This window comes from Schistocerca piceifrons, chromosome 4 (assembly GCF_021461385.2).
Source record: "Schistocerca piceifrons isolate TAMUIC-IGC-003096 chromosome 4, iqSchPice1.1, whole genome shotgun sequence".
Classification (NCBI taxonomy): domain Eukaryota; kingdom Metazoa; phylum Arthropoda; class Insecta; order Orthoptera; family Acrididae; genus Schistocerca; species Schistocerca piceifrons.
Window position 1 is genome coordinate 546,350,978 of NC_060141.1, and position 72,089 is coordinate 546,423,066.

At 41.7% G+C, this 72,089-nt stretch overlaps 1 protein-coding gene across 1 annotated transcript; it reads left to right on the plus strand.

Annotated features, from left to right (window-relative positions):
• The first annotated feature begins 12,801 nt into the window (after nt 1-12,801).
• Nucleotides 12,802-45,328, plus strand: LOC124795994. The gene is made up of 5 exons (XM_047260075.1): nt 12,802-12,837; nt 15,701-15,820; nt 30,331-30,623; nt 36,081-36,263; nt 45,099-45,328. The coding sequence occupies exons 1-5, from the start codon at nt 12,802-12,804 to the stop codon at nt 45,133-45,135; spliced, it is 669 nt and encodes a 222-aa protein (XP_047116031.1). The 3' UTR covers nt 45,136-45,328.
• Nucleotides 45,329-72,089: the final 26,761 nt, after the last annotated feature.

The window sequence follows — 72,089 nt, forward strand, 5'->3', positions numbered from 1 at the left end:
CAGAATTCGCAGTCATCTCTTCGAATTTACCCAGTCCGATGATTTCTTCATTGGACCGCCATTAGAGCCTTCTGATCGATAGAGATTATTGAATTTCTTGCCTATAATTTGTTTACATACAGTTACAGAACATAACTCAATCATTGGTTGCTGCTTACCCTTATCCCCTCATTTGGGGAATATTTGCCTCGGCATACCCGTGGATACAGTGGTAAAATGCCCCAAGAACCCATATTCGAAAAAAGGCAGTGTGTCGACAATGATAAATAGTTTAATACTCAAATGTCCTTTTTTTAACGTGAAGTCACACAAAAACCCTGGCATGGTGCAACAGAAGGCAGGGTCTAGTGTATTTGATTCCATGCATATATTCTGCAATTTCTCAAAAATAGATGGAAGAAAACATACACCTGTGGCCACATATAGTTTTGTATCCTCCCTTAAATTACGTATATCGAATTTCTGCCAAACGTTCACCACGTATGCATAGTCTGCATCTATTGTGGCATTGTGACAAATATTTATGGTGGATATGGTTACTTTATGCTGTGTGGTATTCCTGAGTCCCTCCGATGAATGTATGTGAAGACCTCCTTCTTTATCATGAGCTTAGCGTTTAACCATCGAGATGTGCAGCTCTAGTGAATTGCGTGTCCTCCTGACAAGTTTTCTCAGCAGTTTTTTGAAGCTGCGTGTTCATACATCGAAGCAAGACCAGAAAACAATTACTTTCCACCAATTTTTATAAAGCAGTAGTTTAAAAAGGTTTTATATATTGGTAATGATCTTTGCATGTTATCCCCCACTACAGTGTCAGGTAATAATATTACGTAGGTGATGATATCTAACAGCAGGTCAAATACTGTGACACTGCTATCAGAGCATTACTTCCACTGTAACTGCTGGTGGACAGCAACACTGGTCAGAAGCAACAATTTCTTATTCCACCAGTGAGGTGCTGTTCAACATCATGTGATTATATTGCAACAATTGATCACTTATCTCTAACTACCAGAACATTCCTGTGAGTCTATATCATTTCACGAGTGTAGCTATACACTCTGACTGGCTTTGAGATGCTGGGTATCTGTAGAGGACTGCATGTCAAATGACTACACAAGTCTCTCTGTAGTGTTGTGTTTGTACATCAGACTGGGTGACACACACATCAGGTGGTTTATTGAGCATGAGTACAGTGATGAAGAAAGTACAGTTTCCAGATGGTAAGTGTAATTCAGTTTGCGCTAGAATTTTGTAGGATTTTGCATACTGAGCTGCATGTATAGAACCTTAGGAAGCATAAATATTGTCAATTTCAAGGGTATATGAAAGACGTGTCTAAAATGTTATCTGTTCTATAGTGAATGAGCAGCATAGGCAACATCTGTCGATGAAATTACAAGCTTACCTCACATAAATCCTTACCTGATGAACTTGTCAGTAGAGGAGGATGGAGAGAATAGCAAGAAACATGAACCTTTTGAAAAAAATCTCATTTCTTACCCAGCTTAAAAGTAATCGTAAGGTATCAGAAACGCACAAAAACAATTTTCTTCTTCCTCATACATTTGCTTGAGTTGTTGAATAAATATAAAATTGTACGATTCCAGATTCCAAATAACGGAATTCTTGTAAACCTCGTACATCCACAGTGTTCTCTCACTGTCATTCACATAAAAAATTGTGTCCATGTGGTCAAAGAGTTTGAGCAATGTCTATATATCTTTGTAGGCTACTGCATGGTGAACACATCATTCCCCATGATACAAACACATTAACCATGATGCAGTTTTTGGAGTCTTGGCACATTTCATTCATTGAACTGTTTTTTGATGCAACTTTTATGGAGGACCTTGTAATGAGATATACAACATTTGTGTATGTGACAAAGGCGATACCCTTAAATAACATTTGACCGCATTCAACGCAGATATCTTGTGTGTCAATAATGATGTTCGTATGCAATTCTTCAAGCTTTCCCAGCGAGGCGTTGTCTATGTTGATTAATCGGGTTTCTGCCTGCTATTCGCGTCTTTGCTGCACGATAGTTCAACTGCATGACTCGCCGTCTTCTTCAGGTGATGTATCAGACAGCACCTGAAGAAGACTGAGAGTCATGGAGTTGAACTATCGTGCAGGAAAAACGCAAATAAAAGGCAGAAACCCGATTAATCAACATAACAATGATGTTCATACTTGAGGTGTCATTGTGAAATAAATTAGATGCAAAGCACCATATCTACATTTATACTAGTCTCCTCACAAGTCCTGTGAAAAACGAATAATTATCATGCCATCATGTAGTAATATTGAGGGGAATTTTCTGATGATCCGGATACTCTAGCGAGGTGGGGCAGTGGTTAGCACACTAGACTCTCATTTGGGAGGATGATGGTTCAAATCCGCGGACGGCCATCCTGATTTAGGTTTCCCGTGATTTCCCTACATCGCTTCAGGCAAATGCTGGGATGGTTCATTTTAAAGGGCATAGCCGGTTGTCTTCCCTTATTCGTTGGGTTTCATGCCTGTGCTGTTTTGTCCGTCTATGAAATCAACCAACAATTGGATTCTATAAAAACATCTATCAGCCACATTTTCACACTTTCGTTCAGGTTAGAACAATCTATCGTGATGATGGTCGCTAATTCCTTAAATTTCTGTGACCTGAGAATATATCCAAATTCATCGCATTCATAGTAAGAAGAGTGAAAAATTGGATACATGTAATAAAGTAGACTGTGAATGTTATTAGCCCAGTCAAATTGTAAATTATAATGTGGGTAAAATTCAGAATTCAGGTACACTTAAGCATTGGTAATTTTACAAGTTATGAATTCACTGGAATCCTGAAATCCGTTTCCAGATTTGTTCTCCTTTCAGATTGCAGTGTCAGTATAATGAATCAAGGCATTTCCAGTTAAACAGCTGTTTTAATGACCCATGACTGCCTGCATGTTGTCTGTAGAATTGGATGTTAAAACAGTTTCCATGAATAGAAAGGTAATGGCAGTTGCACACCAAAATTCAGTACTCACAGAAATTTTAAATGGTTCCCATCTGTTGGAGAATTAGTAATGTCTTCAACACAGTATTATTCTCTTCGAGATCATCTTGCTCTTATCGTATGTATGGGTTGTTATAAATTGGACTCTGTACGATAGTTAGTTCTTACTTAGCATTCATGAAGACTCATTTCATGTTCTCAAAGTAACCCAAGACGTCTTGAGTGGGATACATTCAATAAAGTGACATAGTCACTTTTAAACCCATTTTCGAACTGTTCTGCATTTTGTAGACCATTCAAGTTTGGAGCTGACACAGAGACTTCTTTAAGGGTAAATGTGATTACGACATTTCTAGTATGGTCCATCACAATGCCATTTAGATTGGGTATTGTTTCCTGAAACAGAAAGGGTGAAGCATTATTTCTAAGATACGATGTCGACATAGGGCTTCCATACTCCTTCAAAAAGTTTCCTTCCAAGTATAGAAAACTTTTGCTTGTAATTGTTAAATAATATAGGTCTTGAATAACTATCCTACGTTCTTGAATATTTTTAAATCTCAGTAAAGGAAAAGCTTTGTGGGACAAATATTCCTGGCAAATAAATCACTCACCATATTTAACTGGAGACCTTACATCAAGTGACGGCATTCCACGATTTCGGCCCTATCAATTGAAAGAATTGTAATTATGTTGTGTTATGGTATTGTGCCTCCACTGGAAAATCTTTGGTCAGTCTTTGTGAGGTAAATGGTGTTTGTAGGCACTAAACTCTTTTATATCGTGAGCCCATTCTGATGTCAGTCATACGACCACACCGCCGCGATAGAGATCATTCCGCCGGATGCGATTCTTTCGATAAACGAAACAGAAGAACTGCTGTGCTAGCCAAAGAGTACACAGCCAGTCGCAGTACTTATGCTCTCCGGGAGGCACCACTATGCCAATTCATGTGTAGCAGGAGTGTAGCGCAGTTGCGCCAGTCTACAGTGCGCCGATGTTAGTCAGTCATCGTCTGCGGCACAGTCATTGCTGAATTCAAGTCATTGTAGCCCAGTTGTAAAGTTCCGTAGTGGCACTACAGTAAAGTAAACAGTACTAAGTTGGAAGATATAAACAACATGTCGACAGCCAAGTTAGTCTTCAAATTCACGGGATTCGACATTAAGATTACGAGAGATTAATTCGTCACTGCAAGATTTGTGACTTGTAAACTGTGTCATTTTGCAGATGCTTAGTCTAGTTGCATCTTCCATAATTGTTAACCAACGGATCACGGACTACAATATAGTTAAGTAATAAATACTCTCTTGTTTTGTACTCCCGCCAATTAATTGTGTTTTCCTGTTTTACCAAGCAGTCTTGGCATAGTAGAACCCACGTTTCCACCTCCTTGGCTTCCTCATATTTGCTACCTCATGTTGATGGATTTGGTTATGTTGGAAGATCAAGAGCCATCACCCACAGTAGTAAAAAATCTCTCATTGAGATACGAATTGGTTGTAATATTGGAACTGATACAAATCATGTTAAGTAGTAGTACATCCACTGTTTATTCTGATCCATAAAATTTATTGGATTTCCTATCCAACACTTGACGCCTTGAGAAGTACAGTAGCAGTCCTATTGAAACTTCTTTGGTGATTGCTGTTGTCTGTTATCTCGTTTTAAATGTATTAACATTTTAACCTGACTCAAACCCTTTCATACACTATTCTATAAATACCTTTAATAGTTGATATTTTGTGAGACTGTTGGGAGTAGGGGGATATTTCCACAAATTTACCTCTTCCTAGATATAGTTTATTATTTTTGTCGGTGTTAATGGGAATGCTGTTGTACTTTAATGTATCCAAACCATCGGTGTGACACTCGGATTCCTCCTTGTGTAGATCTAGAGATCTAATGGTGGAAGTACTTCGCATGTAGAACATCGCATCAAAACCTAAACTGATGCAATGGTGTGCATGTTACTTGATTTTATTCAGTCATCAGGAGGAACGGGAGGAACACGAGGGAGAAATGGCCGTATACTTATGTACAGGTGTCTTATTAGCGTAGAAAATTGTGGAACACGTGGTTGTTCCCAGGGTTCCATCGTAATTCTACAGGCAGAGACAAATTCCCAATGAGTCAAACAAGTATACATTTTCCGTTTTTCAAACATATTCGACATAATAGGTTCTAGATCCGCCTGCAGCATCTAATTTTAGAATCCCAACTCTTTAATTTTCCACTTTGTCTTTGGCAACGTATTCCACATAAACACTTAGGGTGTGTGGCTGTTGACGCTCTGGCTAAAGGGCCAATCTCTGAAAGTCCCACCAGCAGAGAAATTACAAATGGGATAATTCCTTCTGAGGTCTTAAGCATTGATAAACGACAGACATTTTAACGTGATTTTTTCTGCTACTTACTCCTTTCTGCTTCGAAAGATTTCTAGCCACTTACACTGCCGGTGAGAGGTAATTTTGTAAAAATCCCGCAAATTTTTTTATGCTGCTTCTTTTTTGTTTGACTGTGTTAATGACGTGTTGGAAAATCACCCCAGCCCCCAGTTTAAAGTTGGAACACATATCTTTCGCAAAAGGAAATGGTTCCATATGTGTCCTACAACTATACTTCTTCCTCAATGTATCTGCTAGGAGTTATCAGCTAAAGTCTGAGAGCACAGTGGCACACTGTCGGAACTATATTTCTAGTATATGCGAAATAGTGTTCCTTGTAGGCCTCGTCCAACAATTAATGGGATTATCACTATGTACGAGCAATTTTGCAAACTAAATTCCAGATCCTAGTAGTAACATGTTAAGGATATGCATTTCAGATGGTAGTTTGTCGAGAATACCACTACCATTTCCAATGCACTTCCAGCCACTCATGTTATGCTACTGCAGTCCTTGAGGTATGTGTACTTTTTATATACCAAATCATGAGCGTTAATGCAACTGTAGTGTGGTGATGGGAGGCCATGCAATTTAACTACAGTCTTTTTCCTTCATCACCTTATGGCACCCTCTCCCACAGACGTGATTGCTTCTCTGCAATCCTCCTGTGTAAAAACTTCCAGCAATTTATTCACCTTTACCATCCTTTTAGATGTAAATTCCTGGGTTTGTTTGTTGCATTTTAGAACTTGTACATATCTCTGGGTATCAATTAGTTACGTAAGATTCCTCAAACACAGAATAGTATTTTGAACGATGTACTAAATCATCTATATTAAATTTCTGCTTGTATGGATCCAGTATTCTAATATACTTAAATGCTATGTTGTATCAGTTGCATTCATTTTTATCAAATGATGATTAGTTACATTATACTTCCAAATTAATTGTGGGAGAGCATTTAGTCGCTTATATGATCCTCAAAGAGTAAAACACATCAACATATTGTGTTTTGTCGTTGTGTTCAAATGTTTCACAATACTTTCTTTCGTGTAGGTGAATATCGAGTAGTGGTGTATTCCGTACCACCCCACTACAATACCTATTATAAATTTCGCCTCATTGGTTGATATGAAGGTTACCTGCTCATTGATTCGCCCCCATCTGCAGAAATTGATTAAACTCCTGCGCCACTTTCTTCCTAGTCTCTGCTCTTTCAGGAGGTCCCTGACAAATTTGTAATACATATCTATAACCATTTAAAGACATTTGAAACCTCTATTTGCTCGTGAATATTGCCTTTAATCTGGAAGATAAATCGTTTCCTCATATTAAAACACATCTATGTTCCAATGTTTGTGCGCCTTTGTGGGGCTCTCAAACAAGCGTCTCTATGATTTTTAGTCAATAATGCGTCTTTTCTGAAGTCCTGAAATAACTGACATGATTTCATTCCTGTAAGCCATATTCTCTCTGGCTGATAATGCCATTCTATTATTTCGTTGGTATCATCATAATATTTAATGTACTCTAGAGGTCGACTGTTCATTATTTTATCCTGTATTTCGATACCTTCACTTACGCTATGTATATGAGATGACACATGTCTAATAATATTATTGTATTCCTTACTGTTTTGCCTTTTTATTCGTTCATGTGGGTTGACGTTCACCGAAGTTTTTAAGAATATCAGGTCCATTAAAATGGCCATTCCTACAAATTGTTTATCCCCAATTTCTATTGTACGTTTGGTTAAATGTATAAGAAGCTTTCTCAGCGTATCTCATTTACGAATTAATCTCTCGTAATCTTGAATGTCGCATCCGGTGAATTTGAAGACTAACTTGGCTGTCGACATATTGTTTATATCTGCTAACTTAGTACTGTTGACTTTACTGTAATACTACTACGGAACTTTACAACTGGGCTACAAAGACTTGATGGCAGTAATGACTGGGGTGCAGACGCTGAATGACCAACATCGGCGCTGGCTGACCACTGAGCGTGGCTGCGCACTGTAGAGTGGCACAACTGCACTACACTCGTGCTACACATGAAGTGGCCTCGCGGCGAACATAAGTACTGCGACTGGCTGTGTACTCTTTGGCTAGCACAGCCGTTCTTCTGTTCCGTTTATCGAGAGAATCGCACCCGGCGGATCGATCTGTCAGGCGGCGGTGTGATCGTATGACTGACATCACTGTGAGCTCAGAATATAAAAGAGTTGAGTGCCTACAAACACCATTTACCTCACAAAGACTGACCAAAGATTTTCCAGTGGAGGCATAATGCCATAACGCAAGATAATTACAATTCTTTCAATTGATAGGGCCGAAATCGTGGAATGCCGTCACTTGATGTAAGGTCTCCAGTTAAATATGATGAGTGATTTATTTGCCAGGAAGGAAAATTTGTGAAGGAGTGTGGAAGCTCTATGTCGACATCGTAACTTAGAAGTAATGCTTCAGCCTTTCTGTTTTAGGAAACAATACCCAATCTGAATGGCATTGTGATGCACCATACTAGAAATGTCGTAATCACATTAACCCTTAAAGAAGTCTCTGTATCAGCTCCAAACCTGAATGGTCTACAAAATGCAGAATAGTTCGAAGACGGATTTAAAAGTGACTATGACCACTTTATTGAATGTATCCAACCCCAAACGTCTTGGGTTACTTTGAGAACGTGAAATGAGTCTTCATGAATGCTAAGTAAGAACCAACTATCGTACAGAGTCCAATTTATAACAACTCAAACATTCGAGAAAAACAAGATGTCTTGAAGAGAATAAAACTGTGTTGGAGAACATGAAGAAAGACATGGGTCATTAAAACATCTGTTTAACTGTAAATGCCTTGATTCATTATACTGACATTGTACTCTGAAAGGAGAACAAATCTGGAAAAGGATTTCAGGGTTCCAGCGAATTCAAAAGTTGTAAACTAACCAATGCTAGAGTGTACCTGAATTCTGAATTTTACCCACATTATAATTTACGGTTTGACTGGGGTAATAATATTCACAATCTACTTTACGACATGTATTCAATTTTTCACTCTTATTAGTACGAGGGCGATGAATTTGGATATATTCTGAGGCCACAGAAATTTAAGGAATTAGCGACCATCATCATGACAGATTGTTCTAACCTGAACGAAAGTGTGAAAATGTGGCTAATAGATGTTTTTATAGAATCCAAATGTCGGTTGATTTGAGGGAGGGATCAAACCACACGGTCATTGAGCCCATCGAATAAGGGAAGAAAGTCGGCCATGCCCTTTAAAAGGAACCACCGCAGTATTTGCCTGAAGCGATTTACGGAAATCGGGGGAAACCTAAATCAGGATGGACGTACGCGGAGAGTCTAGTGTGCTAACCACTGCCCCACCTCGCTAAAGTATCCGGATCATCAGAAAATTCCCCTCAGTATTACTACATAATGGCATGATAATTATTCGTTTTTCACAGGACTTGTGAGCGGAGTGGTGTAAATGTGGATATGCTGCTTTGCATTTAATTTATTTCAAAATGACACCTCGATGTATGAACATCATTGTCATGTTGATTAATAGGGTTTCTGCTGGTTATTCGCGTCTTTCCTGCACGATATTTCAACTGCACGACTCACAGTCTTCTTTAGGTGCTCTCTGATACACCTCCTGAGTAAGAACTGTAGATAAAGCAGGAATTTTACTTTCAGCAGAACCAACCTGCAGCAGCAAGAAAAGACGAAAAAGAAACCTGATCTTCGCATTATATAAGACAAATGTTTGACAATATTTACGCATGAGCAATGGACAAAATATTAATGAGACAATGAAACACAAACTGTACCGTCGATTGGTGCCAATCCACGACTAATAGACGTGTACACTACACGAGATCACAACCAAACACTTCAACCTATAAGCAACTTAGGTACTCGTCATGAAGAAGAAATTACGATCACGGCAAGCGAAGACCATATACAAAAAAGGCACACAGCCGTAACGCGAAATCTCTGTAGTTTTGAACTAATATTTGTTTCATGAGATATTTGTCTACTACTATATGTGCGCTTGAGCTTGTTTGCCGATGTTATCAAAACGTCGTGTCTCATCTTTCTAGTTTCAGGTGACATAATTTGCTAATACAAAGTTTGGTTGAGAAATCTATAAAATCTGTAAAATCTTTAAATGAATGTAAAGCAAAATGTAATATGATTATGTGTAACGCAATCATAAAACAAATACAGGTAAAAACTCAAGACTTAAGGGAAAAAAAGCTGGGTGAAGGAATATTTTCATACATCGCAATGACTGAAATCGCGATCAAACATTTGTGTAAAAATACATCTTAAGGTAAGCTGTAATGACGATGGAACAGTATACGCCATAGAGCAATGACATTTTTCGTAAATCGCTTACCGCGATGGTACTGTACGTAAGTCACAAACACCTAAATTACGGGGCCTATTGTCACGGCACTTAAGCACTGAAGACAATACGTCTGGAGGTCTTGTGGATGAGATTTCAGGGAATGAAATGTTCTCGGAATGCGACGGTCTCTCACCTTCATTAATTGTGGATCGATTAGCCAGAATATTGCCGTCCGGAACAAGATATTATGAATCGTTATCCACCGCTCTTCAACCATATGTCACATAACCTTGGTAAACAGTGAAGATAAGTACATAAGTGTGAAGATTATGAATTAAGTTACTTTTCTGATTCCAAAGAGAGAACAATAATATCGATGTACAATAACGTCTGCGTAACAAAAAAATACTAGAAACAATGTTCACCTCTCCGTTATTGCTGTATATACACTATATGATCAGAAGTGTCCGGACACCTGGCTGAAAATGACTTACAAGTTCGTGGCGCCCTCTACCGGTAATACCGGAATTCAATATGGTGCTGGCCCACCCTTTGCCTTTACGACAGCTCCCACTCTCGCAGGCATACGTTCAATCGGGTGCTGGGAGGTTTCTTGAGGAACGGCAGTCCATTCTTCACGGAGTGCTGTACTGTGGAGAGGTATCGATGTCGATCGGTGAGGCCTGGCACGAAGTCGGCGTCCCAGAAGATCCCAAAAATGTTCTACAGGATTCAGGTCAGGACTCTGTGCAGGCCAGTTCATTACACGGATGTTATTGTCGTGTAACCCCTCCACCACAGGCTGTGCATTATGAACAGGTGCTCGATCGTGTTGAAAGATGCAGTCGACATCCACGAATTGCTCAACAACAGTGGGAAGCCAGAAGGTGCTTAAAACATCAATGTAGGCCTGTGCTGTGATAGTCCCACACAAACCAACAAGAGCTCCAAGCCCCCTCCATGAAAAACCCGACCACACCATAATACCACCGCTTTCGGATTTTACTGTTGGCACTGCACACACTGGCAGATGACGTTCACAGGGCATTTGCCATACCCACACCCTGCATCGGATCGCCACATTGTGTACCGTGGTTCGTCACTCCACACAACGTTTCTCCACTTTTCAACCGTCCAATGATTACGCTCCTTACACCAAGAGAGGAGTCGTTTAGCATTTACCTGCGTGACGTGTGGCTTATGAGTAGCCCCTCTACCATGAAATCCAAGTTATCTCACTTATCGCCTGCCATAGTGCTTGCAGTGGATCCTGATGCAGTTTGGAATATCTATCTGATGGTCTGGATAGATGTCTGCCTGTTACACATTACGACTCTCTGTCAGTCAACAGACGAGGCCGCTCTGTACGCTTTCGTGCTGTACGTGTCCCTTCACGTTTCCACTTCACTATCACATCGGAAACAGCCGACCTAGGGATGTTTAGGAGTGTGGAAATGTCGCGTACAGACATATGATACAAGTGACACCCAATCACCTGACCACATTCAAAGTCCGTGAGTTCCGCGGATCGCCCCATTTTGCTCTCTCACGATGTCTAATGACTGCTGTGGTCGCTGATATGGAGTACCTAGAGGTAGTTGGGAGCTACACGCACCTAATATGAGAAACATATGTTTTTGGGGTTGTGCGGATAGTTTTGATCTCGTAGTGAATTGTGTGTATGAATACTGCACGACAACTCGTAAATCTGCAGCCAAAGATATTTTAAAAGCAACCAACATTGTCCAATGAGACAATCAACCAAAACGGACTGTATTTGTTTAAGAAGATGCAACATTATTAAGATTATTTTACCTATTATAGATATAACTGCATAGCACAATTAGCCATTAGCATATTTCCTACTGAATGCTCCATGTAGTGTTCTGTCACTGTGATGATTTCCGCACAAGCACAAACGGAACTACTAGCAAATTGTCAACGTGTTGCAAGGTGGACTATGAAGTAACAGCTGTTAGCCGCACTTGAGAATACATGACTGCGCATGACCGCGGCAGTCGCTGCGACCATTGAAATGTACCGGCTGCACGCGCCACATTCAAATTATGTGTGATAATTGAATATAGGGATATTACTTAATATTTGTTTCATTTTATGTTAAAAGTCATCCTCAGCCATACTGCGTCTTGACATAGCGAAAGTTTCCGTGTTCATGAAATACACATAAACAGTCCTGTACGAAGTATTTGTTCGGTGAGCAAATGTTTTCGAAGTGCGATAAAAGAAGTTTTCATTTGAAGAGGTAAAAGAATCAAAACGGACCTTAGTCAGAAAATCATTGTCAAGCGCGCCCAATAAAAGTAATGTTTTACAAACATTATTTATTTAAGAAATTACTTGCATATTTTAATAAGTTGCCTCACTCCATAGCATTTATTCACGCACGATCACGCCAGAATTAATAATAAAAGAAAATTTAAAACATAAAGAAATTAAAAAACGAGAATATAACTTTTGCTTAGATTTGAGATATGGAGCGATACAGGAGCATTAGGCTGAGAGCATTCACCAGGTCTCATGTTATCAACTACCGAATGTAGATACGGAGGAAATGTAGCATACTTTATAGTGAAGATAAAAATCATACTGCACGGAAAGGGAAGTAATTGTCGTTTGGTAAACAACGTAAAGCAGGCAGTGTAATGAATGACTGAAATAATGGTAGTAATGATACTCCCACACACATTCTCAGCGAGATGGGTAACATTCCGGAGACTGTTGTGCAGTAGTCCCACTTGAAACCCAGAAAACCTTGAATGTAACTGCAGTGTCCCGTCCACTTAATTGTGTATATTGCAACTCTAGATGCACCAGTTCCATACAATCGAACTCCGCTTATGAAAGTACGAAGACATTCGTAAATAATTCCTCATACTGCATTAATTGCTTCGATAACAGTCGTCAAAAATATAAAGTATTGTGCAATGAGTTTTCTGATATGAACACTATCTCATAGGTCTCTTGATAAACCAAGCTTAGAGCGAAGTATTTAAAGAGCTGGTCCAATACATTCGAAATAATTCAGACTGACATGGAGCTATCAACAGGTGTAAAGATTGCCTTTCTGGTAAGTGAGATTGATATGACTATTAGACAAATATGACTGTTCATATTTCTCGTCACGTTGCAAGCTCTGTTAACAACTGGGCTATTAGATTTACAACAGTTTCAGAATTACGCTAACATAAGAGAAGAAACGGTTCCAGAAATTATCAGATAACCGTGATAAGAATCATCTAAACTGCTATAGAGGAAAATGTGATGAAATGGTAAGATGGGCCTGCAGCAGTTAGCGTCATAGATGTCTGCAGTAATAATTTAGTTACTGTATAATTTGCTACACTAAGCACTAAAAAGACCATTTCTTCATTAGAAATGTAAATCTTGTGATACAGTTCTCATACAGACACCACGATCAACGTTTAGGAAGTGATGTAAGTACTCTGTCGTTGTCTCATGGATTGCTTCTGTGGGAAACTTCTTTGGTTCTGTAACATAATTTCTCACATATGAATAGCTAGTTCGAATGTAACATGATTACAATATAAGATTGCTTAAAACTTCCTGTTGCTTTTCACAGCAACCATTGTTGTATATATTGCTGCTAACACATTTATTGACAGGTAGAACTAATATTTATTAGGAGTTAGATAATACATTTATGGGAAGATAGTCTTGTTGACCTAGTTCCACCATAAAGTATGAAAAATTGTATCATTTGGTTTTAGATACTTTTAAAGAAAGAGCCTGTTGAAATAACTCACAAGGGAACCTCCCCATCGCACCCCCCTCAGATTTAGTTATAAGTTGGCACAGTGGATACGCCTTGAAAAACTGAACACAGATTAATCGAGAAAACAGGAAGAAGTTGTGTGGAACTATAAAAAAATAAGCAAAATATACAAATTGAGTAGTCCACGTGATCATAGGCAACATCAAAGATGATCTTAAATCAGGAGCGCCGTGGTCCCGTCGTTAGCGTTAGCAGCTACGGAACGAGAGGTCCTTGGTTCAAGTCTCCCCTCGAGCGAAAAATTTTTCTTTATTTTCGCAAAGTTATGATCTGTCCATTCGTTCATTGACGTCTCTGTTCACTTTAATAAGTTTAGTGTCCGTGTTTTGCGACCGCACCGCAAAACCGTGCGATTAGTAGGCGAAAGGACGTGCCTCTCCAATGGGAACCGAAAACATTTGATCGCAAGGTGATAGGTCAACCGATTCCTCCACTGGAAAACACGTCTGATATATTCTATACGACACTGGTAACGGCATGTGCGTCACATGACAGGAATATGTTGTCGACCCACCCAACTTGTACACTTGGCGAATGGGTAAAAAGAATCTTCTACCTTGCCCGATTTAGGTTATCTTGTGGATGTGATAATCACTACCAAAAAAGTGATGAAAACATAAGAGTTTGTCACATAAACTGCAACAAATGAATCCAAAAGTCTGACAGTGGCACACTTTTCCCTGTGCTGTGTCAAAACATATGTTTTTAACGTTTTCAAATTTTTCCGTGTGTAGACCGTCAAATCCTGCATATGTCCAAGCAAATCTGAACATGTCCTGGAATTTTGGCGAGCGAAGTTGGTTATGTGTGAGTGCCTGAACTTTGATAATTGTCTGAAAATAAAAAATTAAAAGTTTTGCTCGAAGGAAGACTTGAACCAAGGACCTCTCGTTCCGCAGCTGCTCACGCTAACCACAGGACCACGGCGCTTATGAGGTCAGTCTACGCTTAAAACTGCTCATCTTGCCCATGGACTACTCAGTTCGTATATTTTGCTTATTTTTTCATAGTTCATACAACTGCTTCCTGTTTTCTCGATTGATCTGTGTTCAGTTTTTCAGGGTCTATCCACCGTGGCAACTTATAACTAAATCTGAGGGGGGTGCGATGGGGAGGTTCCGTTGTCAGTTGGAGCAGGAAACGAATTACCTCACACAAGATAGTATGTTAATTAATACAAATTAATGAAAACATCAATACTAAACCCTTCATTTCTTTCATAACACCTTCATTACACAAAATATTAGCCCAATGTCATATTCCAGATATCAAGTGCTATTGTTTGGTATGCATAACAATGATGTTCCATTCCATTTTAGTGCAACGATTATAAGTATTATTTGTTTGTGTGTCTAGAACTACCATTCTGATCTTAACCTTATTCAGGCAATATCTTATAAATTTGGTTCACTTGCCTGTCCAACTGCCACAAAGTGAAAGTCCCTTTTATATTCTGATTCAGTGAATCATAATGAATATTGGCTTTCACTGTAAATTAAGAATACATTAACTAATAATTGAGTTCCGAGTAATGTCTTAATTACGACGCAAAGGTCACGACGTGTGCCGCACAAATTAAATATCCATCTGTCAGCATTATCATGTGATATGAATGTTATGTTGGCAACATATACCGGGGCCACTGAAAATCTAACAGAGTGTCAGGGTAATAATAAAAAGTTCCACATTTTACTCGTTGGTGAAAGGAACTAAAACAACCTAAAAACATAAGGAGAAGCTCCTCTAGACGAGGCAACAACCGGAAAAATGATAAAAATATAACTATTAGGTTCATAAAGGTCTTGGATTTGTCGATCTGAAAATTTACATTCAAACTCGGGAATACGATCAATAATTATATCTGTCTACTACGTTGTTTCAAAGTATTCAGTATTTTCTGTTTGCATCGCAAAGAAACTTCAGAGTGTCAAAAATAAGAACGTATTTATACTTTGTACATTGCTCGTCAAATACAGCATGAACAGTAGCCCATATACAAGATAGGTTACATTTTTATCCTAATTAATGGTAGTAACAATTTACGGGAACAACACATTGAGTATCATATCAGTGACGAACCATGAATCACACTGAAATTGCTGCGGGCTGTTATGAAACATACCATTCTCTGTTGCAGCTGCTGTGTGCCACCCACGCCAGCTCGGTTCTCGGCAAGGTGTCGTGGTGGCTCAGACACGATCAACGGGCAGTCTGCACAGCGGCTAGCGAGATTATCTGCAGTGACGACTGTTCACAGGTGAGTCTGCTGTTTCCGATGGTGCTGAGACCTGGTACCAAGGAAGGCAGGATTGGGTTACTATTGTGGACGGGGCCGTAATCAACTGCTGTTGGTTAGTTTATTTTTCAATCGCGTACACTTTATTTGGAAACAACAACAAAGGTGACAATAAATCAAGAAGTGTTCACGGCTGAAGGCCTTAATAACAACGAATTCAAAACTATTTCTAGGCTGAAGGCCCCAATAGTGATAATTTAAAACTGTTTCATAGTCGAAGGCCTGAATAGTTATCTTAAGAACAAGTTAAACTACTTCAACCTGCAATTACAGTTATTAAAATATTTTTGAAAGAACAATCATCAAAATCTCACTGCTAGAATGCAGTTGTCTAACTGAAATTTTCAGACAAGTAACACTCACGGCTGAAATCTTAATATCAACAAATTCAACTATTTTTCGGCTGAAGGCCCCAACAGTAATAATTTAAAAAATTTTCACGGCTGAAGGTCTTACTACCAATCCCTTAAGAACCACTTAACTATCTTCAAACTTGAAATTAAATTTATTAATTTAAAAAAATCATGAAATCTAATCAAACCAAGGAGGGGGGAGGGGGTGCGCAGACGTTGCTTCAAGGATCAACCCGGAAAAGTCCCCCAAATTTCGCAAGCGATAAGACAGGAAACCAAGAGTTGCATTCACTTCACGAGACGGTAACTCAGAGAAGTGTCAGTTTAAACGCATGACTAGTAATCATTTGCCAAATCTACTTAACGTCCGATCACCAATCAAACGATGGAATAACACACCCAAGCCGGAACCGGCAGTCAGCACTATGTCTTCAGACTCCGGTGTGTAGAGCATCCGGAAGCAGAAAGGAACCACTACTACCAGAGTAGGAAGAAAAAATAAAACACACCACCTGGCCTACAAATCAAGGAAGCTGTCGACCTACATGCCTACAGCAGTGGCAAGGCGAGGAAAAGTACACTGCCGTAACATGCACTAAGCCCCAGGGCAGGTAACTGGGGCGTTAGTGGCCATTAGGCAGGAAAAATAGCACTGGTCAAACTTCACAAATAATAACATATAGAATGTGACGATTAATAATAAGAAGTGGAGGAGGGCTAATTAAGTTCGCCTTCCCCAAACGCTCCACTTACTGCTCTTCACCTCGGCGACACTGGGAGCAGCAACACACAAGCAAATGGCGAGATCTCACAATGGTGGAGGTTTCACTACTTGAATTAAGGTCCACTCAACTTAAACTTCCTGCGTTCGGTTGACAGCGAGGTTGTACCCCTCACGACTACAGGCCTTCCATCTGGCTATGCATGCATGCCGCCAGTGGTCCCGGCGTGTGCACGTGCAGCTCGGATCTGGCTGCTCGTCCGTCCCCAACCGAACTGCCAACTCACACGACACGGAAACACCACAACGGTGTCCCAAAGATAGTACCACCGTTACTGGATACCGATAACCACCGTTGCTGCCACTAGCAGACAGACAATGCTTGCAAACGGTGTGGCGCCAATGAACACAAGAAGAAGAAGACGATATCCATAACTATACCAACTAAACGATACCAACCTAGCAACGGCACCAGCGCGAGCCGCAGCACGGTTCAGGTATGGCGATGGGTAAGACTCACGCGAAATGGCCCTTGTGCAGAGTCACATTGTCGACCTCAGGGCAGGGCGAGTCTATCCCTGTGCTTTAATGTGGCGACTGGCCCAGTTGCCTGTCGTCTGCTGCAGTGTGTGCTCCACCAGTTACGTGTGGCCACCTCAGTTGTTTATGCAACGACACTATTGCGCCGGCCGAAGTGGCCGTGCGGTTAAAGGCGCCGCAGTCTGGAACCGCAAGACCGTTACGGTCGCAGGTTCGAATCCTGCCTCGGGCATGGATGTTTGTGATGTCCTTAGGTTAGTTAGGTTTAACTAGTTCTAAGTTCTAGGGGACTAATGACCTCAGAAGTTGAGTCCCATAGTGCTCAGAGACATTTGAACCATTTGACACTATTGCTTCTGGCCATTTTTATTATTCAAGTTAGTAGATGTAATGACATAACCCATTTATACGCTAGTTAGTAGACTAGCAAGCTGTTGCTATGTTCGGCAAGATAAGCATTTGTGCGCTGATTACAGCTGTCGAACTGAGCCTACCCTGCATGCACTAATAGCATGGCTCTTAGTAGCGGTGTGTGGAAATATGGCTGCAATGCGTTTGTCCATTTATCAAGCATGGTTGTGCAGTTTTATTTCGTTTCGTTTTGCCCACATTCAGAAAGAAATTTATGTTAGAAATTATAGTTATCAAGGGACCACGACTACTCTGAAAAGCGAAGTGGAAGCTGGAGTTACCATTTATACCAAATACACCCTCCGATGTAGCGATTAGCATTTTGAAGCTTGTGCTATAGAAGTAATTGACGTGAAGCGCACTGAAATAGTCTCGATACAGTGAGATCCGTTGTTAATTATAAATAATTATATGCCTTATTAAAGTTTCTCACTTCTAAACGGAATGACATACGTACCTACTGTAACGTTAAGAGGGCATTTTATTTTAAATGTTCATGGCAAATCTATTATACAGTTATACTCAAGTCCATCGTCATTTCATATAATCTAATTCTCCTTCATGTAATTTATAACAAGAGTTACGGTGATCAGTAGCACTGCTGTCGACAAATATATATAGACACATCGGGTAAATTGTGTAAATATTTACAATGAAACCAGAAGACCAACGAATAAAAAAGGAATTGAGAACTTATGAACGTAAAAGTAATTGTACTGGCACACTAGATAGCTTACACAACCCCATTTGGGGCCAGTGGCTACAGCTTCCTCTAGCACCTTGGAGGTTACTCGCTGCTTCCCTAGCACATGTCCTATCATGGTATCCCTTCTTCTAATTAGTGTTTACCATATATTCCTTTCTTTGCGATTCTGCGGAGAATCATTACATTTCTTATCTCATCTGCCTACCTAATTTTCAACATTCTTCTGTACCACCACATCTCAAATGCTTCGATTCTCTTCCGTTCCGTTTTTCTCACTGTCCATGATTCACTACCATACAATGTTGTGCTCCAAACACACATTCTGAGAAATATCTTCCTGACATTAAGGCCTATGTTTAACAACAGTAGACTCCTCCTGGTTAAGAATATCATCATTTCTGGTACCTCTCTGCTTTTTATGTCGTCCTTGGTTCGACCGTCTTTGTTTGCTTCCAATATAGCAGAATTCCTTAACTTCACCTACTTAGTGACTACCAAGTGTGATGTTCAGTTTCTCGCTATTCTCATTTCTCGCTACGTCCCACTAGCTTGTCTTTTTCCGCTTTAGTCTCAATCCAAATTCCGCAGTGATTAGACTGTTTGTTTTGTTAAACAGAGCCTGTAATACTTCTTCACTTTCACTGAGGAGAACAATGTCTCCAACGGATCTTATCATTCATATCCATTCATCTTGAATTTTAATCCCATTCTTGAAATTTTCTTTTGTCTCCGTCATTGCTTCCTCGATATATAGGATCAACAGTAGCACCGAAAGAATGCATCTCTGTCTTAGACCCTTTTTAATCGGAGCATTTCGTTCTTGTTTCATCCAGTCTCATTGTTCCCTCTTGGTTCTTGTACATATTCTACGTCACCGGCCTTTCAGATATGCCATATGTAAATGAAGACACTCATTGATGAATGGATATCGTAGAGCTACCAGATCACGGGGAAGTTGACTGCTGCTTTACATGTTTTGCACCAAATAGTCCCAAACATTTTCTCTGAGATTAAAACCTGCTGACTTCCCGGGCCCCGAGAGGTGGGACCTGAGTGTTCGTCGGGTGGGGAACGTACGCATGCAGACCTTTGAACACGGGCGTTGCCGTATTTGAACGTGGGAGTGCCCACAGCTGATTCATCGCAGGCAAGAAAGGCCAACGCTTCGTCACTGAGAATGTTGAAATAAATATTCTGGTTTTTTTCACTGTAATCTGAATAAGTGGGCCCATCGTGGTACAAAAAACCCCTACGAAGCACCACATGACACCTCCGATCTGAAATATACGCTTCAATCGTCAGTGACCTTTCCCCGTTGCCTGCTGGCCAGAGTATTTATACATCAGTTGTTCTTACATCGTGTTACACTGCTGCGAATGGTCGTCCTCTCATTTTAGATCCCTTGCACAGTCCTCGTCGATACATAAACAAATTCGGTATGTGGTCAAAGTTACGTCCAAAGTAGATAACATCATTCTGTTGGGGGTAGTCAAATGAAAACGAGACGGACGGAATAAAAGTAAGTAAACTGTTTATTATTACAAAAGTAACCGCCATAACTGTTAATAAACTTATTCCAGTTGGAGACAAGACGGTCAAAACCTTCAATGGGAAAATATTGCAGTTGCCTGCAGAAGCATCCAGGAGGGCACCTCTTTGTGGCCACGAATATCTATCTCCAGGACTCCTAAAATGTGGAAATGGAACTGTGTGGAGGATGTGTAAGGGACTTCCAGCAAAACTTTTGTTCTGTAGTCGAAACCAAAAGCTGTTTTCAGTACGACATGATTGTTTCTCTGGGAAGTCGTGATACACACGTTCAGGGTGACCGTAATTAAAGTATCAGCTTCAAAACGCTGTACAAAGAGAACCTCCGCTCAGAATGACGTCAAATTTGAATACCATGCCATTGAAGTCATGGAAAACGCACATACACAAAAAAAGATTTAAATAAAATTTTACCAGTAGGTGGCGCTGTAAGCGTCTTAACGTCAGCTACAAATTACAAATGAATCGCAATACGACGGCTATGGTTTGAGTTGCACAGTACTTCATCCATACTGCTCAACATGGATGACTGCACAGGTCCGGCAGTCAACAGTTGTGGCACTGTTAGTTAGGTAAGCCCATCCATCATGGAAAGATCCCACCCTATATGATGAGAAAAATCGGTTTTTTATTGTCCTGGAGCCAAAACACGCCTAAAAACCAAATCACATCGGTTTCTAACTGTCGTGTGACAGGCACAATACATGTTCAGTATGCTATCCACCGTTTTCAACCAGAAGTTGAAATCGAAAACCAGCATGTTTCACAACAGGTCGCAGTTTCTCGGGGATCACGCGTTGTGCAAGAGTCCCACTTACCTTTAATTGAGCTACGTTCGTAATTGAAACACTGAACATAACATTCTTCGGATAGCCCCGCAGCCAAACGTCACAGGATCTGGTGGTATAGGTGGCCAGGCTGTAGGGAAGTGACAGCTAATAATTCTAGGATTTGCGAAATGCCTCTGCGGCAGCCGCTTCACTGGCTATGCAAGGTGCAGAGGAGCGTCATCTTGCATAAAAACAAATAAATGTCATGTGACTAGGGCCTCCTGTCGAACAGAGCGTTCGCCGAGTACAAGCCTTTCGATTTGACTCCACTTCGTTGACTTACACGTCGATGGGAATGAAATGATGATGATTCGGACAAAACAACACCCAGTACCTGAGAGGAGAATATCTCCGATCCAGCCGGGAATCGAACCCGGGCCCTTAGGATTGAGATTCTGTCACGCTGACCACTTAGCTACGGGGGACGGACTGCATAAAAATGATCCTACCCAAACATCTTCGTTGATGAAGAGCTGGAATGACTTTTGTGCGCAAAAGACTCTCCCAGTGCTTACCAGTGCTGGCATGGGTATGGGTAGCAGGACCCGCAGGACTCATCTCTTAGAAAAATTTGCCCCTACGACAAATGAATTCGTCAACTCGCACCACACATTCACGTTTGCAGAATGGAGTGGTACCGGATGATGTGCGTACTAGTTTACCTGAGAGCCGGCGGCCCACCGAACGTTGGCTGGACTGAGGAAGCACGCTTCTGACGTTTGAGCCAAGTACAGCTATTGACGTGGCACACACGTAAAGTTTATTTTTAATTTTATGAGAGTCTTTTGCCATTTTGGCCTCCTGTATTAATGTTCGACCATGCCTCTTTAGATACAGAAATGCAGATGATAAACGGGTATTCATTGGATAAATATATTATACTAGAACTGACATATGAATAACATTTTCACGCAGTTTGGGTGCATAGATCCTGAGAAATTGGTCCCCAAAACAATCACCTCTGGCCGTAATAACGGCCTTGATACGTCTGAGCATTGAGTCAAACAGAGCTTGGATGGCGTGTACAGGTACAGCTGCCCATGCAGCTTCAACACGATACCATAGTTCATCAAGAGTAATGTCTAGCATATTGTCACGAGCCAGTTGCTCTGCCACCATTGACCAGACGTTTTCAACTGGTGAGAGATCTGGAGAACGTGCTGGCCAGGGCAGCAGTCGAACATTTTCTGTATCCAGAAAGGCCAGTACAGTCGTGCCTTATCCTGTTGAAATGTAGTGTTTCGCAGGGATCGAATGAAGGGTAGAGCCACGGGTCGTAACACGTCTGAAATGTAGCGTGCACTGTTCAAAGTGCCGTCAATGCGAACAAGAGGTGACCGAGACGTGTAACCAATGGCACCCCATACCATCACGTCGGGTGACACACCAGTATGGCGATGACGAATACACGCTTCCAATGTGCGCTCACCGCGTGTCGCAAAACACGGATGCGACCATCATGATGCTGTAAACAGAACCTGGATTCATCCGAAAAAAGGACGTTTTGCGATTCGTGCACCCAGGTTCGTCGTTGAGTACACCATCGCAGGCGCTCCTGTCTGTGATGCAGCGTCAATGGTAACCGCAGCCGTGGTCTCCAAGCTGATAGTGCAGGCTGCTGCAAACGTCGTCGAACTGTTCGTGCAGGTGGTTGTTGTCTTGTAATCGTCGCCATCTGTTGACTCAGGGATCGAGACGTGGCTGCACGATCCGTTACAGCCATGTGGATAAGATGCCTGTCATCTCGACTGCTAGTGATACGAAACCTTTGGGATCCAGCACGGCGTTCCGCATTACCCTCCTGAACCCATCGATTCCATATTCTGCTAACAGTCATTGGATCTCGACCAATGCGAGCAGCAATGTCGCAATACGATAAACCGCAATGTTGATAGGCTACAATCCGACCTTTATCAAAGTCGGAAACGGGATGGTACGCATTTCTCCTCCTTACACGAGGCATCACAACAACGTTTCACCAGGCAACGCCGGTCAACTGCTGTTTCTGTATGAGAAATTGGTTGGAAACTTTCCTCATGTCAGCATATTGTAGGTGTCGCCACCGGCGCCAACCTTGTGTGAATGCTCTGAAAAGCTTATCATTTGCATATCACAGCATCTTCTTCCTTTAGGTTAAATTTCGCACGTCATCTCCGTGGTGTAGCAATTTTAATGGCCAGTAGTGTAGTTTGTAGTTTTAGTGTGTCCCGAAGGAGGCGTGGTTGTCCACGCCGATACCTAGGTCAACATCCTGTTTCTATTTGCAATCGAGGCGGATTCTTTATAATCATTATAATCATTACAAATTTTCCTTTGTTCACATTCTGCAGTCACGGATAATGATGTGTCCCTCGAGACAGAAATGGGCCTCCTCCGTCCATATAACTTTCCATGGCCATTCATCGTTCACTTCCACGCGAGCATCAAGCAGAAAGCCATTCCTGAATATGATTAACTTTGTATGGACAGCGGTGTAAGATATTGCATAGGATTTTGTACATAATGCTCAAAGAGATGTCCAACGTTCGAGGCATTCCCCGTGAACTGCATGTTTGCACATTACCGCTCGACACTTCCTGCAATGCTTCGAGAAACGTTGAATGAACTGCTTTCCTCCCTCTATCACATTGCATTTGAAAACGAAGTTGTCTTTTCGAATTTTGTAACAATTTTCTCCAGACTCTTTGCAGACATCAAATCAATACCTTTTCTCAATCCCTTGAGTGCCTGGAACCTCTGCATGGCTACTAGCGCACAGTCACCGTTCTTGTAAAAGAGCTGTAACAGCAGCGCGCGATCTTTCATGAAGACAGTCATGATGGGCGTCGCTAACGGAAACCGAAAACAGCCACGCTGCGCTCAACTGTTAGTATGGATGTTCTGACGCTTACAGCGCCATCTATTGGTCAAATTTTCGCAGTTTTTCCATAACGTTTCCCTCTGCGTCAACAATATGCTGTTCAAATTTGACGTTATTCTGAGCAATGGTTCTCTTTCTACAGCGTTTTGTAACTGAAACTTTAATTATGGACACTTTGCACTTCAAGGTATCAGCCGAGAAAGCGCATGAAAGTCTTCACGGCAACTGCTTAAAACCAGTATCGATATTTCTGAACGAACATTCAAATGCGGCAACAACCAGCACCCTCCTTTCCCGTTACAAAAAGAAATAAGAGCAGTTTCATATATATGTGGTGTCTGGTCCTTCAGACATGTCCCAAAGAAAGAACATTATTTTGATCCAGAGCCAATGTGAATTAAGGCATGAAGGAAGTATAGACATTGGTTTCGAACGGGCGTTGATGTAAATCAACGGGAAAATCAGAAAACTTGTACTGGACGGGGATAAGAAACCAAGTCTCCTACTAAGTAGGCAGATGCGCTTATCACTGCGCCATCCAGACAGAGTGGCCATCACAACTGCTTGGGCAGCTCCAGCAGCCCTCCCAATAGACCTAAATTTTCAGCTTCTTCAGACACTACTAATGTAGTGCCCCTTTCACATTAACCTCACTATCTGCTGCATTTCGCTCATTCCCGTAAGGGTTCGAGTCTGGCATGCATCACAGACACACGTACACATACACATACACTATGTGATCAAAAGCATCCGGACACCTCCAAAGACATACTTTTTTTCATATTAGGTGCATTGTGCTGCCAGCTACTGCCAGTTACTCCATATCAGCGACCTCAGTACTCATTAGACATCGTGAGAGAGCAGAAAGCGGCGCTCCGCGGAACTCACGGACTTCGAACGGTCAGGTTATTGGGTGTCACGTGTGTCATACGTCTGTACTCGAGATTTCCACGCTCCTAAACATCCAGAAGTCCACCGTTTCCGCTGTGATAGTGAAGTGGAAACGTGAAGGGACACGTACAGCACAAAAGCGCGAAGGCCGACCTCGTCTGTTGACTGAGAGACCGCCGACAGTTGTGATGTCCTTAGGTTAGTTAGGTTTATGTAGTTCTAAGTTCTAGGGGACTGACGACCATAGATATTGAGTCCCATAGTGCTCAGAGCCATTTGAACCGTTTGAGCCGCCGACAGTTGAAGAGGGTCATAATGTGTAATAGACAGACATCTATCCAGACCACCACACAGTAATTCCAAACTGCATCAGGATCCACAGCAAGTACTATGACAGCTAGACGGTAGGTGAGAAAACGTGGATTTCATGGTCGAGAGGCTCCTCATAAGCCACACATCACGTCAGTAAATGCGAAACGACTCCTCGCTTGATGTAAGAAGCGAAAACATTGGACGATTGAACAGTGGAAAAACGTTGTGTGGATTGGCGAACCACGGTACACACTGTGGCGATCCGATGGCAAAGTGTGGGTATGGCGAATGGCCTGTGAACGTCATTTGCCAGCGTGTGTAGTGCCAACAGTAAAATTCGGAAGGCTGAGGTGTTATGGTGTGGCGGTGTTTTTCATGGAGGGGGCTTGCACCCCTTGTTCTTTTGCGTGGCACTATCACAGCCCAGGCCTACATTGATGTTTTTAACCACCCTCTCGCTTCCCACCGTTGAAGAGCAGTTCTAGGATGGCGACTGCATCTGTCATCACGATCGAGCACCTGTTCATAATGCACCGTCTTTGGCGGACTGCTTACACGACAATACCATCCCTGTAATGGACTGGCCTGCACAGAGTCCTGACCTGAATCCTATAGAATATCTAAAGAATATTTTGGAACGCCGACTTCGTGCCGGGTCTCACCGAGTGACATCGATACCTCTCCTCAGTGCAGCACTCCGTGAAGAATGGGCCGCCATTCCCCAAGAAACCTCCCAGCACCAGATTGAACGTATATGTCTGCGAGAGTAGAAGCTAAGGCTTAGGGTGGGCCAACACCATATTGAATTCCAGCATTACCGATGGAGGGCGCCACGAACTTGTAAGTCATTTCCAGACAGGTGTCCAGATACTTTTGATCATACATACAGGGTGGTCCATTGATAGTGACCGGGCCAAATATCTCATGAAATAAGCATCAAACGAAAAAACTACAAAAAAACGAAACTCGTCTAGCCTGAAGGGGGAAACCAGATGGCGCTATGGTTGGCCCGCTAGATGGCGCTGCCATAGGTCAAACGGATATCAACTGCATTTATTTAAATAGGAAACCACATTTTTATTACATATTCGTGTAGTACGTAATGAAATATGAATGTTTTAGTTGGACCACTTCTTTCGCTTTGTGATAAATGGCGCTGTAATAGTCACAAACGTATAAGTACGTGGTGTCACGTAACATTCCGTCAGTGCGGACGGTATTTGCTTCGTGATACATTACCCGTGTTAAAATGGACAGTTTACTAATTGCGGAAAAGGTCGATATCGTGTTGAAATGGTTCAAATGGCTCTGAGCGCTATGGGACTCAACTGCTGAGGTCATTAGTCCCCTAGAACTTAGAACTAGTTAAACCTAACTAACCTAAGGACATCACAAACATCCATGCCCGAGGCAGGATTCGAACCTGCGACCGTAGCGGTCTTGCGGTTCCGGACTGCAGCGCCTTTAACCGCACGGCCACTTCGGCCGGCTATCGTGTTGATGTATGGCTATTGTGATCAAAATGCCCAGCGGGCGTGTGCTATGTATGCTGCTCGGTATCCTGGACGACATCACCCAAGTGTCCGGAACGTGCCGGCCGGAGTGGCCGAGCGGTTCTAGGCGCTTCAGTCTGGAAACGCGCGACCGCTACGGTCGCAGGTTCGAATCCTGCCTCGGGCATGGATGTGTGTGATGTCCTTAGGCTAGTCAGGTTTAAGTAGTTGTAGGATCAAGGGGGCTGATGACCTCAGAAGTTATATCCCACAGTGCTCAGAGCCATTTGAACCATTTGTCCGGACCGTTCGCCGGATAGTTACGTTATTTAAGAAAACATGAAGTGTTCAGCCACATGTGAAACGTCAACGACCACCTGCAACAAATGATGATCCCCAAGAAGGTGTTTTAGCTGCTGTCGCGACTAATCCGCACATCAGTAGCAGAAAAACTGTGCGAGAATCGGGAATCTCAAAAATGTCGGTGTTGAGAATGCTACATCAACATCGATTGCACGCGTACCATATTTCTATGCACCAGGAATTGCATGACGACGATTTTGAACGTCGTGTACAGTTCTGCCACTGGGCACAAGAGAAATTACGGGACTATGACAGATTTTTTGCACGCGCTCTATTTAGTGACGAAGCGTCATTCACCATCAGCAATAACGTAAACCGGCATAATATGCACTATTTGGCAACGGAAAATTCACAATGGCTACTACAAATGCAACATCAGCGAAATTGGCGGGTTAATATATGGTGCGGCATTATGGGAGGAAGGATAATTGTCCCCCATTGTCTCGATGGCAATCTAAATGGCGCAATTTATGCTGATTTCCTACGTAATGTTCTACCGATGTTACTACAAGATTCTCCAACGGAAAGAGGTTCCTACTCAATGGTCTGAAGATGGCCACAGCAGTGGTCGAAACCGGTCACCTTGATAAATAAATCGTGATCAAGACTGCTCAAATGGCTCTGAGCACTATGGGTCTTAACATCTTAGGTCATCAGTCCCCTACAACGTAGAACTACGAAAACCTAACTAACCTAAGGACATCACATACATCCATGCCCGAGGCAGGATTCGAACCTGCGACCGTAGCAGTCCCGCGGTTCCGGACTGCAGCGCCTAGAACCGCAAGACCACCGCGGCCGGCATCGAGACTGTTTTTAATAGTAAATACTACAAGATGTTTCACTGCTTGACAGAATGACGATGTACTTACAACATGATGGATGTCCGGCACATTGCTCGCGTGCGGTTGAGGCGGTATTGAATAGCATATTTCATGACGGGTGAATTGGTCGTCGAAGCACCATACTATGGCCAGCACGTTCACCGGATCTGACGTCACCGGATTTCTTTCTGTGGGGAAAGTTGAAGGATATTTGCCATCGTGATCCACCGATAACGCCTGACAACATGCGTCAGCGTACTGTCAATGCATATGCGAACATTACGGAAGGCGAACTACTCGCTGTTGAGAGGAATGTCGTTACGCGTATTGCCAAATGCATTGAGGTCGGACATGATTTTGAGCATTTACGAGGTGTGGCTAGAAAAAAACCGGACTAGTACTGGTGAAACAATAAAACGAATGCAATAAGGCTGAAAGTCGCGTGGCCTGTCACGTGACTCTCGCTCCGCCTACTGCTCGAGTTTCATCTGCCACCTGCACTCAGTCTGCCCGTGGCGTCTGTTTTAAGTAGTTGACGTTTTGTCTGTGCGTCGGAAAATGTTGAGTGCACAGAAAGAACAGCGTGTTAACATCAAATTTTGTTTCAAACTAGGAAAATCTGCAAGTGAAACGTTTGTAATGTTACAACAAGTGTACGGCGATGATTGTTTATCGCGAACACAAGTGTTTGAGTGGTTTAAACGATTTAAAGATGGCCGCGAAGAGACCAGTGATGACACTCGCACTGGCAGACCATTGTCAGCAAAAACTGATGCAAACATTGAAAAAATCGGTAAACTTGTTCGACAAGATCGCCGTTTAACAATCAGAGCAGTGTCTGAGTTAACAGGAGTTGACAAGGAAAGTGTTAGGCAGATTCTTCATGAAAGTTTCAACATGAACAAAGTGTGTTCAAAAATGGTTCCAAAGTGTCTCACAATTGAACAGGAGGAACGCCGAAGAATGATTTGTTCTGACATCCTGGAAAACATTGAAAGTGATCCCACCTTCTTACAAAATGTTATTACTTGCGATGAATCGTGGTTTTTTACTTACGATCCCGAAACTAAACGCCAATCGATGCATTGGAAAACTCCTGGTTCTCCACGACAAAAAAAAAGCACGAATGTCAAAATCGAAATTCAAGGCAATGATGATTGTTTTTTTTTGACATCAAAGGGATTGTGCACATTGATTGGCTACCAGAGGGACAAACAGTGAATCAGCATTACTACATTAGCGTCCTGGCTACCCTACGTGAGCGAGTACGGAGAAAACGGAACGATTTGTGGAGAAAAAAGTCATGGATCCTTCACCAAGACAATGCCCCAGCTCACAGTGCGTTGTCAGTGAAGACGTTTTTGGCAAAACACAACATTCCCATCTTAGATCATCCACCCTACTCAGCTGATTTGGCCCCCTGTGACTTTTTTCTTTTCCCTAAAGTCAAGTCAGCTTTGAAAGGAACTAGATTTGAGACTATTGAAGCAGTAAAAGAAATAGCGACGGAAGTAATGTATGGACTTACCGAAAATGATCTGCAGCATTGCTATGAACAGTGGAAAATTCGTATGGAGCGGTGTAGAGACAGAGGAGGAGAGTACATTGAAGGAGATAACATGAAATTGTAAATAATTGTAAATAAATGTTTTTTCCAGCATCAGTCCGGTTTTTTTCTAGCCGCATTAATGTGGTATTTACAGGTAATCACGCTGTAAAAGCATGCGTTCTCAGAAATGATGAGTTCACAAAGGTACATGTATCACATTGGAACAACCGAAATAAAATGTTCAAACGTACCTACGTTCTGTATTTTAATTTAAAAAACCTACCTGTTACCAACTGTTCGTCTAAAATTGTGAGCCATATGTTTGTGACAATTACAGCGCCATCTGTCACAAAGCGAAAAAAGTGGTCCAACTAAAACAATCATATTTATTTACGTACTACACGAATATGTGATAAAAATGGGGGTTCCGATTTAAAAAAAAAAACGCAGTTGATATTCGTTTGACGTATGGCGGCGCCATCTAGCGGGCCAGCCATAGCGACATCTGGTTTCTCCCTTCAAGTTAGACAAGTTTTGTTCTTTGTAGTTTTTTCGTTTGACGCTTATTTCGTGAGATATTTGGCCCGGTCACGATCAATGAACCACCCTGTATATATATATATATATATATATATATATATATATATATATATATATATATATATGTGTGTGTGTGTGTGTGTGTGTGGGCGCGCGGAGAATAATGTGCAAGGGGTGCTACATTAGTAGAGTGTGGATAAGTTGAGAGTTTGGGCCTGTCGAGAGGCGTGCTAACGGTACCCAGCGCGGTTCAAATGAGAGCTGTGTCTCAATGACGCTGTGGTCAGCGCATCTACGTATTAACCAGGAGACCTGTGTTCCGATACCAGTCTGGCACAAATTTTCAACTTTGCCCATTTATTTTAATCAACAGTCACTAATAGCCAACGTCTGTATTTCGTCTGGGTTCTAAAAGTGGTTTCGTTGCGCAGGAGCAGGAATTTGTGTTTGAATAAAATAAAAAAAAAATAACATGTGTTACTTTCTAATTTTTCCACATCTCTTCAAAGCACGTTGCTGTGTTTGTGCAGGTGCTGGTGTGTTTGGGGGATGGTTCAGGCGGCTTCTACGCCACGGTGGTGGCAGTATGCGACTCCAGCGCGGATCAGAAGTGCAGCGCAGAGCAGGCTGCCTGCGTCGCGTCAGCGGACTCTGAGTGCCACTCTTCCCTGCCCGGCGAGGAGTTCACGTGCCACGGCATCGGATCCTTCCCTGACCCGTACGACTGCCAGACGTACCACATCTGCACCGAGGTCAACGCAGGTTCTCAACCCGAATCGTGCTCCGGAACTACAGCGTACAATCCTCTGCAAGCAGACTGCAGGTGAGCATATATTTTACTGCTCCAAGAATACCTCTCCATCCCAGAATAATTCGCAAGGCTCATTTCGTTGTGAGGAATACCTTCTGTATTCGTTTTTGTGGTCTTTAGTCCGGATATGGGTTTTATAAAAATCTTCAGAGTACTCTTCTTTTCTCTGCAAGCCTTCTCGTCTCCGCATAGCTACTAAAGGCTTGTTGTAGATGGTCTCATACAGAAGTTTTTATCCCTAGACTGGCGATTAACAAATGCCTCAGTGGGTGTTCAATCGCCTGTTCCCTTCTTTTAGGCAAGTTATAAACTGCATTTGTTATCTCAATTCAGTTCAGTACTTCCTCTATAGCTACGTGATGTACCCATCGAATCTGTGGCACACTTCTCTAGCCTCACATTTCAAAACCCACTAGTCTCCTCTTATTTGAATTCCTTATCGTTGACGTTATTTCCTTACAAGGCTACACTCCAGACTAATTCCTTCAGAAAAGGCTTCCAGAGTCGGAGAAGTGCAATTGTAAGTTATCTTAGCAAATAAGAGAGATAAGATTATGTGAATGTGCACTTGTAACCTCTACTTTTGAGTTGTCTCTTCCTGCATGTATAGTCTCTTTATGAATGTAAACTGTTGCAAAAGTAAATTCGACTGTTTTTTTATTTTTTTAAGAGATTTTAGACACTAGTGATAGTAATTGTTTTCAACGCTGTCAATCGACCCTGTGAGATTGAAATTTGATATTTGCTGTATGTGGTTTATCTGTGCCGCAAGTGAAAGCCCTGTGCTACTGCTCTTGAGAAGCAAGAAGAAAAGGTGTGTCTCAAGTTCTGATTTGCTGCTAACTACAGAGAATCGAGCTAGTGCAATACGATCTCTTAAACACATGCACTGCAAACTTGTTTCTTGTAAAATTTATCCGTCATAAAAAGGAGTGTTCATCAGGTAATGGGAGCTTCATACTGACGTAGGATAATCCTAATTACTCAATAGACAAAAATACTTGTCAAGAATCTGTATTAAAAAAGAAAGCCATCTCATAAAAATTTCTTGACTCTATTCCATTCATAAAAGTCCACCACTGAAGGCTTAGCAAGCTGTAAGAAAATATTTCATTACAAATTACAATAACGAAATATCAACACAGGAAAAATAGGAAAATGTAACACAACGTGAAAATTCATTCTTTCAAATCCATTAACACTGACCATAAAAAAGTTTTTAAAAATCGCAAGAAATTCGTTATTTGGATGTCTGTGTTAAATTTTCCGTTTGGCATAATAGTATCTTCCATCACATCAATAAAACAATCCTCAAGAGCACCAAGTTCTCCGTCCTTTCTGTACAGGCTCACTGCCACAACAAACCCGCTACGACTCCCCATCTCCTCTCCTCGCGATCAACACTTAATACCCGCTCATCTTCGCAGATACACACACCTCTCGCAGCCACTGCATATGTTGTGAAGCCATCGTACAACCGTCACACGAAACGGAATTGGGAATGTTACGCCAGCAGTTGTCAAATGTGTGATAATTGTGACACATTATCTTATTATCAAGTACTGCAAAATAAAGAGACGGTTATGTTGAGAGTCGGTAACCGTTATCTCCCGAGGAGCCAAGTGTTACGCCCTCATTGATAATTATAAGTGGGTGGAAGATAGCCAGAGGGTCTCTTTTCTCAGTAATCTGGACAGACAAGGATAAGATTAGTTGACACGTGTTCACTTTCATTAAAAATATTGTACTCAACTTGTGGTTGAAGAAATGCTACTCTTTTGACAACTTGTGGCAGCCGCGGTTAGCTATAAGCAGAGGCTCGAATCGGGAGTGCACCTATGTGCACTAAATGTTATGTCGGTAGTTGAAAAGTTCGGCACCAACTAGCGACTCGACTAGAAGTAATATTGAACTAGCAGACTGGAGCCCAGGTGCCCGCCGCTTACAACACCGTCCTGGCTCTTTTCATTGGTCGACGGACTGAAGTTTCTTCATTAGTGGCGATGTAAAAAGCGCCGCTCGCGGCTCCGGCAGTATCGATAAGTTGCGATACTACAGAAACCAACCAATGAAACGCGATACTACATGTACTTTCAACCATACGAAAATGTTTATATCGTCATGCAGTATAACATACCCAAAAGCGTCTGTACCTTTAGGCTTCTTCAAAAGTAAAAGTCCAGCAGCAAATATGCATTGTAGAATACAAAACTCTTCCTAGAAGATGTCTTGTTGGCGTGTTATACACTCAAAGTACAGCTGCAAACTGAAGGCAGCCATTTCCATCCACCAAAGAATTTGATAACGGGATAAGGTAATCCCGAAACATCTTGTCGTAAAAATATCACGCATTTGACAACTGGTGGCGTAACATTTCTCAATATCGAAATACATGCAAGTTTTAGAAGGATGTGTAATACCATGCGTTTGAGCTCTTTACGGAACAGAGAACATTCCTCTCATTCTTTTCAAGTGCGACAACGCTGCTACTATTGCAGTAGAATGAACTGGCCATGTACAGAAGCCATGTCAAGGGGTAGGCTCAGATTCGGCAACACTCGCGGAGAAGACAGCTGTGTCACTGCTCCCCAGAATCTTATTGTGTTTAATGAACTATATTAATATGTAAATTATTGGTTGCTGCTGTTTTTGCAAGGGGCCCTAATTTCCATTCACATTTAATAAGAATGTGCTAAAAAGAAATTTTATTGGTCAGAGAAACTGTAGTAGTTGGAATCAGGACACTATAACAGTTCGTTCGGATGTAAACTAACTCAAAGCAGGTATTTGTGCGCTGCCCACTTCCCCACGTTGGCCCATCTCGCTGGGGTGTTTCCATACAAGAGACTGCACACATTTACCACTTTACTGGAGAGTGATACTGCAACTGGTACTAGTTCTAAACCACCCGCAGCTCTCCTAAGCGAGCAAGCGGTTCTTTTAGTGGGGATCATTAATATATTTTTTGCGTCAGCTCACACAGAACTGAATAGAATTCATATACTCTTGGTGACGTGTACGTCAATGGAATGGAATCAGTGGCACGTTTAAACTTTTGAGTTACCCAGTATATTGTGGCTGGGTAGCTGACTCGGTAGACTATTTCACTTGAAAGGCTCCTGTCACATTTCGTGAAGGCGGATCTCTTATTTCAGTTCTTCTTGAAACCCCACTTGGTGGTGTGTTGTGTATTGTATTGTGTGTTGCGACTAGATGGAATCAACGATTTCTTTCATTTCATCAAATGATATTAATTTTTTTGTTGACATAAAGGCCATATCAGAGATAATATTTACGAAAAAGCGTTCCTCTTTCAGTGGCCTGTGTTGGGTATTTTCTGACAAGGCACCACTTATTTCCATTTACCTTGTACGCATAATTTGAAGATATAGCTCTTCTCTAGTCATTGGCGATTATTCCCTGTTTTTCGGTTAGTCGTCGTATGGCAATATTATTCATCATTACGACCAGACATTTCACTCCCACTGCTGGATAAAAGTCTCCACTGTACATGGATCGAAGTTGCTACTGCACATTTCTAATGACACCTTCCCATATTACATATACTAACCAGGATGTAAGGCGAAACGTTAGGGCCCATGTACCATCATGTGTCATTTCCTGTTACTACGACACTGACATAGTCCGATCAAGTCTAATACAAGCAATAGCATTAAAGTAAACGTTGTGGCGGTTGTGATCTCCAACACAGACTGTTTGACGCAGTTCTCGAACTTAGTCTATCCTTTGCAAGTTTTCGATCTTTGCATAACTATTGGAACGTTCATACAAGTTGCCGAAATACTATGCCCGTTGGACGCTATGGACCGGCAGCACACTCGTGGACTGTTCAATCAGTTATAACATTGCTCCAGTTTTGGTGAGATGTTTTCTGTCGCATACATTCTATAAATGACTTTGGAAGTTCCTTTTGCAGTCCTTGGCGCTATTCCACTTTTCATTGCTCGAAAAGGTTTATATACCTAATCTGACATTACTTTCGAAATGTTCTCGTCTCTATAAAGTGTTTAAAAGTATTAAGTATAATCTGCATTTGAAGTAAGGTACATGTATGCACCATATCTGAAATGTACTTCATGTCGAAATTTGCTTCATATTTGTTAATTCCGCATATGGTCAATCAACTGTGACCTGCCCCCCTTCTGCTACATGCAGAGCAATCGAAACTGTAGATAATCCAAACATTAAGAAAGGTATTTCATTAATTTAACCACTGCCTATGCAAAAAAAAGAAGTGTCTTCTTAACATATTTGATGTTAAATGCATACATCAGCACCGAGATCGTTGAAGGTGGCTTACTGACTTACAGCACAGGGCTATGGGAAAAGAAACTACGAGGTTACGGCTATATAGGGCGCTAAAACAACTAAACAACACGTTGTTATTTAACACTGTCATACTGGAAGACGGTGATTTGTTATGTTAAAGTGTGCGGATAAAAATCCTATGTCAGAATCGCTAAAATTTCTTTACTGATTACCAGCTTCATCTCACTGACGAGCCATCTCCGTAGCAATAAAAATTATTACTTTATTCAATGTGCGAACAGTCAGGAATTATATATTGTCATAATCTATTGATCTGAATCGCTCTTGTTGTCATGTACACATCAAAGTAGGTCGGCACGATTACATAATTTAAAACGCTAGACATATCAGCACATTTTCAATAAACAACAGATATTATGTTTACTTAATAATGCAAATAATAGCATTGGTGTAGGTATGCTACATGATTTAAGCATAGCCAATCGAGATATGAAGAAAGGGGAGAGATAGGAAGATTGTGGTTTAACGTTTCGTGGACGACGAGGTTAGAGATGGTGCAGATCGTCGGTATGGAATAAGATGGGGGGGAACCCTCGTACCATTGGCTTAAACCAATTTAGAGAGACCATGGAAAATCCATAAATGGAAGGCTGGCGTGGCACTGAACACCAATTCTTTCGAACGCAGTTCCATTGTCTTTAATACTGTGCTATCTCGCTTGATTTAAATAAGGTATAATGTCAGAAAATGATGGTATATCAGTGAAAATTATGACAGATGGTAGAATTATAAAACAAAACGAACTTACAAAATTAATAGCAGTACGTTTGTGGAGGAAGACAGTTCGCCAAAAATTCACGACAGTACAGAAAAAAACTTAGACTTTCAATCAAACGAAGAAGCTCGCTTTAGGAGTTGATTCAGCTGAGCGGTTATAACCATTTTTGGACCACTTCAGTAGAATGTGTGGTAAGCAGTTTGATCAGATAACAACGATGTGATTCCTAAATGAATAGCATGAAATCCTTTCCAGGTGTAATTTTTTTGTGGTGTAATGGTGCGTTTGTTTCAACATTCGCCATACCTAAAAGAAACTGCAATGTCACAGCCCCTGACCTATGCTTCTGATGTGATGCGGTCGGCAATTCTTTAAAATTAAATCCTGCTTTATGTTGACAGCCTGACGACATCCGATCGAGTCTGCACCGAAGGCCCCATCACGCCTTGTACGCAGCTGGGACAGGTGGGCATTGTCCCAGAGAACCCAGCCATCTACTACATCTGCATACAGAAGGGAGATGGCATGTCTCCGGAAATGTACAGGTGTCCTGGCAGTCAGACCTTCAACGTTACCACTGCTGCGTAAGTATCCATAGCAATGAAGAGACCGAAACGTAGACCCTTGGTATTCAGTTTGGCGTTAAACATAATTTATGTGTACTGTCGAAGTCCACAAAATCTGCAATGTAAACATTCGGTCACTCATTGGCAAATTTCGGGGCAATGTTACAATCGATCTTCTTCCATTTGTCAAAAATGGCTCTATGCACTATGGGACTTAACATCTGAGGTCATCAGTTCCCTAGACTTAGAACTACTTAAACCCAACTAATATAAGGACACCACACACATATACGCCGAAGGCAGGATTCGGCAACACTCGCGGAGAAGACAGCTGTGTCACTGCTCCCCAGAATCTTATTGTGTTTAATGAACTATATGAATATGTAAATTATTGGTTGCTGCTGTTTTTGCAAGGGGCCCTAATTTCCATTCACATTTAATAAGCAGTGCGGTTCCGGGCTGAAGCGCCTAGAACCGTTCGGCCACAGTCCATTTGTCGGTAGAGAGGGTTTTAGAGGCGGGGATCAACCAGTTCATTGGGGAGCCACCCCAAAATCATTTACGAAAGTCACGCGTAAGGTTCCAAAGGAATTAAAATCATCCGGAAAGTTTTCTTCGTAATACTGGTTATGGACGTTACTGCTCAATATACACTGAGGTGATAAAAGTCATGGGGTACTTCCAAATATGCTCGGTGTAGCGCAGCAGCTCGACGTGGCATGGACTCAGCAAGTCGTTGGAAGTCCCCTTCAAGAAAATTCAGCCTCACTGTCTCTACAATATAGCCGTCCATAATTGCAAAAGTGTTGCCGGTGCAGAATATTGTGCACGAACTGACCTCTCGATTATGTCCCATAAATGTTCGACGGGTGGACAAATCATTACCCGAACTGTCCAGAATGTTCTTCAAATTAATCGCAGACAACTGTGATCCCGTGACATGGCGCACTGCCGTCCATAGAAATTCCATCGTTGTTTGGGAACACGAAGACCACGAATGGCTGCAAATGGTTTCCAAGTAGCTGAGCATAACTGTTTGCAGCCTGTGATCAGTTCATTTGGGCCAGAAGATCCATTCCAATCCATGAAAACACAGCCCACATCATTATGGAGCCACAGACACCTGGGTCCATGGCTACGCGGGGTCTACGCCACACTCGGACCCTACCATCAGCTCTTACCAACTGAACTTTGCACTCACCTGACCAGACCACGGTTTTCCAGTCGTCTAGGATCCAACCGATAGTGTCACTAACCCAGTAAAGGAGATGCAGACGATGTCTCGCTGTTAGCAAAGGCACTCGCATATCGGCCATAAACGCCAAACTTGGCAGCACTGTCCTAACGAATACGTTCGTTGTGCGTCCTGCCTTGTCTCTTAGCAGTGCCTACTCCACACACACGCTGCTGCTCTAGGTGTTAAATGAAGGCCGTCGGTCACTACGCTGTTCGTGGTGAGAAGTAATGCCTGAAATTTGTTATTCTCGGCCCGCTCTTGATGTTGTGGATCTCGGAATATTGAATTTACAAACGATTTTCGAATTGGAACATTCCTTACCTCTTACTCCAACTACAATTCCTCATTCAAAGTCTGTTAACTCATGTCGTGCGGCCACAATCACGTCGGAAACTCTATCAAGTGAATCACCTGAGTACAAATGACAGTTCTGCCAGTGCACTGTTCTTTTATACCTTGTGTACGTGATGCTACCACCGTCTGTATACGGGCATATCGCTATCCCATGATTTTTGTTACACCAGTGTACACTGTGTGGAAAAAAGCACCCAGAAGGGGAGTAGAAAACCAAATTAAACCTTATAGGTTGATAGGGTATGTGATGTTATTTCGGTGATTTCAAAATCGAGTCAGGGCTATAAAGAACTTGACAGTATCACGCAAACTGCCGTCGAATTCCCTCTGGCCTGCGTTTATTCATTGGTCCGTTGGAGCAAGGTGCCGTAAAGGCGTTGTATCCTCTCCCAGAGCAAGCTGGCCAACAGTCTTGATATCGTGTGTACTGGCACTGGCACCGACGTCGAATTCTTCCCTCAAATGCTGTGTGGAGGACGAACCTGGGAATAATGTTGACCATGGGAATACCTCAACATCACGCAGTAAATTCATATAAACGCATGCTTAGTGTGGACATTCATTGTCCTGTTGAAAAGTGGCACCGAGATACTGTCATTTGATAGGTAAACACAAGAGGATGCAGGATATGCATGTCGTACTACTGTGCCGTCAGAGTTCCCTCAGTTACCACCAGCCGTGTTCTAAAGTCATACCGAATGGCTTCCCACAGGTGTATCTCTCTTTCGAAAGTAAGATCTCTCTTGAGATCGTCGCCATGCTCGCCGACGGTGGACCTCCGGGGTACTGTGAAACCGCGGTATATCGCTGAACACTATGTGACGTTGTTCATCAGCAATCTACGCTCGCCTCTTCTGCACCACTACATACGCAGCCGTTTGTGTTGTAGTGCCAACGGCAGCGGACGCATGGGGCGATAATTCCCTCGTATGGCTGCTGCTAATCTCTGATCAGTTTGGCGCCTGAGAAACAGTTTAGCAGGTAGTCCATTATTTGTTCTCTGACGACAGGCACAGATGTGAAATGGTTGCGATGCAGTCTGTGCACAATACGGCGATCTTCCCTGGTGGTGGTCGCATGTTGTCGACCGGGATCTTGCAGGTGAGTATCCCTGCCCCCACGTTCCTATGCAGTCCAATGTCGGGCCCCTGTCACATCAGAATGTCACAAAAATCTCCATACTGCATGATCTAACCGGCCGGTCAACCGGAGACCCACAATGAGGGCCCTTTGAACTCTCTCGGGTTATGATAACGCTGTCTCATCCGAGTAGGTTGCATCTCCGTTTCGTTCATGGCCATCCCTCAGTTTCTGACGCTGTTCGTGCCCTTTATAAAAGTTACCAGGTCTGACTACAGCGCTAAAGATGAACTACACTAATGGCTTGTGGTGACCTCTCACACAGAATTGCAACGTTGATCAGTTACATTCCCTCCGATGACGTGTAACCATCACAAAGTTACGTTGATACCTGACGAAGTCTTCTGGTGCTTCACATGTCATGCAGTGCTCCTCTGCTGACAGAGGTCACTTGTACAGTTATTAAACATCCTCTACTGAGTGATATCGTAGTTTAGTTGTTATTTCAGTAGTATTTGATATTACTGTTGAATTATTTTTAATTTTGTCTGTCATCGTATTGTGACTGGCTACGTATATCCGTAAGGTGCAGAGCGGTACCGAATTTATTGGACTGACTGTTAGCATCGTTATTTATTTTTTAATTAGTCTGTGGAAAACAAATCGTACAAATATTGAAGGCTCTATGCGCACAACAATCAACTCGCTAGATATTTTGCCATCCCCCTCAATGCGAAATTTCCACATATTTAAGTATGGGCACCTTTAGCTACGTAATAAGAAGAGTAAGTTTTAAATATTCTCGCACTTTTAATTGCAAATCTTGTAACTCTTGTATAGTACACTGGTGGGTTGCTGCGAACAAAATGTCTTCCTTCCTATCTTACCGTCATGACAGACGACATTGAGTTAATATTTTTCATAATGTGTAACGAGAAGTAACTGACATATGAACTGCGACTTTGTAAAAACTGCGTACCATGAGCGTCTCTGACTGTCACTGATATAAATTACTACTCTGACCTTGGGCTATGCGAGGAACAAATCTTCAAATAAATTAAAATTCTTTTCTGATATTATAATAATTGCTATTATGTTTCCTGTTATTCTTCCCTCCTGTCTCTCCTTGTATGTGTGTTTTCTTTTTTATTTGCTTCATCCTTCAAGCACTTCTGTTGACAAATTAGGTTAACATAGGCTCTAGATCAGTGGCACCCTATCTTTCTGAGGCTCCTGAGTACCATCAAATATTAACTAGGATCATCCCTCCCCGCCCCCCTCCCTTCATCCACCTAACTCAAGAATCTAAAAGAATTTTCTTTGAACATTTTCATTTTTAAAAGATAAATGATATTTAGTTTGTGTAGGTGTTAATCTAATGAGTCAGTGAGAATGATGAAGCAATTCCCAGGACATAACGAGTGCTACTAACAAATTATCAGAAATGGAATCTAACTATCGGCATATGCACTTATTACAAAACAAGCTTCCTCTGCACCATTCCTCTACCTAGCGGCACTTACTTCACTCACTCCCTGCTTCCTCACTTAAAATCAACCACATTAAAATGTATGTACGTAGGCGTACTGTTGATAAATCACTTGATTTCTGGATTCCTTACTTCTGAACTGTCAGAAAATGGAAGACGTCAGGTTTCGAATGTTTTGTGTCACTAACATTAATAATAATAATATAGTGGAAGGTCTGCAACAATGTAGTGGCCATTGCATAGTTACTGTTGTGTTGTCAATTAGTTCGTTTATTGTTGCGCAGTGAGTAATGAAGCAACTTGTAATCTATTGCGGAGAGTATCTATAGCATGGAGAAGACAGTTTCATGAGATATTTAAGAATATGTGATCTATATGTCTTAATTTTACTGTCAATGATGCATGATACAAAGTACATGCGTACTGGGTGGACAAGGTGTGGAAGATGTTCATACACTCGTTTCACAAGCTGTAACTACTACCATATTATGCGTTAATCCCAGTAGTTGAAATAATGTAATTATTTGTAACTTATGTATTCTGTATCGGGGTCTTACGAAATAGAGATAACTGTAATGATCTTCAAAAAATTATTTAGATTGATGATTTATACAAAACTGAGGCTCTTCATTTATACGCTTCAGAAAATTACAGTTTACCCCTCAGGTTTTCAATCACTGCACTGGATCGAAATAAAGTGGTGGATAAATATAATCTTACGTATAGTCTCTGTTTTCGACTACCTGCACAGAACGGTATAGGCGCTCCTTCTCTTTGCGTACATATTGGAGGCGGCGAACGGTATAAGCTGAGGTCACGTCATGAGAGAACTGTTGCAAAGTCACCATATAGTGAAAGCATACAGGAAGAGTCCCATCCACCTCTCAGCAGAACAAAAAGCTGTGTGACGAGCCCAAAAAAAGTGTGAAAGGGTTTTAAGTTTAAGTAAGCGATCGTATCATAATTTGAACGAGCGTGTAATGTGTTATGGGGTACCAGACAGCACGATGAAGAAGCGAGATTCATTTACGAGAAAGGTCGCTTGAAACCTCTCACCCGACTGCTCCGTTACTTTTGTACTACGAGTAGTCGTCATACAATTCTATCACATCTAAAAAAACAGAACTACTTTATTATTTTTTTAAATGGTTGCTTTACGGACAAAGAAATCCCAACGTCACATTACCGCCAGATGGGCGAAAACAGTACGGCTCACCCCCTTTATAAGGTGTAGCATAGTGCAGCATTCCACTTTCTACATCTGAAGGGAAACAGCGCAGCAACAATACAAGTCTGAGTTTGTTCCATTGTACAGCAGAGTTGTACCATTGTACGATGCCGGGCTTAGGCGATAAATAGGCTCCCATTGCAGTAAAACAAGTGCGGATTACCACCTCTCCGTGAAAAACCGGGAATCACAAGAGAAGTGGACGCTTTGATGCTCGAATCAGACATGGATCAGTTTATAATGTAATATGTGACATTCTGAATGACAAAAGTCCATCAGAAACCTCCCTTGGTCCGTCAACCAACCATTCGCTTGGTTATATGTCCTGCGTTCCTCCATTTTCAATACAGACACAAATATGTTTTCTACTTGAGTCTGCTTTGTCACACATTTATTTGTTTTCTACCTCTTCTAGCAAATCTCATCAAACATCTGCCTTTTTCTCGCTGAATAACTATCGTGTTTCCTTATACAAGCCAAAACTGGTAGTATGTATTGACTGTAAAATTTCCATATCAGCACACAGGGATCTCAGAATTGAAACTGTTTGCCAAAATCAAGCAAAGCCAGTTTATTCTTCTGTTTATTTCTTTGGCTCTTATTCACCTTTCATCTTTGATTGTCTAAATTAATATTCTCTTATCTATGTGTTGATTATTCGTTATTTCACTCCCATTATAATTGATTTCCACGGCTTTTTTCTAAGCACATTCTCACATGTCAGCCCCAAATTTATGTAGTGTTCCTATCTCGACTGATCATCCAGTTGTTTTGACCAATGTATGTTGTGTGAAGAGATTAACCAGCTCTGACACGGAGGGCGCACTACAGTAAATCAATTCAGTACTTACGCAGAGATGACAGGACGCGCGCAGGGTAACAGTAGCGTGGGAAGCTGCATCAACAGGGCTTCTTCGGAATGAAAACTATCACAGCAACGTGCACAGCAACACACTTTCGTTTTCAGTAATACGACTTCTATAGCACACACGAGCGATCAAATCGGGCCTTCGTGCTAGGCAATCTATCACCAAGTGTACATGTGGTACTCAGTACAGGGTTCAAAGCCGTATGAGGTTATAGAGATTTATAATTCCCACGGTTTTCTGCCATCAGTTAACGTGAACACGGGGCTGACTGCGCTGACAAACCACAGTCGATAAGGGTTTCCATTTCTTTTAATCTGCGGACGTGTTCCAGCTTTAATGATTCGAACAGCTAAAAGCCAAGATTAGCGACCTGTGTCCCGTTAACGCTAACGGAGTGATTACGTAATCCGTATCCGACTTCCTTTATGCACTAATTTGTAGAATCGAGATGGAATATAAAATTGTTTACGTAAAATAACCAGTTTTCTTGTAGCTTCTAATAACAAGAAGTTTTTTCATAATTACATCGGTGACTTGATTCGTATTTTAATTGTGTTTATGCTACTGCCTATTTACCGCTTCCGTTCATCCAATCTTACATTTAATGTTCCACGCCATGCTCCGTGGCTAAGTCAGAACAGGCATAAAATTGTATCATTAATTCAAAGTGACATACGAGATTCTAGGAAAATTATAGCAGACGATTAGGCTAATGCTTTACTGCGTCGTTAATACAACGGTGCTTCTCTACAAGGACGTAGAAGCAGCTGTAGTTTTGTCTTGAGATTACAATTAAAAATTACCTATTCTTCCGATGCAACAATTTTATTTTTGTTTCTTGAGAACGAATGTGTCGCCTAATTATTTTAGGTATCTTCACTAGTGTACAATGGAAATAATTATTATAACTATGAGCCGTTAAGTTATTGTATTAAGCGCCTTGTAGAAGCATTCTTTACAATTCGAGAATGTAACTTAATTTTATTGCTCCTATCTACACTCCTGGAAATTGAAATAAGAACACCGTGAATTCATTGTCCCAGGAAGGGGATACTTTATTGACACATTCCTGGGGTCAGTTACATCACATGATCACACTGACAGAACCACAGGCACATAGACACAGGCAACAGAGCATGCACAATGTCGACACTAGTACAGTGTATATCCACCTTTCGCAGCAATGCAGGCTGCTATTCTCCCATGGAGACGATCGTAGAGATGCTGTATGTAGTCCTGTGGAACGGCTTGCCATGCCATTTCCACCCGGCGCCTCAGTTGGACCAGCGTTCGTGCTGGACGTGCAGACCGCGTGAGACGACGCTTCATCCAGTCCCAAACATGCTCAATGGGGGACAGATCCGGAGATCTTGCTGGCCAGGGTAGTTGACTTACACCTTCTAGAGCACGTTGGGTGGCACGGGATACATGCGGACGTGCATTGTCCTGTTGGAAGAGCAAGTTCCCTTGCCGGTCTAGGAATGGTAGAACGATGGGTTCGATGACGGTTTGGATGTACCGTGCACTATTCAGTGTCCCCTCGACGATCACCAGTGGTGTACGGCCAGTGTAGGAGATCGCTCCCCACACCATGATGCCGGGTGTTGGCCCTGTGTGCCTCGCTCGTATGCAGTCCTGATTGTGGCGCTCACCTGCACGGCGCCAAACACGCATACGACCATCATTGGCACCAAGGCAGAAGCGACTCTCATCGCTGAAGACGACACGTCTCCATTCGTCCCTCCATTCACGCCTGTCGCGACACCACTGGAGGCGGGCTGCACGATGTTGGGGCGTGAGCGGAAGACGGCCTAACGGTGTGCGGGACCGTAGCCCAGCTTCATGGAGACGGTTGCGAATGGTCCTCGCCGATACCCCAGGAGCAACAGTGTCCCTAATTTGCTGGGAAGTGGCGGTGCGGTCCCCTACGGCACTGCGTAGGATCCTACGGTCTTGGCGTGCATCCGTGCGTCGCTGCGGTCCGGTCCCAGGTCGACGGGCACATGCACCTTCCGCCGACCACTGGCAACAACATCGATGTACTGTGGAGACCTCACGCCCCACGTGTTGAGCAATTCGGCGGTTCGTCCACCCGGCCGGGTTCCCGGATTCGATTCCCGGCGGGGTAGGGGATTTTCTGTGCCTCGTGATGGCTGGGTGTTGTGTGCTGTCCTTAGGTTAGTTAGGTTTAATTAGTTCTAAGTTCTAGGCGACTGATGACCTCAGCAGTTGAGTCGCATAGTGCTCAGAGCCATTTTTTAAAGAAATACATTGTCGCAGTGAAAAAAGAATATTTGCCTCTATTTGAGAAAACGCAGCTTAGATATACTGAATCGCATTTGAAACGTTAGGGGTGTTATGACTCTGGCGTCGATGTAGGTAGTATGTAATAGAGCTTTTGAAACGTTAGTGGTGTTATGACTGTCGCGTCGATGTATATAGTATGCAGTTGAACTTTGTGCTGTGTGAGAAGGTAATACAGTAGTTGAAGCTGGCGCTTGTGTAGAGTTATACACGAGCGCTGTTCTCCATGTGTATTCTCCAAAATACAGATCTCTAAATTTCCTATAGCGTCATTAAAACTTTTCTTTTGCAGATGTGTTGACTCCACTCTGAAGTACATGCTACCGTAAACGGTAGTGCAGCCATCGGCAAGCAACCACGACCCCGATTCCAAGCACTCAGCACGCTGACGTGATGAAGTACGCCGATCGTGTGGATTCGCACCGTCTGCAGTGTTGATTTGTCTCACATCCCATATGCACTGGGAGAATGACTTCAGTCACATGAAACACTTTTGTCTGGATGAGTGTCGTATTTATTACATTTTTGGTACCTTTCAATAGCTGGAGTTACTAATTTCGTGAGAGTGTAATATTTAATGTCTAGATTATATAGGTGTTTAATTAATCTTGTGGTTGCCTTGGCTGTTTGTATCAACGTTGCCATAAAATTTAAGAAATCAACTCTATTGCGTTGTTCTTTATTTTCTCCTGCTAGAAACTGATTACATCTGTACAAGCAGAAGACTACTACACTACCACAAAAAGTAGTTGAGCAATTTGGAAATTTAATTTCAGCAACAATGATATTTAAACAGTAACAGTTGATGCTGAATGCAAGCAAATACAACAGATCATTCCGACATAACACTTCTGGCCATTAATATTTGTTCACTATAAAGGCGGCAGTCAATACAAGCCGAGACAGCGTGAGGTGTGCTATGTCCTTGGATAGAGAAACGGTTAGCATTTCAGCGCATCCGCACAACATAGTAGTAACGTCACCTATGTTCTACATACAAGGAAAGATTAGAGAGTGGGTTTGTTATACGGGAAACATACTGTAATGTTGGTTAATTTGGAGAAGATCGCGCCATGTCGCGCTTAAGATGGAGAAATACCTATCAGCATCACATGTTGGAACTTACCGGTGGATAGAGTCTGGCCAATAGAGACTATTGCTGCTCGCATGATATTGCTGCTCACACTGTATCACTCCTCACATTGGTGTCACTGCACAAGTGTCACTCAAATAAGGAACTGATGGTTTCAGCAGAGCCAAACACAACTTTATACATAATCTCAGTAGTAGGGGAGGAAGAAGAGAACGTAACTCTTCTTTGTGAGACTTAGACTTATGTAAAGAAACACCACCTGTCACTTTCACGGTTACCCACGCCCCACCCTGCGACAAAGGGGCCATTGTTCTCCTTACGTGAAGAGACCCACAGCCACATGGGGTCGCCCCCTAATGAAAAAAAATTTGCATCACCCTTATCTTTATGTATGTCTAATTCAGGACTCTATTGTAAACAAACCACTCATTTCGCTGTGGCCCACTATGAACACGAATTCACATGGCTTTGCTCCTTACATAATCAAACCGTGTATATATGTTCTTAACTTATGATTATGCAAGTATCATTTATGATCCTAATGTAAATTAACTTTGCTCCACTGCTCTTATTGTTTACTTATCTTGGAGGATCATCTAACCCCTTTTAAGTTTCCACCTCTTCCTTCCCCTCCCTTCTTCAGCCCCCACTCTTCTACGCCAATTGGGTGTTGCATAATTGTCAAGTTGAGCTGAAATACTATGGTTTTTGAACCAAAATAGAAGTCATACAATTTGACAGTACAGTGTATATACGAAAGCAGGAGTGTGGTCTCCAGTCAGCTGAATTGCTATAATTTAACTATGCCATGGCTGCCCAATGGCAATTTCTGCAACACATGGCCACCTTACATTCACACTTACAGCTTCGGGGCAGTTACAGTTTTGGTGCTACTTTCTTCCAGCATTGCAAATACTCACTTTTCTAGACCATCCTCCAAAGACACAAATAAATATAAGACTGTTAATATTTCACAACTTCCAGAGTAGATTACTGATGATGTTTGGTTTGTGGGGCGCTCAACTGCGCAGTCATCAGCGCCCTAGAGTGTATTACTGAGACGGTACATCACTAAGGCTGCTATACCAAAAGATGATTAACAATTATTGACTATTATAACTTCTAGAAAACACACGACGAACTTGTCCCACCATTGTTAAAGTGCTAAAAACAATGGCCTACACACTATAATATCACTTTAGTTCTTATTTATTCTGTATAAATGTCATCTGTACATAGTCGTAATCATCATGCTAGGGTAACTAAAACTGATAACGTTTGGCTGGCAGAACCTTGACTTGTAGTTAATTTGTTATATACAGATGCCTACGTGATATGTGGCCTCACATTAAAAATTTACTGAAAAGAGTGCTTAAATAAATATATGTCATACAATTTCATTCCTAAGTAGGTAGTTTGGGGTGTGGAGTCCGCACCATGCACAGGAAAGAGATATGTAAATTGATGTCTTATCGACCTTACTAAATGTCGTGAATTCCTACTCCTAGTATGGTACTAAGCTACTACTTACAAATCGTTGGTGGTACTGTACACTTTTCGAATAACAAATTTTATGTTTGTTAAGGTGAAGCCCATTTGAGAAACATATCTACCATTTAATAAGTATACAATGCTAAAAACTTCGCTATATATTTTTATCAAAATCGATTTTTATAGCAGATTCTCTTAGCATTTCCGATAGTATTCTCTGTTACAGGTAAGCCAAAAGTATTGTGGTAATTTACTCCATACATCTCTATGTTACATTGAAATTGTGGCAAACAAATCTACTGGTGGAAAATATTGTTTCGAAAACCTTAGGAGTATGCAGTAGTATAATACATCCATTGCAAATCCCAACTGCTTAACTGTATGTTGTATGGAGAGTGCATTACAGTGACATATGCATGATACTTTTTACGATAGTAGCATCGCCCTCTTTCCTTAAAAAATGTGCACTTTACTTGTTTTATAAGCAAAGGAATCAGTGGCAAAGAGGCAATGCTCTGAGTAATAAAGTGGGGAATGGATTACCTCATCCTTGAGAAAGACTTTCTAAAATATAGAAGCATGCAGCTTTACTGTATGATTAAATGATGATGGCGTCCTCTTGGGTAAAATATTCCGGAGGTAAAATAGTCCCCCATTCTGATCTCCTGGCGAGAACTACTTAGGAGGACGTCGTTATCAGGAGAAAGAAAACTGGCGTTCTACGGATCGGAGCGTGGAATGTCAGATCCCTTATTCGGGCAGGTCGGTTAGAAAATTTAAAAAGGGAAATGGATAGGTTGAAGTTAGATATAGTGGGAATTAGTGAAGTTCGGTGGCAGGAGGAACAACACTTTTGGTCAGGTGAATACAGGGTTATAAATACAAAATCAAATAGGGATATTGCACAAGTAGGTTTCATAATGAATAAAAAATAGGAATGCGGGTAAACTACGACAAACAGCATAGTGAATGTATTATTGTAGCCAAGATAGATACGAAGCCCACACCTACCACAGTAGTACAGGTTTATATGCCAACTAGCTCTGCAGATGATGATGAAATTGATGACATGTATGACGAGATAAAAGAAATAATTCAGGTAGTGAAGGGAGACGAATATTTAATAGTCATGGGTGACTGGAATTCGTCAGTAGGAAAAGGGAGAGAAGGAAACATAGTAGGTAAATATGTATTGGGTCTAAGAAATGAAAGAGGAAGCCGCCTGGTAGAATTTTGCACCGAGCATAACTTAATCATAGCTAACACTTGGTTCCGAATCATAAAATAAGGTTGTAAACATGGAAGAGTCCTGGAGACACTAGAAGTTATCAGATAGATTATATAATGGTAAGACAGAGATTTAGGAACCAGGTTTTGAATTGTAAGACATTTCCAGGGGCAGATGTGGACTCTGACCACAATCTGTTGGTTATTAACTGTAGATTTAAACTGAAGAAACTGCTCAAAGGTGGAAATTTGAGGAGATGGGACCTGGATAAACTGAAAGAACCAAAGGTCGTAGATCGCTTCAGGGAGAGCATTAGGGAACGATTGACAAGAATGGGGGAAAGAAATACAGTAGAAGAAGAATGGGTAGCTTTGAGGAATGAAATAGTGAAGGCAGCAGAGGATCAAGTAGGTAAAATTCGAGGGCTAGCAGAAATCCTTGGGTAACAGAGGAAATATTGAATTTAATTGATGAAAGGAGAAAGTATAAAATTGCAGTAAACGAAGCAGGCAAAAAGGAATACAAACGTCTCAAAAATGAGATCGACAGGAGGTGCAGAATGGCTAAGCAGGGATGGCTAGAGAATCGACAGGAAGTGCAGAATGGCTAAGCAGGGATGGCTAGAGGACAAATGTAAGGATGTAGAGGCGTATCTCACTAGGCGTTAGATAGGTACTGCCTACAAGAAAATTAAAGAGACCTTTGGAGAAAAGAGAACCACTTCCATCAATATCAAGAGCTCAGATGGAAACCCTATTCTAAGCAAAGAAGGGATAGCAGAAAGATGGAAGGAGTATATAGAGGGGCTATACAAGGGCGATGTACTTGAGGACAATGTAACGGAAATGGAAGAGGATGTAGAGAAAGATGAAATGGGAGATATGATACTGCGTGAAGAGCACTGAAAGATCTGAGTCGAAATAAGACTCCGGGAGTAGACCACATTCCATTAGAACTACTGACGGCCTTGGGAGAGCCAGTCATGACAAAACTCTACCACCTGGTGAGCAAGATGTATGAGACAGGCGAAATACTCTCAGACTTCAAGAAGAATATAATAATTCCAATCGCAAAGAAAGCAGGTGTTGACAGATGTGAAAATTACCGAACTATTAGTTGAATAAGTCACAGCTGCAAAATACTAACGCGAATCCTTTACAGACGAATGGAAAAACTGATAGAAGCCGACCTCGGGGAAGATCAGTTTGGATTCCGTAGAAATATTGGAACATGTGTGGCAATACTGACCATACGACTTATCTTAGAAGAAAGAATAAGGAAAGGCAAACCTACGTTCCTAGCATTTGTAGACTTAGAGAAAGCTTTTGACAATATTGACTGGAATACTCTGTTTCAAATTCTAAAGTTGGCAGGGGTAAAATACAGGGAGCGAAAGGCTATTTATAATTTGTACAGAAACCAGATGGCAGTTATAAGAGCCGACGGGCACGAAAGGGAAGCAGTGGTTGGGACGAGAGTGAGACAGGGTTGTAGCCTCTCCCTGATGTTATTCAATCTGTATATTGAGCAAGTAGTAAAGGAAACAAAAGAAAAATTCGGAGTAGGTATAAAAATCCATGGAAAAGAAATAAAAACTTTGGGGTTCGCCGATGACATTGTAATTCTGTCAGAGACAGCAAAGGACTTGGAAGAGCAGTTGAACGGAATTGACAGTGCCTTGAAGGAGGATATAAGATGAACATCAAGAAAAGCAAAACGAGGATAATGAAATGTAGTCGAATTAAGTCGGGTGATGCTGAGGGAATTAGAGTAGGAAATGAGACACTTAAAGTAGCAAATGAGTTATGCTATTTGGGGAGCAAAATAACTGATGATGGTCGAAGTAGAGATGATATAAAATGTAGACTGGCAATGGCAAGGAAAGCGTTTCTGAAGAAGAGAAATTTGTTAACATCGAGTATAGATTTAAGTATCAGGAAGTCGTTTCTGAAAGTATTTGTATGGAGTGTAGCCATGTATGGAAGTGAAACATGGACTATAAATAGTTTGGACAAGAAGAGAATAGAAGCTTTCGAAATGTGGTGCTACAGAAGAATGCTGAAGATTAGATGGGTAGATCACATAACTAATGAGGAGATACTGAATAGAATTGGGGAGAAGAGGAGTTTGTGTCACAACTTGGCAAGAAGAAGGGATCGGTTGGTAGCTTATGTTCTGAGGCATCAAGGGATCACCAATTTAGTATTGGAGGGCAGCGTGGAGGGTAAAAGTCGTAGACGGGGACCAAGAGATGAATACTCTAAGCAGATTCAGAAGGATGTTGGTTACTGTAGTTACTCAGAGATAAAGAAGCTTGCACAGGATGGAGTAGCATGGAGAGCTGCATCAAACCAGTCTCAGGACTGAAGACCACAACAACAATAACAACATTGTCCAGAACATTGATCTGTGATACCAAGACTCCAGACGGTACGTCGGGACCTAAAACTTCTGAATAACTGCACCACCAAACACACTTCAGAATAAGGTGGCAGCTGGAACAGGTAGTAATCTCTTAGAAGAAAAAATTTTAGGTGAATCACCTCTCAGTTCATCCTCGAGTGTGTTTCCACCGTTCATGTTCCCAGCACCGCATAATAGCACGATGAGGTTATCCTAACACTGACAGTTGCTTGGGTGAAACATGACGTTTACTTCAGAGTGACATATCACACTGAATAGCAACCAAGGCTACTACTTTAATAAGTATACAATCCTATTTACTCCCTTAGTGAATCAAGTGTAGTAGTGTGTGTTTAAATCAGACACAGAATGATTGTCATAACACAAATGTATCATTACAGATCTCTAATCACAGATCACGATCACCAAAACGTCTCAAATAGGTTTGGGATTTGCAACATGTATCGCTTTATGACATTTTCTCCTCAGTACAATCAAATGCAGACATTACCAAATTATGAATGGTTCCCATAAACAACGTTATTCCACAGGTCTTAGAAAAAAGGACGGATGGGTCAAATAGATTTAAATCATTACCTATTAAAACTATCTACTTCAAGTGTAGTTAACATGTTATGCGTACACAAAAGTAAACCGGAGGTTGAGGGTAGAATTGAAACTGGAGAATATGTCGAATAGTACTACTGCAATTTAAGAATGTAAACTCCTAATGGGAAAACAGTGGTCCAGTGTATAGTTAAAGGTGCCCCAGAAAGGTCTCTTTGGTCGCTGCTCTAGAGAACTAATAATGCATTTTTCCCTATATTTTCACCATTAACAAATGTTCCATTAAAAGTACAGTCTTCATGAATTTAGTTTATCACACCGTTTGTTTAAATGGCAGTATTGGGAGGGCTATTACTGCCTAATCGCATCAAAGAATAGCTTGTAGACTGGACAGTGTACATCTTGTTACCCAAATGTCGTAGTGAAAGAGGCAACCTGAACTGTTAGTGTTCCCACTGTTATTACATTTTATGGAAACGTAACAAGTATGAAAGAAGTGGGTCTCAAAATTCTACTACTGGTAAAATCAGATATCGTGTTTGGTTGTGACTGACCTGCAAAGCAGCCATATCAGTGTACATGATTCAAAGGATGGTGTCGGAAGCTCCATCAGTCCCCATTGTATAACAGTCATGAGAATAAGATAACAGAGGTCGTGGTACTTACAGAAGTTTATAGAGAATCATTTCTTCCTCGAATACTAAAAATTTGGAATAGAACCGAAAATTGATAACACTCTACCCCTCCACGCACTGCTCAGTGGCTTGTGGAATAAATGTCTGAGTTTAGACTGTTTGCAGTCGATGCTGCTAACCGTGGGACGGATGCAATACCTGTAGGCTGTAGCGATTTACTGGAAGACCTGCAAACATTTGACGGCGTTAGAAATGAGTTGAAGCTGAACGTAGTTAAATCCAACATGCAGCATATAAATAGGCGAAGAGACCTACGACTGATCTATTACACTGTTGATGATGAATCATCAGAAACGGTAAAAATTGTAAAATCATTGTAACCAGCCAGTGCGATCTAAATTGGAATGATTACATAAAGCAAATAGTAGGAAGAAAGAAATATCAATCTGAGGAGAATTTTACCCACAAAAGAAGTGGTTTACGAAACATTTACTCGACTCATTTTTGAAATTTCTCGTCACTCTAGGACTCTTATCACGTTATATTAATGAAACGTCCAACGAAGAGTGATGCGTTTTGTCAACGCATCGTTTAGTCGGTACAAGTTGTTAAACAAACTCCACTGGTAGGAGCTACAAGAGAAGCATTATGGATCAGGGAGTGCTCAACGGTTGCAAAAATTGGAGGACGTATTTTGGGGGGCATATATTACTCCTAATTACTTCCACATACATCTGCATACATCTGTATCGAGAATTTATAACTAATAATTGACTTTACTGACAATTTTTCAACACGCAATTGTGAACAGAACAGGGACCGATGTTAAGTGATAGCAGTAGCAGGAGTGTCATGTGTTTTTTTAAAGAACGTCACCAAAGCGCAGTATACGTTGAAGTTCTATAGTGGGGAAATTTGTTTAACATGTACTGCTCGTTAGGTGGGTTGAGGAAACATGAATTCTATGTGACAGTGTTCTAAGGCAGAACAGCCCGTGCCTAGAGTGGCGCACTACTGCAATGATACTGGTGTCTCTGTTACTATTCATTTAAATATAGTACAGCTGACGTAAAAATGGCCGCTGTCAAGGTTTTGGTACGGAGAATAAGAGTGATGGAATGTTATAAGACCTCATTTCAGTAAGTATTACAGTTACAAAGCTCTTAGAAGTTATGACTCTCTACATACGATGTCCTCTTTGCACATCTTCATCTCAGAAGAGAGCGGTAATGGATGGGCAAGCAGTGACATGCATGCGTGGAGGGGGCGTTAATTCTGTTATTTGAAGCATGGCTACTGGCGAAGGAGGCCTCTCACATGTGAAGTGGCAGCCATTGTGATCACAGTAATACATACTGGTGTGAGTGGTGCGGCAGCCCCTGTGGTGGCAACACTGGCAGGGGCATGTGCAACCAAAGGATTCCTACTGGCATTTTTTGTTTTAAATAATGAGCTTACTTCTCCAATTCGTATCACAGTGATGGTAGCAGCAAAAAAGTGGGAAATTGGTGTAACTTCTCAATGTTTTGTGTAGGTACATACATGTCTTTAGAAGACGATACTAGACAGATTTTTTTTATTTCCCTCCGGTATTTGCAAGTCTACTGTAATCTTACAGTGTGGCACTCCCGTAAGACAGCCTGATAATGGCATCATGTAGTGAGGCCATTGTTTTCAACACACTAATAATGCAGGGAAATGTTAATTACGTGTTTTGTAATACCAATAATTATTAAATAGAATTTAAAATGCTGGCAAGTTTCTCACACTGATAATTTGTGTATTTCATTACCGTTTCTTGTCATGACATGTTTTGGGATTATCCCACCACTTGATGACCTGATAAATAAACAAAATTTGTTTTTACGTATGGTAGAAATTACAACATTCTAATAGTGATCGTTATAGCAAAAAAAAAAAAAAAAAGTCAACAGCAATAAAATGTAAACCTCCAATACATACCATTCAACTGACATTGGCGGCCAGAGTGGCCGTGCAGTTTTATAAATTCTTAATGGAGATGCTTGGAATTTTGTAATCTGAGTCTATGCCAAGACTGGTTAGAGTCATTATTGCCTCCAGACGGCCAGATGTGTTTTCTAAATTTCACATTTTCTAAATTTCACACTTCGTATAGTCTTGAATTAGTTACAGATTGAATAATGTATTCTTCCTGTTATACTGTATACACACACTTCCATTACTTGCTGCCCTTAATGGCGTTACAATTTCATTAGCCTGCAGTGTATTTACAAAATATCTGTGGAGGAAGACAGCTCTCCAAGTTGAAAATATGTCATAATAATTAACAGACGTGACAAACAAGGCAGAGAAATCTATAGGCCTACCATCCACCGCTACGTAGTACACAGACCGTATCCGCACAAATCATATTTATATAGAAACAATGAATTTTCATTAAACAGAGAACATTTTAACTTCAGTAGCGGATACAGTTCAATGCACCACTCTCGAGTTGGTAACGCAATTATAAAACAGAGCAATGAATACGAATTGATTTGGCACTTTGATTCATAGATTGTGAAAGAGCTTTTGACATTGTTGCAACAAAATCTGAACCCTATGATTATTAGAGTGAGTGCACCAGATAGTTCTTATAATAAGTAATCTTTATTTACGACAGACTGGTTCGGCTTTATAGCCATTTTCACGTACCTGCAAGTACAATTTTGGTGAGAACAGGCATAGAATCCAATGTCATTTATGTTAAAGTAGATGTATTGTACTCACGTCTAGATTGATCTAACGTCCATATTACGTCGTTAGTGGGCTATTTTATAACTATCACTGCGGTAATAAGATGGTAAATGATGTCAAGATGTTGAAAACAAGATGTTAATTACGTGACAGCAGTTTGACAGTTCCATTCTTACGACCCCACACATTTACAAAGATTGTGTTGATGGACAGCGATATTATTTTACTATCTAAAATTTGCTACAATAGTCTTTGGTTGTTGCATAAGTGACTTCCGATTTACCCATTTTCGTGCTCTAAATATTCAATGAAGTTTCTCAGGTAGTACTTGTCTCTAAATTCTGTATGTTCGTTTCATATTTCTTGTGAGTATTTTCTCTTGTACAACCAGATTGAAAATTCTTCGAGATTGTTCACTGCAAAATCTTTTCTTATTCTGTGCAGAATCTGTATACGCATTTTCGATCGTATCAGCAGTGTGATTTTGATTTTTCAAGTGTAGAAAAAAGCTCGACTGATTATATTCGCTCTCTCTAATGTGATCTTTATATATCACGTTAAGCAAACAGAATGCATACAAATACCACTCCAAGACAGAAAAGAAAATTCTGAACTACATAAACCATAAACTGATATTAAGTGACGCTATAGCATTAGAAGCTGATAAAGGAAATGGTGTGGTCATATTTAACAAAAACGACTATATAGATAAGGACATGTTATTCTTTAAATCTAACAGTATCACAGAATTTCCACTCAACTCTACCAACAGTTATGCAGCTAAAATAGAGAAAGCCATTAAAAGCTGTAATACCATTCTCACTGAACATGAAAAAAGAACCAACATGGTAACGAATCCAACTACACCAAAATTACGAGCCCAACCGAAGACACATAAACCGACTGTTGCGATTCGGCCCATAATTAATTGCATAAATAGCCCATCAAATTTGATAAGCGAAAAACTAAACACACTGATAACAAAACATTATACTTTCAACAAAACGTACACAATCAAAAATTTGCGTACTCTGGGAAGAGATAGAAAATACATACAAATACCGTATAATGGTAAATTTATTTCATTCGATTTCAGTAATTTATATATCAATGCGCCAGTACAGGAAACTATCTAAATAATAAAATATAACCTGTTATAATATAGGACGATATCAATGGCTAGAACACTTAAAATTACAATTCTTTTAGAAATAGCACTATCACAAAATTATTTTGAAAATATCAACAAAATTTACACCCAAGCCGTTGGAGTAACCACGGGTAACAGTACAGTAGTCACATTAGTCGATAGTTTTCTAAATTCTCTGGAAAAGAAATTCTTTAACTTAGACTGGCGTACTATCAACTAAATTGTATACTGTTTTAGGTATAAATGATTCAAAAGCCAAGATCGCTTAAATACTGTTCACTGGATGGCCGGTTTCAAGGCACTACAGGTGCCATCATCGGATCTGAATGTAGCTTAACATTTATAAACCATTTGGATATTACGTTTATAAATGTTAAGCTACATTCAGATCCTATGATGGTACCTTTAGTGTGTTGAATCCGGTCATCCAGTGAACAGTACTTAAGCGATCTTGGCTTTTGAATTATTTATACAACAGAGTGATCGCCCCACAACACACTATGTGTTCACTGTAAAATATTTTAGGTATGCAGATGCTACCCTGATGTTGGTAGAATGCAGTCAAGTAGATATCGAAAATGTCCGCCAAAAACTCAACCAAATGCACCCTAAAACAAAATTCACTATGGAAATTGAGAAAGACAATACCATTAAGTGTCTAGACCTCACAATTGGCAAAAATTATAATCGTCACTCATTAGATACCTATAGAAGTGCCAATTCCTGTCATCCAATGGCTCATAAACTAGCATTTTTCCATGTAGTGATTAATAGATTAAGTAATCTGCCATTAGACAAGCCAGCAATTCAAAAATAACTTAACACACTTCTTTATATAGCCAATGGAAATGATTTTGACCCCAACAAAGTCACATAATTATACTACAAACGTAAAACACCAAAGCAGAACACAATAGACAGCGAAATATGCCTAACTCCAGAATCATCCTCGACATAGAAAATAATTTACATACCAGCAGTCTACCTTGGTTAAATCTCCAACAGAATTAATGCACTTTTTAAAGCCACAGATCTTCAGCTAGCCTTTCGAACCAATATCAGTTTTCATAAAATTATGTTCCGCCTTTACTAGAACTTCGAAATGTGATAAACCAGGCATATATAGAATCACATGTGGCAGCTGCAATAAAAAAATTGGCTCTGAGCTCTATGAGACTTAACATCTGAGGTCATCAGTCCCCTAGAAATTAGAACTACTTAAACCTAACTAACCTAAGGACATCACACACAGACATGCCCGAGGCAGGATTCGAACCTGCGACCGTAGCGGTCGCGCGGTTCCACACTGAAGCGCAGCTGTAATAGCTTTCACATTGGCCAAACAGGAAGAAATTTTTACATGAGATATAAAGAACACATTAAAGTGAATATAATCGGTCAAGCTTCTTTCTACACTTGAAAAATTAAAATCGCACTGCTGATACGATCGAAAATGCACTAGAGATTCTGCACAGAATACCAGAAGACAAGATTCGGCTGTTATGGAGCATTCAGTAATGTGTCTATGTAGTTTACATTCACCGACAGAGGCGTACGTAGGTAGTAGCAGAACTGATGTCCCAATACGTCTCTAACTTTTTTTTTTGAGTCATCAGTCTTCTGATGAACTGATGTCCCAACCTCTTCATCTCAGAGTAGCGTTTGCAACCTATGTCCTCAATTATTTGCTGTATATGTTCCAATCTCTGTCTTCCTCTACAGTTTTAGCCTCTAAAGCTCCTTCTAGTACCATGATAGTGATTCCATGATGTCTTAACAGATGTCCTAATATACCGTCCGTTCTTCCTGTCAGCGTTTTCCGTATGTTCCATCTCAAATACACATCTCAAACGCTTCAGTTCTCTTATCAGTATCTGATTTCGGAATCTCTGCCTGATCGTGATGTACTCTAACTGGAATCTTCCCGTATCTCCCAACCTTTTCCAAATATACCTCCTCCTCTTGTGGTTCTTGAACAGAGTATTCGTTATTACTAGCTGAAATTTAATCCTTCTCGTCTCTCATTCCTCGTGCCACGCCTATATTCTTCCGTAACGCTTTGTTGTATTCCTTCCCCTACAAAAGCATTCCAGTCTCCCATGACTATTAGATTTTCATCTCCCTTGGTGTACTGAATTACTCGTTCAATATCCTCTCACAATTTATTATCGTTACTATATTTCTACATCCTCAGCCTGAACTATCGTTGTCAATTCTGATGAGAACAACCGTATCACTGTACAGCAACACACTCTCTGCCCTACCTTCCTGCCTGCAGAGGAAAGCTGGTGGACAGCCAGGGAGAGACACAGACAGGGCAGCGCAAGCTGCCGGCGGAACGGCCGCGTGTGTGAAGGAGCAGTAAGCCTTGGCGGAGCATCGCAGGCGAGGGTGCGACTGGGCGAGAGTGGTGACCTTAGAGTAGTTAGTGGCTGTTGCAACACTTCACAGGAGCTGCGAGTTGTACGGCGGAGCTGGATCTCGACGAGACAAAGTGTGTCGCCTCCGTGCGAGCTGCTCTTCTGGCCACTACCCTTCTTGATCACAGACTCAACCTATTTGTGTAAAATTGCTGAAGTTATTCTATGAGGAGCCTGGCACCTAGATCAATTAAGGGGACTGCCACATGACAAACATGTCCTATATTGTTCTTGCCATGGTGAGGAAGATGCCTCCCTTTTAAATTTTGAATGAAGTTATGGATTTATGTTCATGTAATTTTCGATTATTGCACTGGAATTTTTTATTAAATACTGTTTTAATTAATCTCTCAGTAAACACTGGATTGAATTTCTTTTTGTATTTAAATTTCTGAGTCTGTCTGTACGATAATGTTTATCTAACCGTCTCAAGTAAAATTTTGCTTAAACTGACCCTCTGTCTAAACTTTGGACTTGAGTCTGTTTTTGCATTCAGAGCGCTGAGCATGCCTGTAAAATTACATTGTGCTTAACTGTTTGCTTTCATTAATGTCTGTTTAAGTATTTATTCTGATCGTTCTGTTTGCTGAGCTTGTCTGTAAAACCACGAGTTATCTGATTGTTCTACGAATGCCACCAGTGCAAACTCTTCAAGTCTTTTGGTGTATCCTCCACTTGGGATTAGTCCTTCTACGCCAGCAGCATGTGTCCTGCTGTCTTACATATCAAATGTGCAGTATACAAGGGCACTAAAATGCATGCTTTAAGAGCTATGACCACTTGTTGATCTTCGCTACTGTAAAAGACATCTCTTCTATTGAACAAGTGCTCATAGGTCTTGATGTATGTGTTTTAGAGCTGATGTGTGCCAGCCTTTTTTATTTGTTTTGGTCCACATCTTTCCCTCCCAAAATATGGAAAGCAAAGAGCTTGCAGTAAAAGAGATTCGTTTCATTGTATCGAATAAGTGCTCACAGATCTTAAAGTATCCATTTTAAGTCCAATTTAACTGTTAACGTTTTGCCGCCGCGATTTGAGACGCCCTAGGGTTGTTCGTTTAATAACTGTGTCACTATCTGTGCGTACGAGGGAGGAATAAGCAATGTAACTAAATAATCCGCTGAAGAAGATATTCCTTTCGTGAATATAGAGACATATGAATAGACAAGAAGATCTCACTCCACCAACGAAATTTCGATCTCTACCTGACGCTTCCCCCCCCCCCCCCCCCCCACCCCCCAGAACCATGCACCTTGCCATTGGTGGGGAGGCTTGCGTGCCTCAGCGATACAGATAGCTGTACGGTAGGTGCAACCACAACGGAGGGGTATCTGTTGAGAGGCCAGACAAACAAGTGGTTCCTGAAGAGGGGCAGCAGCCTTTTCAGTAGTTGCAGGGGCAACAGTCTCGATGATTGACTGATCTGGCCTTGTAACACTAACCTAAACGGCCTTGCTGTGCTGGTACTGCGAACGGCTGAAAGCAAGGGGAAACTACAGCCGTAATTTTTCCCGAGGGCATGCAGCTTTACCGTATGGTTAAATGATGATGGCGTCCTCTTGGGTATAATATTCCGGAGGTAAAATAGTCCCCCATTCGGATCTCCGGGAAAGAAAACTGGCGTTCTACGGATCGGAGAGTGGAATGTCAGATCACTTAATCGAGGAGGTAGGTTAGAAAATTTAAAAAGGGAAATGGATAGGTTAAAGTTAGATATAGTAGGAATTAGCGAAGTTCACTGGAAGGAGGAAAAAGACTTTTGGTCATGCGAATACAGGGTTATAAATACAAAATCAAATAGGGGTAACACAGGAGTCGGTTTAATAATGAATAAAAAAACAGGAGTGCGGGTAAGCTACTGCAAACAGCATAGTGAACGCATTATTGTGGCTAAGATAGACACGAAGCCCACGCCTACGACAGTAGTACAAGTTTATATACCAACTAGCTCTGCAGATGACGAAGAAATTGAAGAAATGTATGATGAAATAAAAGAAATTATTGAGATAGTAAAGGGAGACGAAAATTTAATAGTCATGGGTGATAGGGATTTGGTAGTAGGAAAAGGGAGATAAGGAAACGTAGCAGGTGAATATGGATTGGGGCTAAGAAATGAAAGCGGAAGCCGCCTGGTAGAATTTTCCACAGAGCATAACTTAATCATAGCTAACACTTGGTTCAAGAATCATAAAAGAAGGTTGTATACATGGCAGAAGCCTGGAGATACTGAGAGGTTTCAGATAGATTATATAATGGTTAGACAGAGATTTACGAACCAGGTTTTAAATTGTAAGACATTTCCAGGGGCAGATGTGGACTCTGACCACAATCTATTGGCTATGAACTGTAGATTAAAACTGAAGAAACTGCAAAAAGGTGGGAATTTAAGGAGATGAGACCTAGATAAACTGACTAAACCAGAGGTTGTAGAGAGTTTCAGGGAGAGTATAAGGGAACAATTGACAGGAATGGAAGAAAGAAATACAGTAGAAGAAGAATGGGTAGCTTTGAGAGATGGAGTAGTGAAGGCAGCAGAGGGTCAAGTAGGTAAAAAGACGAAGGCTAGTAGAAATCCTTGGGGAACAGAAGAAATATTGAATTTAATTGATGAAAGGAGAAAATATAGAAATGCAATAAATGAAGCAGGCAAAAATGAATACAAACGTCTCAAAAATGAGATCGACAGGAAGTGCAAAATGGCTCATAAGAAATGGATAGAGGACAACTGTAAGGATGTAGAGGCATAATCACTGGACATAAGCTAGATACTGCCTATAGGAAAATTAAAGAGACTTTTGGAGAAAAGAGAACCACTTGCATGACTATCAAGAGCCCCGATGGAAACCCAGTTCTAAGCAAAGAAGGGAAAGCAGAAAGGTGGAAGGAGTATATAGAGGGTCTGTACAAGGGCGACGTACTTGAGGACAGCATTATGGAAATGGAAGAGGATGTAAATGATGATGAAATGGGAGATACGATACTGCGTGAAGAGTTTGACAGAGCACTGAAAGACATGAGTCGAAACAAGGCCCCGGGAGTAGACAACATTCCATTGGAACTACTGATGGCCTTGGAGGAGCCAGTCGTGACAAAACTCTACTATCTGGTGAGCAAGATGTATGAGACAGGCGAAATACCCTCAGACTTCAAGAAGAATATAATAATTCCAATCGCAAAGAAAGCAGGTGTTGACAGATGTGCAAATTACCGAACAATCAGTTTAATAAGTCACGGATGAAAATACTACCGCGAATTATTTACCGACGAATGGAAAAACTGGTAGAAGCCGACCTCGGGGAAGATCAGTTTGGATTCCGTAGAAATATTGGAACACGTAAGGCAATACTGACCCTACGACTTATCTTAGAAGCTAGATGAAGGAAAGGCAAACTTACGTTTCTAGCATTTGTAGACGTAGAGAAAGCTTTTGACAATGTTGAATGGAATACCCTCTTTCAAATTCTGAAGGTGGCAGGGGTAAAATACAGGAAGCGAAAGGCTATTTACAATTTGTACAGAAGCCAGATGGCAGTTATAAGAGTCGAGGGACACGAAAGGGAAGCAGTGGTTGGGAAGGGAGTGAGACAGCGTTGTAGCCTCTCCCCGACGTTATTCAGTCCGTATATTCAGCAAGCAGTGAAGGAAACAAAAGAAAAATTCGGAGCAGGTATTAAAATCCATGGAGAAGAAATAAAAACTTGGTTCGCCAATGACATTGTAATTCTGTCAGACACATCAAAGGACTTAGAAGAGCACTTGAAGGGAATGGATAATGTCTTGAAAGGAGGATATAAGATGAACATCAACAAAAGCAAAACAAAGATAATGGAATGTAGTCGAATGAAGTCGGGTGTTGCTGAGGGAATTAGATTAGGAAATGAGACACTTAAAGTAGTAAAGAGGTTTTGCTATTTGGGGAGCAAAATAACTGATGATGGTCGAAGTAGAGAGGATATAAAATGTAGATTGGCAATGGCAAGGAAAGCGTTTCTGAAGAAGAGAAATTTGTTAACATCCAGTATAGATGTAAGTGTAGGGAAGTCGTTTCTGAAAGTATTTGTATGGAGCGTAGCCATGTATGGAAGTGAAACATGGACGATTACTAGTTTGGACAAGAAGACAATAGAAGCTTTCGAAATGTGGTGCTACAGAAGAATTCTGAGGTTTAGATGGGTAGATCATATAACTAATGAGGAGGTATTGAATAGGATTGAGGAGAAGAGAAGTTTGTGACACAACTTGACTAGAAGAAGGGATCGGTTGGAAGGACATGTTCTGACGCATCAAGGGATCACCAATTTAGTATTGGAGGGCAGCGTAGAGGGTAAAAATCGTAGAGGGAGACCAAGAGATGAATACACTAAACAGATTCAGAAGGATGTAGGTTGCAGTAGGTACTGGGAGATGAAGAAGCTTGCACAGGATGGAGTAGCATGGAGAGCTGCATCAAACCAGTCTCTGGACTGAAGACCACAACAACAACAACAACCTGCCGCTTGCAGCATGAACCTTTAGTTTACGTGATATATCCCTCACGGATGGAGGTGAAATGAGAACACAGCCCGGTAAACAACGTAGAACAAGTTTATCAATGAACACATAAAACAAAAGCTCCTTCTTTCAATAAATTGTTACAAGAACTGTGGGTGGTAGGCAGTGATAATCACAGATTTTACACAAGTTTGTAACAACAGACGAAAGTTTGAGTTCTGTCTGGAGTTGAACTACAAATAACGTTATAGATGTCATGTGGTGACCGAGCCCGTCTCTTGGCTGTGTTTTGGAGATGTATCAGTGTTTATGCGTCGTTCGGACGGCATGCCCATCTGCTATTTCATTCGAGGTTTTACATAGGAGTGACATGTTTTGACGCGCATTTATACATGGGAATTTTTGGACATGAAGTATTAGTTTTGTGAGTACATCGCCTTATTGTCTACTTTGTTCGGTAGATTATGTGGACTACTAGTGCTTTTACTTATGTAGTTTTACTCTCTACTCAAATATGACCTGAAGATATACCTATAGGTTATGAAACCATTCGTCATACAGTGAAAATAGTATAAATCTACACATGGCTCTATTTAGTATCACGTGACGCCACAGAATTAATCAGGTCGGCGGGGCCAGTGCCCTCTGGTGGGGTTCAAGCTGCCTCCTGTCGGCCCAGTGGCCCTTGCCGTCTTCTGTCTGTCGTCTGCAGGTGAGGCCCCTGTGGCTTCACCGGGTAGGCCACTCGCATTACACAGATGTGAGAGCGGTTGCCGGTACAGAGGGCGAACGCACATACACGGCAGTACGATTTACTTCGTTTTAACCATTATGTAGGTAGTTACTCGGGAGGTTTCGTAGCTTCTTTAGTGATTTTTTCTTTCTTCTTTTCATCTATTGGCAGCCTGAAGATGTTTACTGTGCCGTGAAAACCGATTACGGAATTGAGAAATGTTTATGCGGTTGTGTCTTCAAAGGAAACATGGATCCATCACAAAAAAGATAGAATGAAGAAAGTTAACCATAATTTCTCTGGTTGGGATACGATTGATGCTGAAATTTTTCGGTTTCCATTTTCAATAAGAATGTTCTACCGTCTAGTATTCTGTATATGTGGTTCGAAAATAGCTGAAAATTGTGGGTGTAAAGCAATAGACAAAGAGGGGACAGGCAACCCACTAAACTCTAGAACTGACTAGAAGACTGGTGCTTATGGCCGACCAGCGAATAACCATAAATTATGTAGCGATTTATCTGCTATCAGATCATCCGTGATGAGCTCAGTTTCAGAAGGGTATTTACGACGTGGGTAGCCTAGGAGACAGACGATGAAGCATGAATGCGTCAATAACAGTTTTATTCAAGCGCCAGGCTTCGTCAATCAAGAAAAAGTTCAGATCCTTCCTTAGGAAGGATTATGCTGACTGTCTTCTGGACTGAAAAGCATCAATCAGAGAATATTACATAAAAGAATGAGAGTGCGATCAGCTGTGAACAGCTGTTCAACTAACACACACACACACACACACACACACACACACACACACACACACACACACAGAGAGAGAGAGAGAGAGAGAGAGAGAGAGAGAGAGAAGACATATACATATACACACACACGCTGTCGATCAGAAATTCGGTAACCATTATCTAACTGAGTTTTGGGATGTTCGAACACCTTGTCTACGGACAACACGTCGTCATTTATAAATACGGAATACGTTACAAGTTCGTCGATTTTCCACTCATAACGAGGTACAACGAGTGGAGCAACAACTCGTATTTTCGAGCGAAAATACGAATTGTTCAAAAACTCAGTATCCAAACTAATAGGGATGATGAAGGGCATGAAAGAAGATATATTTCGTAAATCAATCACGTGCTGGAAACGTATATTTTTGGGGTATTGAGTACGTAGGAGGTCACTGTGTGTGACAGAGTAGAGTGGTGTTAAATATTTTTCATTACTTTATTGTTCTGATCACTATTAGTACAATACATGTTAAATGAGCACTTTTATCCTCAGTGCAGAGCCGTCATCGGCGCAGTAGGGAGTTACGTGTCTGTGCTTGTGTGGCGGCAGCAAGAATTCTTGAAACCAATTCCGCCCGCGAGTCAGCAGGCGCTGACTACATCTCGGCTTTCATGTAGCCTCAGAGAAAGAAGCGTGAAGGGGCTTTCCGCCACACCGTAGATAAAGTACATGTCTCGCAGTTTTCCCCATGTGTCTTACTACATGTCTATACTGCAGCTATCACGTAAGCACTGGTACTACCCGCTGTTTACTGACCCGCTGTTTATCTCAAACTAACATTTGGTGTAACAACGTTAGACACAACGTCTTTTACCTGCTCCATTCGTGTATTAGCTACGTATGCTCAGTGATCGCGCAATGTGGGTTTCCGACACCTGGTTGTCGCACGAAACATATTTGTTTTTGCCTCCTGTATCGTCCCCTCCTTGCCACTGGTTCTAAAATTTTAATTTGCTAGGCATGCAGCAAATGCTTGTACCTTCATTAGATGGTTCTAATTCTCTTTATTTATGGGACTGTGCAACCAAGTTCCTCTCGTACGATATACTGCAAGGTAACTCATTTAAACCCCAAACGAATCTGGTAAGTTTTAAAGGAAATAATGTGCACAATGGATAACGATCCTTTAACATCGAACCAACACATACGGGAGGGAGGCGGTAACCGCATGCTATAGGCATACATCAGCTGGGAATAAAACTACTGTCTGAACCTGATAAGTATACTGCCTATGTCAACTATTATCAATGAAAAATTTTTGTGGGGGCTGTAACTATCTTTCATTGCTTATTTCTGGTTGTTGAGTGGATTTGATTAAGATGGAGGTATCATTTTCGGTTACCACTTCATAATTTTGACTGGTAGATTTGACATTTATTCTTTAAACAAAAGTCTCCTTCATTTGATTCTACTCACATTTGAATCTACACACAAATCTAAATGAACTAGGTAAATGGTCAAATGGTCTCTTATTTCATTTTACTGTGGGGCACACTATGCGGAAGTTGGTGGGATGACCATTCTGCGCTCTCTCTCTCTCTCTCTCTCTCTCTCTCTCAAACCAAACAAATAACTTTATTTAAAACATGCCCCTCTCCCCCCCCCCCCCCCCACACACACACACATAAATTTACTCAAGGCGCCGCTATTCTATTGGATACGCAAAGCGCAAATGCGAGAAACCAAGCAGGCTATGCAGTGGGCTGCAAGTTGAGAGTTCCATAAGCAAAATCAAAGACCGGAACAAAAGAATTACACGTTATCCAACTTATTAGTCCGTAAAGCGAATTAAAGTGTGTTTCGCCGGCCAGTGTGGCCGAGCGGTTCTAGGCGCTTAAGTCCGAACCGCGCAACCGCTACGGTCGCAGGTTCGAATCCTGCCTCGGGCATGGATGTGTGTGATGTCCTTAGGTTAGTTAGGTCTAAGTAGTTCTAAGTTCTAGGGGACTGATGACCTCAGATGTTAGGTCCCATAGTGCTCAGAGCCATTTGAACCATTTTTAAAAATGCGTTTCTACAGAAACTGCTGCGATCTGTGCTGTCTCTACTGAGCCGATGCTAGGGCAAGTGGCAGAAGCAAGCAATGATGCTTCTCTCATCAGAAAAACCTTTGGTTTCAACGCGACAGGGATGGCTGAAGGCCATCGTTATTCTAAATAATTAAATGGTTCAATTGGCTCTGAGCACTATGGGACTTAAAAGCTGAGGTCATCAGTCCCCTTGACTTAGAACTACTTAAACCTAACTAACCTAAGGACATTACACACATCCATGCCCGAGGCAGGATTCGAACTTGCGACCGCAGCAGCCAAGCGGTACCGGACTTAAATACTGAGTGTTTATCCAAACAAAGTAAAAATTCAACACCTAGTCAGACCGTCCAGTATCGTAAACGTGGTGCTCTCTTACACAAAACTATCACAAAATTTTCAAACATTACGAGAGACGTAAAATGCTTACACTAAGAATTCCACTAATGAGTTCTTGGAGTGATTAAGTATAGTTTCCATGTCTCTACTAAGCCAGGAGTCACGCTCAGATGACACGTGGTGTGAGCAATAACCGTCAGTGTTCGTGCAATGAAAACTTGCAGAAATCGCGCCCCACTCATTTCATAAAATTTATCTTAATGTTTTAACACTAAAGAACACTACAAAAGCGAAAAACCGATACTACTGCTGCGCTCATTCTCTGTTTGCACGACACGTGGCGCGAACACAACACGTAAAAAAATTCACAAAATAAGTACATACACTCCTGGAAATGGAAAAAAGAACACATTGACACCGGTGTGTCAGACCCACCATACTTGCTCCGGACACTGCGAGAGGGCTGTACAAGCAATGATCACACGCACGGCACAGCGGACACACCAGGAACCGCGGTGTTGGCCGTCGAATGGCGCTAGCTGCGCAGCATTTGTGCACCGCCGCCGTCAGTGTCAGCCAGTTTGCCGTGGCATACGGAGCTCCATCGCAGTCTTTAACACAGGTAGCATGCCGCGACAGCGTGGACGTGAACCGTATGTGCAGTTGACGGACTTTGAGCGAGGGCGTATAGTGGGCATGCGGGAGGCCGGGTGGACGTACCGCCGAATTGCTCAACACGTGGGGCGTGAGGTCTCCACAGTACATCGATGTTGTCGCCAGTGGTCGGCGGAAGGTGCACGTGCCCATCGACCTGGGACCGGACCGCAGCGACGCACGGATGCACGCCAAGACCGTAGGATCCTACGCAGTGCCGTAGGGGACCGCACCGCCACTTCCCAGCAAATTAGGGACACTGTTGCTCCTGGGGTATCGGCGAGGACCATTCGCAACCGTCTCCATGAAGCTGGGCTACGGTCCCGCACACCGTTAGGCCGTCTTCCGCTCACGCCCCAACATCGTGCAGCCCGCCTCCAGTGGTGTCGCGACAGGCGTGAATGGAGGGACGAATGGAGACGTGTCGTCTTCAGCGATGAGAGTCGCTTCTGCCTTGGTGCCAATGATGGTCGTATGTGTGTTTGGCGCCGTGCAGGTGAGCGCCACAATCAGGACTGCATCAGGCACACAGGGCCAACACCCGGCATCATGGTGTGGGGAGCGATCTCCTACACTGGCCGTACACCACTGGTGATCGTCGAGGGGACACTGAATAGTGCACGGTACACCCAAACCGTCATCGAACCCATCGTTCTACCATTCCTAGACCGGCAAGGGAACTTGCTCTTCCAACAGGACAATGCACGTCCGCGTGTATGCCGTGCCACCCAACGTGCTCTAGAAGGTTTAAGTCAACTACCCTGGCCAGCAAGATCTCCGGATGTGTCCCCCGTTGAGCATGTTTGGGACTGGATGAAGCGTCGTCTCACGCGGTCTGCACGTCCAGCACGAACGCTGGTCCAACTGAGGCGCCAGGTGGAAATGGCATGGCAAGCCGTTCCACAGGACTACATCCAGCATCTCTACGATCGTCTCCATGGGAGAATAGCAGCCTGCATTGCTGCGAAAGGTGGATATACACTGTACTAGTGCCGACATTGTGCATGCTCTGTTGCCTGTGTCTATGTGCCTGTGGTTCTGTCAGTGTGATCATGTGATGTATCTGACCCCAGGAATGTGTCAATAAAGTTTCCCCTTCCTGGGACAATGAATTCACGGTGTTCTTATTTCAATTTCCAGGAGTGTAAGACTTACGGAAACACAATTCCTATTCTTAATCTACACCACTTTCTATCCTCATTTGCTCACAGAATGCATTCCTCTGGACACTGAAGGTGCCACGTGGAAAATCGCACCAACATACGGTGCACATCACAAAGAAAATACCATTAAATATTAATTTCTCCATACAAAATTTATACCTCGAATTGAAATTATCTATACTATAATGACAGAACTGCTATCTGCTGTTCGTCTTAACGCCCCGAGAACTACTTGCTCATTCTAGTACAAGGCCGTTATGACTATGACCTAGAAAAGAGCTTAGTCTGTCAAAATTAGAACAATTGTTGCCTCTTTCAGTACTCCTACACCTAGACTGAAAGTAACTGCAACGCCCAGAAACGTATCAAGTAGAATATCGCATTGTTATCGTATCTTACCATACCGCAGCCGCAGCGCCTCCGCGGCTTGTCCCCCCTCCAGCACGCTCCATCTGACTACCACGCCACAGGGCTCCTGGCCGGACCCACAGTCCCTTGCTCGAATCTCTCGCGCTCATTGGCTGAGGGCTTACCGGTGCCTTCTCTGCACTAAACAGACTGTTTAGTCTGCATTGAGAAGACTACTGCCTTACTACCTATCTTCGGAGCTACATACACGCTTCTAGTTCTTATTTCTTTCACACATCATTACTCTCTGACACATAGCAGGAGGATCATGAAAAGGATCAGGAAGTCTAACCCAGCACGACATTTGTTGAAATAAAACACTGGTTTATTCCATACTTCAACGGCCTTGCCGCAGTGGATACACCGGTTCCCGTAAGATCACCGAAGTTCAGCGCTGTCGGGCGTGGCCGGCACTTGGATGGGTGACCATCCAGGCCATGCGCGATTGCCATTTTTCGGGGTGCACTCAGCCTCGTGATACCAATTGAGGAGCTACTCGCCCGAACAGTAGAGGCTCCGGTCAAAGAAAACCATCATAACGAGCGGGAGAGCGGTGTGCTGACCACACGCCCCTCCTATCTGCATCCTCAACTGAGGATGACACGGCGGTCGGATGGTCCTGATGGGCCACTTGTGCCCTGAAGACGGAGTGCCTTGTTCCGTACTTATGTCCAAGAGTTGGGGTATGCAAATAAATAAATAAAAATAAAGACTTATATTACGTTAATACTAACTTGTAATTAACTAAATAGTTCATTATCTATTTGCAACTGTCATTCTTGTTGCTGACAAGAGAGTTTCGTCAGTGAAACGTACTACTAGTACCGCATCAGAGCTACCAGCGAGAGGACAGAAATCGGCCTGAAATCAGGGCCTGATTCTGCAATTACTGTTTGGTGAGAAAAACTGGAAGTGTAACTCCTGTACTGTCTGCTACTCATCTATTGTCAGTAATCAGTGCAAGGTGCTAGGTACCTTCTGTTTATCAAAAGTGACCGTGACGTTACTGGAGGTCAGCTGATTTAACTCCATTTTAACTGCCGCCTTGATAAGCGGGTCCTATCATTCTATTTTGAGAATGGACAATGTATGAATAGTGATCTGTTTTGCGAATTCTTCAGTGTTTGGCAGGCTGGGTGTATTGCTATTAATATCTGTGCGTTCGTGCCCTTAAGCGATAATATTGTCAAAAACTTGCGCCTAATTCAAGGTTCTGCTGCGGTAATTGTTGGACTATTTGTTAAAGTATTCAGTGGTGTAAGCGAAGTACTTTATGTTATTTAAAGGAATCACCATATTCAGCTTAAAATTGGGCGGTCGTAAGTACTGCCATTTTAAAATTGGATAATAAATTCAGCTGTATGTTGGGGCTATGTAGAGTGAGATATAACACTATTCGAAGACGGATTGGTGTGCGCTAAGTGCACTTAAAATTTGTTTTAGTTTGCTAGCAGCTGTCTTCTAACGGCCAACTGTTTGAGCTTGGTTATTTCCTCTAGGTAGTTCTCTTACACTTGCTGACTGTATAGCCCGCTCGTCTGGGGCGGCATTGGGTATTCTAACCACGTATGGGCAACAGAAACTACCATTCTAAGCAACTCCTTTAAGTAGCTTGGCCTCGAGTACGGCTCCCACCTGTATCTTAAAGCTCACTCAAGTCGCCAAACATTTCCCAGTCTTCGCTGTGCGATATCTTATTATTTACATAACTGCAGTATTCCAATTGTAAAATTTTATTGCACCTCCCTAAATCCTTTTGTTAGGCCAGTGCCACACGGATTCTCATTCGAGACATTAGTTTGTTCTAGAATGGGCTTCCGGGGGTCGTGTATGATCCGGTGGTCTGTGATCGGATCAGTGTCTGTGAGGTGTCTGAGCCCGATGGAATTGGTGGTAACCCGAGGAATAATGAAGTTATACATTTCTTTCGTAATGGATTTCTAGCCCGTAACTTATTAAGCCACAGTGTGTAACAGTTGTGTCAACTAAGTTTTGAGGGAAGCTTTAATCAACTGATTGATCTGTGTGGTCTCTCCTTTCATTTATCATCAATGGATTACCTGACTAATCGGAGCTGTTTAGCTCATTTAAGTTCTTGTTGCCCTGCATATGTTTGCTAATTCATTGTATTAATATTGAATTGCTTATATGGGCCTAGAAGACTGGCATGATGCATTTAATTTCTATTGCTGTTAAACTGTTTAACTTTTATAGCTGTCTGGGACATTAGATAACTAATCTGAAACTTTTCTTTAACTGGCCATGATTCTGCCTTACTCAATTTATTTGTAAACCAAATAACTTTGTATGGTTTTCCTTTATCTTAACAGTGCCTTTTCCTTCATCTTAACAACACCTGGTCCGATTAATTTGAAATTTTGCTTGATTGGCTGTCATTGCTGCCTTGGTATATTTTTAAATTAACTTCTAAGAAAAAAATTCACTTATTGTAAGTTAATGAATGCCATTTAATGGGTTACATCGATAGTAGATCGGTGGTCAATGTTATGGTTGATCAGTGTATGTCCCAACACTTAAAATATACAGCAGATGGTTCATGACCCATCCTAAAAATCTTTCAGTGATTTTTAATTTCTGAAATTTGTCAATTTATAGTTATTTATAATAGTGAACCATCAGCCTATAGGCCCATTTTCATAGACGGAACACTGAACGCGAACAAGTGTCGCAGCTTACTAACAGGCCAACTTCGACGGTAGAAGACATTCCTCTGCGGACTGGGAGGAACCTGTAGTACCAATATGGTGGTTTTCCAGTCCATAGTGCACGAAGTACTATAGCATGTTTTCACAATTGTTGCGGTGCAGGTTTAGTGATTTACCTTGCATACATACATACGAATGTGTCAATTGTGTTTCTGTTTTCTTGTTTTGACCACACAGATACTGCACTTTCAGACAAGGTTCGTACACTCTTGTTAAAGATGTTAGCTCTTTAC

Bases quoted from the DNA above. Each gene is read 5' to 3' on its own strand.
- LOC124795994 (XM_047260075.1), top strand. From the start codon at position 12,802: ATGGAGCTATCAACAGGTGTAAAGATTGCCTTTCTG. The intron at 12,838-15,700 runs GTAAGTGAGATT...TCTCTGTTGCAG, and splicing joins GTGTAAAGATTGCCTTTCTG to CTGCTGTGTGCCACCCACGC. The intron at 30,624-36,080 runs GTGAGCATATAT...TTATGTTGACAG, and splicing joins CCTCTGCAAGCAGACTGCAG to CCTGACGACATCCGATCGAG.